Source organism: Triticum urartu, chromosome 2 (genome assembly GCF_003073215.2).
Source record: "Triticum urartu cultivar G1812 chromosome 2, Tu2.1, whole genome shotgun sequence".
In the NCBI taxonomy this organism is placed as follows: Eukaryota; Viridiplantae; Streptophyta; class Magnoliopsida; order Poales; family Poaceae; genus Triticum; species Triticum urartu.
The window spans coordinates 6158737-6230825 of NC_053023.1; the positions used below are offsets into that span (position 1 = coordinate 6158737).

The following is a 72089-nucleotide window of genomic DNA, read 5'->3' on the forward strand; positions in this document are numbered from 1 at the left end:
TTCGTCCCTTACACGACGGCTGGGCATCATCGGTGGGGTGACATGGTAAGATGGAATTTTGAAGTCATTAATGTGTTCATGTCCATGACAACAATGCAGTAGAATGACGCTCAAGGACTGATAAGGATGCTTCGTGTGATCGCTTCTCATCCGTTTAGGCCAAAAATGGTGATGCTGATGCAGGAGCTTTAACAGGTTGAAAAGGATGCAAAGGCAGGCAACTGACTCAATTGGCTCGGTCAGGACCTTGCTATGCGCTAGTCTGCAGAGCATTCCACCGGCGTTGCAGAGACGTTCCGAGGCTGGCGGACGAGACTTACCTGGCTTACCCAACAGAGGTTGCCACTGGTTTTTTGGAGTGCGGGGTGTACGACTGGCTGGACATGACAGCGGTCGTGCGCCCGCTTCGCTGGAGCGTTGTCTCCTTCACCAAGTGAAGACTCTTTGGCTGCCTTCGATCGTAAGCTGCGATGATCTATTATTTCTGTTCTCTTTGCTTGGGTGATGTCTGCTTCACCAACTCAAGACCGTTGTGTGTGTTGGATCGTAATTTGCTAATCTTAGCTCTCTTCGCTGAATGCCTTTGTGAATGTGTTGGCACTAAGTGCAACTACTAGTCGGACACACTAAACTACCATGACTATGTTAGTCACGTGAATGTTGTGCTATTTGGGGTGGTGGGCAACTAGATTTCTAACGCGGTGATGGATATTCTGGTTATATGATTATGTTATTTTGGGTTACCAATTATCTTTATGATGCTTTTCTGCTTAATTTTTTGTAGCAATTGTTGGTTTGCTAGCAATCGCGTTTATGATGACCTAATGAATGATTAGGTGACGCGTGAGTGTGGCATGGCAGCTGAAAGCTATGGCCAAAGGAGTGCCATGCAACACGGGCAACTCTCTCACTAGACTGCTTTAATCCACCCCTTTCGTTTTGATCCGCCAATCCTCAATCCTATCCCTCTTCCATATAAGCTCCCCCTCTCTTTCATGACACATACCCAGTAGTATTAGTAGTGATAGGGGAGGGAAAGATAATTTCTAGATTCAAAGAGATCAAAACTTTGGAAGTGCTAATTTATACCAAACTCTTACACTTTGATTTAGTTTATTGAACTATAATATAAATCATTATTTTTGTATATATTTTTTATTTTAATTACTAATTATTTAACTTGTATACGGGTTAAATATCCATTGTTTAAAAGTAATAATTTGCACCGTGGTTAAAACATTATTAAAAAATACGTGTATTTCTATGGCTGTTTGTGGATATTTTAATATCCTTCAATATTTAAATACGGGTCTCCAAAACATGTGACGTAAAAAATGTCCCAATACAAGTTTCTAGTATATGCTTTAGATATAAGCAAATAGAAAATTCTAGTGTTTATGACACGTTTATGCGGATATTGTTATCTAATAGTCATCAACGTGGTTGCTTACTAGTTTTTTCTTCATACTAGTTCTTGAATGCTTTGATGAGTCTGACAACCCATTGGCAGCATGATCTCACTACATTCGTGGAGCCGGAAAACACCGCGTGTCAGAAACACAAACATAAACTTATGTGTTAGTTTTGTATTTCCTAGTTTGATCCATAAACCATAGTTATCAGTGATGAGATGGTTTTTGTTAAATTTTTAGCAGGTAAAATAGCAAGGGGGGCTCCAATTGTTACTTAAAATTTTAAAAGTTACAAAAAGGTTATATAGTCCAAGGACCAAAAAAACAGAAAAGAGGACCCAAAGGGGATGATTACAATTCAAGATTAGGAATGAGTTTCAATGAAGGTAGCAATGTGAGGATTAACCCTGAATTTGCGAATCTCTAGATCAGCTCTTAGCAACCGACTCCAATCTTGAATAGAAGCCTCAACCCCATCAAAATAGCATAGGTTTCTCTAATTCCAAATGTTCTAAGCAACTAATATGGTAATCACTTTGAACGATGGATGGGGTCAGTCTCTATCGGTAGCCTCAGAAATCTCTTGGAGTCCCAAAGCATCATCCCACTGTATGCGCAGTGAATTCGTGCAAGCAGTACTAAAATCAGAAGTGAAGAACAAATGCTTGTTTGTTTCAAGGGAGCCTGACGTGGACATCATGCATGTGTGGTCTTCACCAATGTCAAAATGTCTCTCTAGTGTTTTTTAAGGCCAAATCTCTAGCGTTGATTCTGCCCATGAGCATAAGCCAGGCAAACCCCTTGTGTTTCATTGGGGGGGGGGGTGTTGCTGTTATGTCTAGAAAATTGTACAAATTCTTTTTGAGAGAACTACCCCCCTGCCCTGAAGGAAATATGCCCTAGAGGCAACAATAAAGTTATTATTTATTTCCTTATACCATGATAAATGTTTATTATTAATGCTAGAATTGTATTAACCGGAAACATAATACATGTGTGAATACATAGACAAACATAGTGTCACTAGTATGCCTCTACATGACTAGCTCGTTAATCGAAGATGGTTAAGTTTCCTAGCCATGGACATGAGTTGTCATTTGATTAACGGGATCACATCATTAGGAGAATGATGTGATTGACATGACCTATGCCATTAGCTTAGCACACGATCGTTTAGTATGTTGCTATTGCTTTCTTCATGACTTATACATGTTCCTATGACTATGAGATTATGCAACTCCTGTTTACCGGAGGAACACTTTGTGTGCTACCAAACATCACAACGTAACTGGGTGATTATAAAGGAGCTCTACAGGTGTCTCCAAAGGTACATGTTGGGTTGGCGTATTTCGAGATAAGGATTTGTCACTCCGATTGTCGGAGAGGTATCTCTGGGCCCTCTCGGTAATGCACATCACTTAAGCCTTGCAAGCATTGCAACTAATGAGTTAGTTGCGGGATGATGTATTACGAAACGAGTAAAGAGACTTGCCGGTAACGAGATTGAACTAGGTATTGAGATACCGACGATCGAATCTCGGGCAAGTAACATACCGATGACAAAGGGAACAACGTATGTTGTTATGCGGTCTGACCGATAAAGATCTTCATAGAATATGTGGGAGCCAATATGAGCATCCAGGTTCCGCTATTGGTTATTGACCGGAGACGTGTCTCGGTCATGTCTACATAGTTCTCGAACCCGTAGGGTCCGCATGCTTAACGTTTTGATGATAGTTATATTATGAGTTTATAGGTTTTGATGTACCGAAGGTTGTTCGGAGTCCTGGGTGTGATCACGGACATGACGAGGAGTCTTGAAATGGTCAAGACATGAAGATTGATATATTGGAAGCCTATGTTTGGATATCGGAAGTGTTCTGGGTGAAATCGGGATTTTACCGGAGTACCGGGAGGTTACCGGAACCCCCCGGGAACTTAATGGGCCTTAGTGGGCCTAGGTGGAAGAGAGGAGAGGAGGCAAGGGCTGGGCCGCACGCCCCTCCCCCTAGTCCGAATAGGACAAGGAGAGGGGGGCGGCGCCCCCTTCCTTCCTTCTCCTCCACTCCTTCCCCCTCCCAAGTCCTAATCCAACTAAGAAAGGGGGGAGTCCTACTCCCTGTGGGACGGGAGTAGGACTCCTCCGGCGCGCCTCCTCCCTTGGCCGGCCGCACCCCCCTTGCTCCTTTATAAACGGGGGCAAGGGGCACCCCATAGACACAACAATTGATCGTTTGATCTTTTAGCCGTGTGCGGTGCCCCCCTCCACCATAGTCCACCTCGATAATACTGTAGCGGTGCTTAGGCGAAGCCCTTCGTCGGTAGAACATCAACATCGTCACCACGCCGTCGTGCTGACGAAACTCTCCCTCAACACTCAGCTGGATCGAAGTTCGAGGGACGTCATCGGGCTGAACGTGTGCTGAACTCGGATGTGCCGTGCGTTTGGTACTTGATCGGTCGGATCGTGAAGACGTACGACTACATCAACCGCCTTGTGCTAACGCTTCCGCTTTCGGTCTACGAGGGTACGTGGACAACACTCTCCCCTCTCGTTGCTATGCACCACCATGATCTTGCGTGTGCGTAGGAATTTTTTTGAAATTACTACGTTCCCCAACAGTGGCATCCGAGCCTGGTTTTATGCGTAGATGTCATATGCACGAGTAGAACACAAGTGAGTTGTGGGCGATATAAGTCATACTGTTTACCAGCATGTCATACTTTGGTTCGGCGGCATTGTTGAATGAAGTGGCCCGGACCGACATTACGCGTATGCTTACGCGAGACTGGTTCTACTGACATGCTTTGCACACAGGTGGCTAGCGGGTGTCAGTTTTCCAACTTTAGTTGAACTGAGTATGGCTACGCCTGGGCCCTGAGAAGGTTAAAATAGCACCAACTTGACAAACTATCGTTGTGGTTTCTGATGCGTAGGTAAGAACGGTTCTTGCTAAGCCCGTAGCAGCCACGTAAAACTTGCAACAACAAAGTAGAGGACGTCTAACTTGTTTTTGCAGGGCATGTTGTGATGTGATATGGTCAAGACATGATGCTAAATTTTATTGTATGAGATGATCATGTTTTGTAACCGAGTTATCGGCAACTGGCAGGAGCCATGCATATGGTTGTCACTTTATTGTATGCAATGCAATCGCCCTGTAATGCTTTACTTTATCACTAAGCGGTAGCGATAGTCGTAGAAGCATAAGATTGGCGAGACGACAACGATGCTACGATGGAGATCAAGGTGTCGCGCCGGTGACGATGGTGATCATGGAGGTGCTTCGGAGATGGAGATCACAAGCACAAGATGATGATGGCCATATCATATCACTTATATTGATTGCATGTGATGTTTATCTTTTATGCATCTTATCTTGCTTTGGTTGACGGTAGCATAATAAGATGATCCCTCACTAAATTATCAAAGTATAAGTGTTCTCCTTGAGTATGCACCGTTGCGAAAGTTCTTCGTGCTGAGACACCACGTGATGATCGGGTGTGATAGGCTCTACGTTCAAATACAACGGATGCAAAACAGTTGCACACACGGAATACTCAGGTTAAACTTGACGAGCCTAGCATATAACAGATATGGCCTCGGAACACGGAGACCGAAAGGTCGAGCGTGAATCATATGGTAGATATGATCAACATAGCGATGTTCACCATTGAAACTACTCCATCTCACGTGATGATCGGACATGGTTTAGTTGATTTGGATCACGTGATCACTTAGAGGATTAGAGGGATGTCTATATAAGTGGGAGTTCTTAAGTAATATGATTAATTGAACTTAAATTTATCATGAACTTAGTACCTGATAGTATCTTGCTTGTCTATGTTGATTGTAGATAGATGGCCCGTGTTGTTGTTCCGTTGAATTTTAATGCGTTCCTAGAAAAATATATGTTGAAAGATGTTAGTAGCAATGATGCGGATTGGATCCGTTATCTGAGGTTTTTCCTCATTGCTGCATAGAAGAATTATGTCCTTGATGCACCGCTAGGTGATAGACCAATTGCAGGAGCAGATGCAAACGTTATGAATGTTTGGCAAGCTCGATATGATGACTACTTGATAGTTTAGTGCACCATGCTTTACGGCTTAGAACCGGGACTTCAAAAATATTTTGAACGCTACGGAGCATACAAGATGTTCCAAGAGTTGAAATTGGTATTTCATACTCATGCCCGTGTCGAGAGGTATGAGACCTCTAACAATACTTTGCCTACAAGATGGAGGAGAATAGCTCAACCAGTGAGCATGTGCTCAGATTGTCTGAGTACTACAATCACTTGATTCAACTGGGAGTTAATCTTCCAGATGATAGCGTCATTGAAAGAATTCTCCAATCACTGCCACCAAGCTACAAGAGCTTCGTGATGAACTATAACATGCAAGGGATGGATAAGACCATTCCCGAGCTCTTTGCAATGCTAAAGGCTACGGAGGTAGAAATCAAGAAGGAGCATCAAGTGTTGATGGTCAACAAGACCACTAGTTTCAAGAAAAAGGGCAAAGGGAAGAAGAAGGGAAACTTCAAGAAGAATAGCAAGCAAGTTGCTGCTCAAGAGAAGAAACCCAAGTCTGGACCTAAGCCTGAAACTGAGTGCTTCTACTACAAGCAGACTGGTCATTGGAAGCGGAACTGCCCCAAGTATTTGGTGGATAAGAAGGATGGCAAGGTGAACAAAGGTATATGTGATATACATGTTATTGATGTGTACCTTACTAATCTCGCAGTAGCACCTGGTTATTTGATACTAGTTATGTTGCTAATATTTGCAACTCGAAACAGGGGCTATGGATTAAGCGAAGATTGGCTAAGGACGAGGTGACGATGTGTGTGGGAAATGGTTCCAAAGTTGATGTGATCACGGTCGGCACGCTACCTCTACATCTACCTTCGGGATTAGTATTAGACCTAAATAATTGTTATTTGGTGCCAGCGTTGAGCATGAACATTATATCTGGATCTTGTTTGATGCGAGACGGTTATTCATTTAAATCAGAGAATAATGGTTCTATTTATATGAGTAATATCTTTTATGGTCATGCACCCTTGAAGAGTGGTCTATTCTTATTGAATCTCAATAGTAGTGACACACATATTCATAATGTTGAAACCAAAAGATGCAGAGTTGATAATGATAGTGCAACTTATTTGTGGCACTGCCGTTTAGGTCATATCGGTGTAAAGCGCATGAAGAAACTCCATACTGATGGACTTTTGGAACCACTTGATTATGAATCACTTGGTACTTGCGAATCGTGCCTCATGGGCAAGATGACTAAAACGCCGTTCTCCGGAACTATGGAGAGAGCAACAGATTTGTTGGAAATCATACATACAGATGTATGTGGTCCGATGAATGTTGAGGCTTGTGGCATATATCGTTATTTTCTCACCTTCCCAGATGACTTAAGCAGATATGGGTATATCTACTTGATGAAACACATGTCTGAAACATTTGAAAAGGTTCAAAGAATTTCAGAGTGAAGTGGAGAATCATCGTAACAAGAAAAATAAAAGTTTCTATGATATGATCACGGGGGAGAATATTTGAGTTACGAATTTGGTCTTCAATTAAAATAATGTGGAATAGTTTCACAAACTCATGCCACCTGGAACACCACATCATAATGGTGTATCCGAACGTCATAACCGTACTTTATTGGATATAGTGCAATCTATGATGTCTCTTACCGATCTACCACTATCGTTTTGGGGTTATGCATTAGAGACAGCTGTATTCATGTTAAATAGGGCACCTTCTAAATCCGTTGAGACGACACTACATGAACTGTGGTTTAGCAAGAAACCAAAGTTGTCGTTTCTTAAAGTTTGGGGTTGTGATGCTTATGTGAAAAAGTTTCATCCTAAATAAGCTCAAACCCAAATCGGAGAAATGTGTCTTCATAGGATACCCAAAAGAGACAGTTGAGTACACCTTCTATCACAGATCCGAAGGCAAGACATTCGTTGCTAAGAATGGATCCTTTCTAGAGAAGGAGTTTCTCTCGAAAGAAGTGAGTGGGAGGAAAGTATAACTTGATGAGGTAACTGTACCTGCTCTCTTATTGGAAAGTAGTTCATCACAGAAACCGGTTTCTGTGACACCTACACCAATTAGTGAGGAAGTTAATGATGATGATCATGAAACTTCAGATCAAGTTACTACTGAACCTCGTAGATCAACCAGAGTAAGATCCGCACCAGAGTGGTACGGTAATCCAGTTCTGGAAGTCATGCTACTAGATCATGATGAACCTCCGAACTATGAAGAAGCGATGGTGAGCCCAGATTCCGCAAAATGGCTTGAGCCATGAAATCTGAGATGGGATCCATGTATGAGAACAAAGTATGGACTTTGGTTGACTTGCCAGATGATCGGCAAGTAATTGAGAATAAATGGATCTTCAAGAAGAAGACTAACGCTGACGGTAATGTTACTGTCTACAAAGCTCGACTTGTTGCGGAAGGTTTTCGACAAGTTCAAGGGATTGACTACGATGAGACCTTCTCACCCGTAGCGATGCTTAAGTCTGTCCGAATCATGTTAGCGATTGCCGCATTTTATGATTATGAAATTTTGCAAATGGATGTCAAAACTGCATTCCTGAATGGATTTCTGGAAGAAGAGTTGTATATGATGCAACCGGAAGGTTTTGTCGATCCAAAGGGAGCTAACAAAGTGTGCAAGCTCCAGCGATCCATCTATGGACTGGTGCAAACATCTCGGAGTTGGAATATACGCTTTGATGAGTTGATCAAAGCATATAGTTTTATATAGACTTACAATGAAGCCTGTATTTACAAGAAAGTGAGTGGGAGCACTACAACATTTCTGATGAGTATATGTGAATGACATATTGTTGATCGGAAATAATGTAGAATTATTCTGCAAAGCATAAAGGAGTGTTTGAAAGGAGTTTTTCAAAGAAATGCCTCAGTGAAGCTGCTTACATATTGAGCATAAAGATTTATAGAGATAAATCAAGACGCTTGATAAGTTTTTTCAATGAGTACATACCTTGACAAGATTTTGAAGTAGTTCAAAATGGAACAGTCAAAGACAGAGTTCTTGCCTGTGTTACAAGGTGTGAGATTGAGTAAGACTCAAAACCCGACCACGGTAGAAGATAGAAAGAGAGTGAAAGTCATTCCCTATGCCTCAGCCATAGGTTCTATAAAGTATGCCATGCTGTGTGCCAGATCTATTGTATAGCCTACACTGTGTTTAGCAAGGAAGTACAATAGTGATCTAGGAGTAGATCACTGGACAGCAGTCAAAATTATCCTTAGTGGATTAAGGATATGTTTCTCGATTATGGAGGTGATAAAAGGTTCATCCTAAAGGGTTACATCGATGCAAGTTTTGACACTGATCCAGATGACTCTAAGTCTTAATCTGGATACATATTGAAAGTGGGAGCAATTAGCTAAAGTAGCTCCATGCAGAGCATTGTAGGCATAGAAATTTGCAAAATACATACAGATCTGAATGTGGCAGACCCGTTGACTAAACTTCTCTTCTAAGCAAAACATGATCACACCTTAGTACTCTTTGGGTGTTAATCACATAGCGATGTGAACTAGATTATTGACTCTAGTAAACCCTTTTGGGTGTTAGTCACATAGTGATGTGAACTGATCACATAAAGATGTGAACTATTGGTGTTAAATCACATGACGATGTGAACTAGACTATTGACTCTAGTGCAAGTGGGAGACTGAAGGAAATATGCCCTAGAGGCAATAATAAAGTTATTATTTATTTCCTTATATCATGATAAATGTTTATTATTCATGCTAGAATTGTATTAACCGTAAACATAATACATGTGTGAATACATAGACAAACATAGTGTCACTAGTATGCCTCTACTTGACTAGCTCGTTAATCGAAGATGGTTAAGTTTTCTAGCCATGGAGATGAGTTGTCATTTGATTAATGGGATCACATCATTAGGATAATGATGTGATTGACATGACCCATTCCGTTAGCTTAGCACACGATCGTTTAGTATGTTGCTATTGCTTTCTTCATGACTTATACATGTTCCTATGACTATGAGATTATGCAACTCCCGTTTACCGGAGGAACACTTTGTGTGCTACCAAACGTCACAACGTAACTGGGTGATTATAAAGGAGCTCTACAGGTGTCTCCAAAGGTACATGTTGGGTTGGCGTATTTCGAGATTAGGATTTGTCACTCTGATTGTCGGAGAGGTATCTCTGGGCCCTCTCGGTAATGCACATCACTTAAGCCTTGCAAGCATTACAACTAATGAGTTAGTTGCGGGATGATGTATTACGGAACGAGTAAAGAGACTTGCCGGTAACGAGATTGAAATAGGTATTGAGATACCGACGATCGAATCTCGGGCAAGTAACATAATGATGACAAAGGGAACAACGTATGTTGTTATGCGGTGTGAACGATAAAGTGTTGGGGAACGTTGCAGAAAACAAAAATTTTCCTACGGTTTCACCAAGATCTATCTATGAGTTCATCTAGCAACGAGTGATTAGATGCATCTACGTACCTTGTAGATCGCGAGCGGAAGCGTTCAAAGAACGGGGATGATGTAGTCGAACACGACGTGATCCAAATCACCGAAGATCTTAGCACCGAACGGACGATGCCTCCGCGTTCAACACACGTACGGAACGGATGACGTCTCCTCCTTTCTTGATCCAGCAAGGGGGGAAGAGAGGTTGATGAAGATCCAGCAGCACGACGGCGTGGTGGTGGATGCAGGGCGTCACAGTAGCAGGGCTTCGCCTATACTACGAGAGTGAGACGTAACGGGGAGAGAGGAAGCACCAAAGGCTGAGGTATGAAGTCCTCCCTCTCCTCAACTATATATAGGAGGTCCAAGGGGGGGGTGCGCAGCCTAGGAGATCTAATCTCCTAGGTGCGGCGGCCAGGGGAGGTTTCCCTCCCCCCCAAGGCACTTAGGGGTGCCTTCCACTAGTGGGACTCCTCCCATATGGAAACCCTAGGCGCATGGGCCTAGTGGGGCTGGTGCCCTTGGCCCATGTAGGCCAAGGCGCACCCCCTACAGCCCATGTGGCCCCCCCGGGACAGGTGGCCCCACCCGGTGGGCCCCCGGGACCCCTCCGGTGGTCCCGGTACAATACCGATAACCCCGAAACTTGTCCCGATGGCCGAAACAGCACTTCCTATATATAATTCTTTACCTCCGGACCATTCCGGAACTCCTCGTGACGTCCGGGATCTCATCCGGGACTCCGAACAACATTCGGGTTACTGCATATACATATCTTCACAACCCTAGCGTCACCGAACCTTAAGTGTGTAGACCCTACGGGTTCGGGAGACAAGCAGACATGACCGAGACGACTCTCCAGTCAATAACCAACAGCGGGATCTGGATACCCATGTTGGCTCCCACATGCTCCACGATGATCTCATCGGATGAACCACGATGTCGAGGATTAATCAACCCCGTATACAATTCCCTTTGTCAATCGGTATGTTACTTGCCCGAGACTCGATCGTCGGTATCCCAATACCTTGTTCAATCTCGTTACCGGCAAGTCACTTTACTCGTACCGTAATGCATGATCCTGTGATCAACCACTTGGTCATCTTGAGCTCATAATGATGATGCATTACCGAGTGGGCCCAGTGATACCTCTCCGTTATATGGAGTGACAAATCCCAGTCTCGATCCGTGTCAACCCAACAGACACTTTCGGAGATACCTGTAGTGCACCTTTATAGTCACCCAGTTACGTTGTGACGTTTGATACACCCAAAGCACTCCTACGGTATCCGGGAGTTACACGATCTCATGGTCAAAGGAAAAGATACTTGACATTGGAAAAGCTCTAGCAAACGAACTACACGATCTTTGTGCTATGCTTAGGATTGGGTCTTGTCCATCACATCATTCTCCTAATGATGTGATCCCGTTATCAATGACATCCAATGTCCATAGTCAGGAAATCATGACTATCTGTTGATCAACGAGCTAGTCAACTAGAGGCTTACTAGGGACATATTATGGTCTATGTATTCACACGTGTATTACGATTTCCGGATAATACAGTTATAGCATGAAGAAAGACAATTATCATGAACAAAGAAATATAATAATAATGCTTTTATTATTGCCTCTAGGGCATATTTCCAACATAAAGATCTTCATAGAATATGTGGGAGCCAATATGAGCATCCAGGTTCCGCTATTGGTTATTGACCGGAGACGTGTCTCAGTCATGTCTACATAGTTCTCGAACCCGTAGGGTCCGCACGCTTAACGTTTCGATGACAGTTATATTATGAGTTTATATGTTTTGATGTACCGAAGGTTGTTCGGAGTCCCGGATGTGATCACGGACATGACGAGGAGTCTCGAAATGGTCGAGACATGAAGATTGATATATTGGAAGCCTATGTTTGGATATCGGAAGTGTTCCGGGTGAAATCGGGATTTTACCGGAGTACCGGGAGGTTATCGGAACCCCCCGGGAACTTAATGGGCCTTAGTGGGCCTAGGTGGAAGAGAGGAGAGGAGGCAAGGGCTGGGCCGCACGCCCCTCCCCCTTGTCCGAATAGGACAAGGAGAGGGGGGCGGCGCCCCCCTTCCTTCCTTCTCCTCCACTCCTTCCCCCTCCCAAGTCCTAATCCAACTAGGAAAGGGGGTGGAGTCCTACTCCCGGTGGGAGTAGGACTCCTCTGGCGCGCCTCCTCCCTTGGCCGGCCGCACCCCCCCTTGCTCCTTTATATACGGGGGCAAGGGGGCACCCCATAGACACAACAATTGATCGTTTGATCTTTTAGCCATGTGCGGTGCCCCCCTCCACCATAGTCCACCTCGATAATACTGGTGGTGCTTAGGTGAAGCCCTGCGTCGGTAGAACATCAACATCGTCACCATGACGTCGTGCTGACGAAACTCTCCCTCAACACTCGGCTGGATCGGAGTTCGAGGGACGTCATCGGGCTGAACGTGTGCTGAACTCGGAGGTGCCGTGCATTCGGTACTTGATCGGTCGGATCGTGAAGACGTACGACTACATCAACCGCGTTGTGCTAACGCTTCCGCTTTTGGTCTACGAGGGTACGTGGACAACACTCTCCCCTCTCGTTGCTATGCATCACCATGATCTTGCGTGTGCGTAGGAATTTTTTTGAAATTACTACGTTCCCCAACACCCCCCTCCCCCAACACAAAATAGACGCTGACTCTAACATGACCTATCCCAGCTTATCAGTACTATGAAAAAGGCTACTAGCAGCGCGGGTACCCGCGCTCCTAGTATCACGCTACAACTAATAGTTAGGAGTAGCGTGGGTTAAACCCGCGCTACTACTATGTTTGTTAGTAGTAGCGTGTGCCACCTACGCTACTGCTATTTCGTACCCGCGCTACTACTAACGAACTAGTAGTAGCGTGTCTATAATACCAACGCTACTAGTATCCTAAATACTAGTAGTGAGCAGCTTTTTCCCACGCTACTACTAACTTATTAGAAATTTAAAAAAATAAAATCAATCAATTCCATTTTATGCATACAATTCTTACAACTAAAACAAGCCCGGATTTGTAATAAACCAGCAGCATTACACATCACTACAAATACAAGATTTATAGTAAATCAGGAGCATTAAAGCATATCCAGACATCTACACTTCTTGCCTGGTCACTTCTAGTCCAAACACAATTGAAAGCAAACCAAAATGCATAGAAACACCAAAGAGTGGAATTCTATCCCTCCAAATGATCTGCTCCCTCCGCATCCTTGCAATCATCTTCTTCTCCCTTATGTGCTTGTCCCATTTATGAATGTGATCCATAATGACATTTGTTTCTCTGAAAACCGGTAATTTCACCCCAAAAAAATACTTTGTCTTGCCAGTTCTTAGTTTCTTTGATGGTTTCACGGCCATTTCATCCAATAGATTTCTGTACAAAGCAATGAACAATTAAAATTAAATTACAGTAGACATATATTTCTTGCATGTTTTGTTGTACAGTAGCTACGGGAATAAATATAAGAAAGCGAAAAAGTGAGTGATTTCTATTAACAAGACATCGCCTATGTAATATTGTATTGAGACAGACAAACTGAAATATTAGAACAATTTTGTATAGCAATAACACCAATAGCTCATCATATTAGTAAGTGGAGAATTGTGAGGCACAAATTACTAAGCTCGATGGAGTCAAAGAAATGAGCATGCTTATCCATGAAGAACAATTAGCGAGTCATTAATCTCTGAGCTCCTAGTTGCTTCAGAAGATTTATTCAAAACTATATTCTCTTTGTTCAGCAACAACTCTGTAATCTGAAAGTGTTCTGAAATCTCATATTCAACTATTACTAGTTTTGGTAAAGCTAGTATAGAGAGCTGAAACAAATCTGGAAGATATAATTTTCATAGTGACATTCTTTGTCGTGTGTATGACAGCGCCGTTTTTGTTTCATGGTGGTACATTAACTTAATTTTCAAATTGACTAGGACTAGTCAGATATCACAATCAGTGGATCTCAAAAAGATGTAAACGCGGATGCATTGAAACTGTGCATCCATCGATAATACTATAACAAGCGCCAATCTAAGAATGTTTCTACTTGCACCATCATAACCAAATGATAGGGAGTGAGAGGATCCATACTCTTTGTCCGGGGAGTCCGACTGACTGCCCATGTGTTTGCGGTGATGCCGTGATGGAGGCATGCACTGCATCGATAGAACACAGGACACAAACAAGTTAGTAATCCCCATCTCTACCTCCACATGATAAGCAGAAGCAATCAGCAGCGAGTCTCCAGAATGGCCGGCGCTCCTATTTCTTCCGGTTCTTCTTCTACTGCTTGGCTGCTGGCAGAGCGATCATTATGTATATTTCTAAGCCGTTGACAACAATATGACACTCGAATTGAACCGTCATCATTTATAAAAGCATATAGACTGGTACTAGTCCAACTAGACACTATTCAACCATGTAACCATGCAAACAAAAACTGTCTATGACACAACTAGGCTACAACTGGTCATTTGGATCTTTTCTAGTTCTTCAGTTGCGTCTGCAGAGGAAGCCCTTGATCCTGCTGAAGACAATGTGCTAGTAGCCTACTACTGCAGGAAAAAAAGAAACAACCATAAGCTATTTGACTAAATTACACGTGCAGATAGTTGATTTGAGCAACTTAGATATTACCAGTAAACCGACTTTGTAAGTACAGTACAAAAGAAATTGCAAGCAAACTGAATTTACCACTGCCAGTAGCCCGGTACAAAAGAATTGCATCTAAACTGAATTTATAAAGACAATACAGTGCAAGTTTCATCAGCTATATACAACAGAAATATAACATGAGGCACAACTATTTAGTAACTATGTACTGTTCTGTGACTATGAGCTGAGCTACCAAATGCAAACAGGAATGCAAGATTCATCATGTGCTACCTCCACCAACCAGAAAATAAAATACATATCTGCAACTGATTGTATTTGCTACAGAATACAGCACAAAGCATTGACAGGTTGTACATGTACAAATACGAAATATTTATACTACAATATTTGGTGAGAATTAAAGGTAAACTGAATTTAACACTGCCTGTGCAAAAGAAATCAGCAACACAATCTTGAATGGCCTGGGGCATTGCGCATCATATAGGAAGAACAATATGCATAGCAGGCGGTGCGGAGGAACGGGACGAGCAGCGGCGAGGCTTGGGGACGACAGGATGGCGGGGCGGATCCGGGCGGCGGCTGTCCGTGGCGGTGTCAGCGGTAGGAGCTCAAGGCGGCCGCATGGATCCTGTAGAGAGGGCAGAGAGATGAAGAGGAGGAAGGAGGAGGAGGCAGGAAGAGAGGGGCGATGGTATTTGGTGGTTGCCGGCGACGACGCAGGTCGCCGGATCTGCTGCTTATTGGTATGATTTGGTGGGTGCAGGGAGCAGCGGCGGGGAGGTGGTGGGCGGCATGGTGGTGGAGCTGGATGTCGATGCGGTGGTGGTGGAGGGGGTCGAGGCGGAGGTGGAGCCGGTGGTGGTGGTGGTGGATATATGGGTCGAGGGGATAAGGGAGGTAGGGAGGGCAGAGAGCCAAGCGAGAGAGGGGACAAGGGAGAGGAGGGGTGCGGTGCCCGTGAGCCGTGCTACCACTACAGTCGCACCGGTAGCGTGGCCTAGCAAATCCGCGCTCCTACTAAATCGGGTTCTTCAACGGATTTTGTTGACAAATAGTAGTAGCGCAGGTAGTATCTCACGCGCTACAACTATTCATTAGTGGTAGCGCGTGTCATACAACCCACGCTACTATTATAGTGTGTCTACGGGACACGATTAGGAATATTTACTAGTAGTGTGTTTTTTCGGCCGCGCATTATCAGTAATCTTTACTAGTAGCGTTGGTTAATATAGCGCGTTACTGCTACTTAGTTGTAGCGCGGGTCAAAATAGCGCGCTAGTGTTAAAATTATGTGTATAAAGTTTTTCCTAATAGTGTATTTCTAAAAATCTCCAGTTCAACTCTGGCTTCTAAAGACAATGGCAAGGCAAAGTTGTCAGCCAGCACAGGCTTTTCAGAGAATTATTCCAGAGAGATGACTTCTTTTGCAAAAGCAAACAATGTTCGTGGTCGTGCCCTTCCTAGAGGCACCATCTTGGAGTCGTCGGTCCGGCATATCCGTTACACATCCTCCTGGACGATCGCTCCTCGTAGTGGTGTTCTCCGTCGGCTCTTAGTGGATTCGTTTTGCTCATCTTTTAGGTTCTTTGTAGTCGTTGTGATTGTGTGTCGGTGCCCTGCATTCATGTATCTGACCTTGAGTGTGTGATGTGCATTTGTATCGAATGCTTTGTTGTTATGGTTCGTGCTTTACCCTTTTTGGTAATGATCACAAGTTTCTTGCAGAGGTTTATCTTCATCCCAAACATCTATCCATAACAATATGGTATCTCCGGCACCAGGGACGCAAGTTGTTATTCCTCTATATATGTTCGTCAAAGAAAAGAACTTGAGGCCACCAAAATGATACACACGTGGGCATTGCATGCAGTGGAGTTGCATCATAATATTTGTTCGATATTAACATGACCGTGTGAATAAAATTCAGAAGAATCTCTTGATTTTGTACTTTGAGGTCCAGAACACCTAAGCCGTCTTTTGTTTTGCCAATAAGTTGCTAATGAGTGAGTATGTTGTTTATTTTGTCGCATTGATCGATATATCGTGTTTCACAACTATTGGTTGGGCGGCTCATGCCTGGTGGGGTGGTTGTTCCCGAACCCCGTGTAGGTTTGAGCTGAGTGTTGCTTGCATGAAAGGATTTTTTTTAGAGGAGGATGACTCCGCTTCTGCATCTGGGAGATGCATGCAGCGACTTTATTGATTATTCTCGAGGACCTCACAAAGTATTACAACAATATGTTTGAATCTGTCATCTTGGCAACATATGCCACTACCCCTATCCATATGATAAAGGGGTGCTAGCTGGGCCAAATACCCAGACCACTCACCTAAGCCTATCATCAAAAGCCAGAAGCCCCAACCGAGCCACATACCGGGTCTGGGGCATAAACTGGTCTGACGCACTCACATGTGTCGTCGCCGCCATCTTCCACAGGTCCGCCTTCAGAGCAGATATTGAGGCTTCTACCTTGTCAGGCCACTCTGGCATCGACGCCACCATGACGCCACACAACTACCTCTTCTTGCGCGAGTCTCCACTGCGCCACGCCGCCAAGATCCGCCGTCATCAATGTGTAGGATGAAGCACCACTCTACCAAAAAAGCCGCCCACTGGTCCCTCGATCCCGTGTACGCCTCCAAGAATGACGCCTCCAAGGAGGAAACGACACCAACACGCCGCCTTCATCCGATCTACTGATCTAGGGTTTCCCCCGGAGGTAGCGGATAGAGGTCTGGAGCTTCTCCACGGCGATGCCTTCAAGAAGGGAATGACACAAAAGTGTGCCGCCATCGCCGGTCTTGGCATCAAGCCGAGAACAGGGTTTTCACCCGGATCCGCTCAAAGAACCTCCATCAAGCATCGTGTGCACGGGTCGCCGCCGATCTTGAGCCGCCGCACATGGAGCAGGCCGCACCGGGCAAACCACGCACGGCGCTGACCCAACCACTAGGCCCTCCATGCCGCCACTGCCGATCCGAAGTCAGATGGTCCGTCGCCGCAGAACGCAACCAAGGCCGCTGCCTGAAGCAGGGCCGTCTGCAGCACCCGCCACCATCGCCGCCCTAGGCCGAGGCATCCACCGTGCCGCCGCCGGAAGGCAGGCCCGCCACGCCATCAAGGCCAGATCAGCCATGCCACCAAAGGCCCTGGACAAAGGCGCGCTTTTGGTGGCTGATCCACGGCGGCAGCGAGAGGATGTCGCAGTGCCAGAACCTGTGAGGTGTGGGTGACGGGCGGGTCCCCCCCCCACCCACACACACCAGGACCTCAAACTGCAGCCGCATCTCCAGCGTGCCTGGGTAGAGGACGCCATCAATGATGTAGATGTCGCCGGTTTCTTCGCCGTCATGGAGGTGTAGGTCGGTGGGAGGGAAAGAGATGGCCATCGGCATCTCCTTGAATCCGTGGAGGCCTGGCAGGATATCGATGCAGCGGGTGCCATCGACGATGTTGAATCGTAGCATGTGGTTCCCATGGGCTAGTTGAGCTGCGGTGGCTTTACGGCTAGCTCGATTTTTGACGGGACAATCTTGGGCGCCACCGCCTCCAACGTCGTCAGATCTTGGATGTTGCGGATCCTTCTTCTTCTTCTCCTGTTGGGGGCACAGGCATTGGCGGGCGTCAGCGTTGGCAGCACCTTGCCATGCGCAGCCGCCTCTTGTGCCGTCGGGTGAAAAAAATTCATCTTGGGGAGATCCAAGCCCCGCATCAAATACATGCGTTTGTGCCCGTCATACAAACCTAGGTTGAGGATACGCTGCCGCCGCTCATCTCCGAGCAACTTTCTGCCGATCTAATGTAGTTAGTATGATCCTTGTCGATCTCCTGGAGTACTAGTAGATTCAAAAGAAATAAGGGCTTTGTTTTTAGATATGTTTTCGAGATTTGTTAGGATTTTTGTCCTACCCAGGAAGGCGAGATGGGGCGGGTCCCTGAAGATGTAATAAAGGTCTCCCCGCCTAGCCCCCGTTCTGGTGATGCGCCTAGCATTGTCGATGGACGTGTGGACTTGTGTCTCTGGTGGATCCGCCTTTGTTGGATCTGTTCGGATTTGTTCTTCATTCGTCTTTGTTCCCGTGTCTTCAGGCTGGATCCTTCTTATCTACACTCTTTATCGGCGGCGATTGTTGTTCTGGTGCGTTAGTTTTATGGAGTCTTAGCACGACGACTTCCTAACTGTCTACTACAACATGGTTTGACCGGCTCTGGTGAGGGAGGGGCGATGACAGCGGCGCGCCTTCGGCTCGCTTCAGTGTTTGTAGTCGTCGCTAGGTGGTCTACGGATCTGAATGTAATTTTTATTATTTCTAGTGTTCGTTATACTACCATGATTAAATAGATCGTAAGTTTATCCCGCAAAAAAAACAAGAATGAGATCAAATCGAAGCATGTTAAGTTTCTTTTGAGCGGTAAGAAACTGCTTTATTGATCAAAAGGGATGTTCAAAGGAATACAAATGGGATCATGCGGGTACCCTAGCCACAAATGGCGACCCGTACTAAGCGAAACTGAAAATTTTACCAAACTATGAGCTTCTTTGTTCGTGTCTCTACCTTCAAATATAATATTACAAGCCTGAAAAAGCAATTTGTTCTCCCTGATCTCACGAATGATAGTGCCGTTTATGCCACGAGCCTCATTTTTTATGTCGTCCACTACCCCTTTGCTGTCGCAAGAAATAATAACTTTGCCTAGATTCAAATCCAAGGCTAGTGCTTGAGCTTCTCGACATGCTAAGGCCTTCAAACAGGCAGGATCTGTAACTCCAGGAAACACCATTGACGAGGATCCTAGGAACCGGCCTTCGTCATCCCTGCAAACAGCGGCAGAAGCACCAGTGGCGCCATCACGGGATAGCCCTCCGTCGACATTGATTTTGGCCATACCTGCTACTGGAGGTTTCCACCTCTGGGGGTGCCTAGCCGGCGCCACACAAACAGTGCTATTCAGAACTTTTTTGATTGCCTCCAACTCTGATATGAACCGCTGCACAAAGATATGAGTGGCATGTGGACTCTGGAAGTTTGATTCGTGGATCGCCTTCCGCCTGGCTGTCCATGTAGCCCAAAGAGTAACTGTCAACAGCACAAATTTATCGTGTGAGAGTGCCTCAATCATCGCAAACAGCCACTGCTTCGCCGATGGTTCTGTAGTGGCAATGAGGTGTTCAGCAAGATCCCCATCGGTCAAAGCCCATATACATCTCGAAGACGAGCACTCAAGCAAAGAATGGCGCCAAGAGTCTCTAGAGCCACATAGCTGACAATTATCAGAGTGCGACATATCGAAGCATGTTAAGTGACGCAGGCAAATGATGTACTTGCCGTGGCCGGCGGTGAACCGAGAAGAGGTCCTGGGCCGGTCCACCTCATCGTTGTCGATCTGTCGGGAGCAGCAGAGTGGCGGGGGCGTTTGTGTTTTTTTCATTTGGATTTGGCACGCGCATGGTCTTTTTTTTCCAAAAAATAACCAACTTTATTAATTAGAAATAATGTTAATAATCGTTTATTAGAGGTTGTACAATTTTGACAAAAGGCTCTGCAAACCATTCCCTTGTCTAAGAAAATCTAGCTAACCTGACAAGTTAATGAGCTACCTTGTTCATTTCCCTATTACAATGCTCAAAACCAGTGAGAGGAAAATCACAGGCTGAAAAAATAATACTCATCAAAAACTGCCGCCGCCGCTCTTGCTGAACGTTCTCCATTTCTTAAGGTATCAATTACTTCCATATTATCAGAATTAATGACATGACGATTGCAACCGCCTTATATGCGAGAGATAATCCGAATCTTAGAATCAAAGCTTCTGCCGTTAGGACATCAACACGCCAATTAATCTTTCAGTTTCCGCCAACAATAAATTTTCCTTCATCATATCCGAGAACAGTACCAGCTATGCCTGTAAGTATGTCACGATCAGAAAATGCATCCATATTAAGTTTTACAAAACCCATTGAAGGTCTAGTCAATCATCCTCTTTTACTGATTGCATTAGGTGAGAAAGCGTTAACAAAGTTTTCCACTATAGCGATGGCCATGGGATCCATGAGCCCAACAAGATATCACAAGTACTTCTTTTTTTGAGAAATCCATGTCTCTAAGGCCCGTTTACGACCAATTCTACTGATTTTTTTTTGAGAAATCCCTAGTCTACGATGTTCCTTTGTATGGACATCCATGATGGATGATGCAATTTGAGAAACCCAACTATATATATAAGGAGGAAGCACTCTTTGCCTCTGCAGGTGATGCATGCTGCTATTTTATTTATTATTCACAAAGACCTTACAAAGTAAAAAGAGACCAACCCAAGGGCTAACCCTCGTTGACATTTTTTTATAGGAGAAACTCCGCGAGCACCACGCGTCCGAGCCGGGACTCGAACTCGAGTGGGCTAGCAGCAATCCTAGCTGCCCAGCCAACGGGTCGACGCCCCGCCCTCAAGACCTTACAAAGTAATAAGACAGTAAGCCCGAGACCACCATCTGGACGACACATGTCGTTACTCCTATCCTCTTGATGAAGGGGTGCCGAATGTCCGGTCCAAATACCAAACATACATCGCACTAAAACCTAACATCTAACGACAGATGTCCCATCCAAGCCACATAGGCGGGACTGAGTAACACTCTGGACTGGCGCACTCTCAGTGAGTACCACACGCACACGCTGCAAATGGCTGTCACCTCCGTCTTCCATCGATCCATCCTCAAAGGATATACTGACACGTCGTCCTTGTCAGGCCTCTCTGCAATCGACGCCACCACGACGCCAAACAACTTCGACCTCCTGCGCGTGTCCGTCGCCACACATCTGACGCCAAGCCTCCACTGCTTCATGCCGCCATGAATATGTAAAAATAAACACCGCTCTACCGAAGAAACCGTCCGCTGATCCCTCAAGCCTGAGTGCATCTCCAAGAATGCCGCCCCCAAGGGGGTAACGACACATGATTGTCGCCATCATCCAATCAACTGATCTAGGGTTTCCTCCGGAGGTATTGGGTGAGGTTGGGAGCTTCACCTCGATGATGCCTTTATGAAGGAAACGATGATAAGGGCATCATCATCACCGGCTCCGGCCAATGACCGAATATCAAGTTTTCACCCGGATCCATCCCAAGAAATCCACCCGACAACTTGTGCATTGTCTCGACCGCCTTCAAAGCCCCAGATCTAGCCACCTAGATCGGACGACCAACCGCAACAGCAGTGCCACCGTAGGAGCCCTGGCGCATCGGCCACTGCCTGAGTGTGGCACCACTGGAGCCTGGGAGGAGCGCTTTCACCCCACCTCGCCAAACCGCAAGAGCCGCCGAGATGGATCCCGCACTAATCTTGATATTTTCTAATCTTGACGTCCATGATGCATTTACTAATCTTGAGCCGATCTAAAAAGAACTACTAATCTTGATATTTTGGCACAAGAAACAGATGATTTTCTGGCACGAACCACATATTCCTCTTGGATGCTGGTGCCGGCTCCTGCCCCATGGTTACCGTGATATTTATTTGGATCTCGGCATCTAATCGTTTTGTCATTACTTATTTTGATTTTCTTTCACAATGTTTTCACATGCTTCAACGTGTTCAATAACCAGTTGCTCAGCGTGCCACATGATATATGTGGTGAATAATTAGTTTGGGTTCGTTGCAACTTGCGATTTGTGTTTGGCAGTTGGCAGTCTGGCGTATCCTACTCAACTCCCTTAGTAGTGGGCACTGATTCACCAAAGACGATTGCATTTTCCTCGCACAAAAGAAGATGATCGCATTTTTACTGACATTCTTTGCATCCTAATAATACTTGCGTCATTGGAATATTCTCATTTCTATTATTTTAATATCTCAGATAATGCGTGAATCATGATGGCTTGTGCTGGATGTGGTTGATTTTGGTATTCTCCTCCGAACTCACCTTTTCTTTGTTTTGTGTCAGAAAATGACCTTAGTTTTCCATAGTAATGTTTTCTACTTTTTTGTTCTGTAGCAACAAATGGATGTTCGGCTAGCTTTTCTTATTTCTGAATTGATGCCGTGAATGAATAATTTTTATAATCAAGATTTGATGGTAGAGTTTTTTTTAGAATGTATAGAAAATATCAGAAGTTTTTTTTACGGGGAAAATATGACAAGAGTTGGATGTAAATTAACGGGCCCTAATTTAAACGTATTATTATTTGTAACGAAGAAAGAAGACATGTATTCTTAGGAAAAAAATGAAGGACGTGTCATCCGGCCCATCCCATACCAATGGCCTCGTGTGGTGACTACGATCGATCATGCAGCTAGGAGGAACGGCAGCAGCATATGGAGCAGTGGTACATGAAATAACGGAGAGCTCGTTTTTTCTCATCTTGTTCGTTTAGTCATGAATTTTGATCCTTGAACTTTGAAGCTCACAACCTCGCGAAGCATGCATTAACGTTGGGGACCGGCCGCTATGTTTGATTAAGCCACCCCGGCGATCTTTTGTTCGTCCCTGTTAAAATTGTGACGGTTCAATAAAAGGTTCGCGAGTTTGTCTCAAAAAAAAGCTAGAGATTGATAGCCGCCGCCGCCGCCCTGCTCCAGGTTCCAGGCAGATAGACGACGAGGAGGTGGTTGATTGCCGGAGATGAGCGGCGGCATCCGGCGGTTCGTCAACCTGGGGGTGTATGATGGGCGCAACCGCATGTATTCGCTCCGACGCTTGGACGGCAGATGAGGCGGCCACGCATGACAAGCTGCTGCCAACACTCACGCCCGCCAAGGCCTGGGTGCCCAACAGGAGAAGGATCTGCAAGGCTGACCTGGCGGCGGCGGAGGCGGCCGTGCCCAGCATCCGGACGCGGGCAAGCAAGCTGGTCATTAAGCCACCGGAAGTATCATGCATGCAGCCTGCCGACCCATCACCGCGTTCATTTCCTCCCCACCGCCTCGGAGGACAAGGTCGTCTTGGGCTACCGCGCGAAACGCATGTTCCGCTTCGACGCCGGCGAGGGCTGCCACTGGATCGAAAGCCTGCCAAGCCTCCACGAGCACAAACACTCACCGCTGTCCATCGTCGTCCCTCCGTCGGACTTGCACCTCCATGATAGGATCCTCGATAGGATCCTCCATCCGGATAAGTCGGAGGCGAAGCCACAGTTCGAGGCCCTGGTGTGGAGGGCCGAGCACCCGCGCTCCTTTTGTAGTAGTACCTGACACTGCGACATCCTCCCACTACCACCGTGGATCATCCACCAGAAGCACGCTTAGGGCATCTCCAGCCGTTGGTCCCCCCAGGACGCATAAAAATCGCCCCTGGGGGCGAGCCGGCGATACAATCGGCGTTGGGGGCGATTTTGCGCCCAGTCGTCGCCCCCAGCTCGCCCCCAGGCGCCGAAATTGGCCCACTTTGCAGCCCAATTTCGGCGAATAAAAGGGCCCATATGGGCGAGAATAGGCCCATATTCGGCGTGGTTTCGCCGTGTCTCGGCGTTCAATTATCAACACAATTATTTCTTATCACATATTTCATCACAGAAAAATCAAATACTTCAACAAAATAGTACAACAACAAATAGTTCAATACAAATTATATAGTTCAACAAATAAAAACTCGTATTTCATCACACGGCGTCCCCCTTGAGCCTCCATAGGTGCTCAATCAGATCTTTCTGCAGTTGATGATGCACCTGTGGGTCTCGGATCTCCTGACGCATACTGAGATAGGCAGTCCAAGTTGCCGGTAGCTGGTGATCAACTTCGGTTAGAGGACCCTGCCTGTAGTATGGTTCAGTGTCAAACACTGGGTCTTCTTGCTCGCTCTCGATGATCATGTTGTGCAAGATGACACAGCAAGTCATAATCTCCCACATTTGATCTTTGGACCAGGTCTGAGCGGGGTACCGAACAACAGCAAATCGAGATTGGAGCACACCAAATGCCCGCTCGACATCCTTCCTGCAAGCCTCCTGAAGCTTCGCAAACCAGGCGTTCTTGCCTCCTGCCACAGGGTTTGAGATCGTCTTCACAAATGTCGACCATCTCGGATAGATGCCGTCAGCTAGATAGTACCCCTTGTTGTATTGGTGCCCATTGATCTCGAAGTTCACCGGAGGAGAATGGCCCTCAATGAGCTTGGCAAAAATAGGAGAGCACTGCAGCACGTTGATGTCATTGTGAGTTCCTAGCATACCATAGAAGGAGTGCGAAATCCAGAGGTCCTGTGTGGCTACCGCCTCAAGTACCACACTGCAACCGCATTTGGCGCCTTTGTACATCCCCTGCCAACCAAATGGGCAATTCTTCCATTTCCAATGCATGCAGTCGATGCTTTCAAGCATCCCAGGAAATCCTCTTGCTGCATTCTGGGCTAGGATCCGAGCAGTGTCTTCCGCATTGGGTGTTCTCAAGTATTGTGGCCCAAACACTGCCACGACTGCCCGACAGAACTTGTAGAAACACTCTATGCTGGTGGACTCGGCCATGCGCCCATAGTCGTCGAGTGAATCACTGGGAGCTCCATATGCAAGCATCCTCATCGCTGTCGTGCACTTCTGGATGGAGGTGAATCCAAGAGCGCCGGTGCAATCCATCTTGCACTTGAAGTAGTTGTCGAACTCCCGGATGGAATTCACAATCCCGAGGAAGATCTTTCGGCTCATCCGATAACGGCGCCGAAATGTTCTCTCGCCATGAAGTGGAGCATCGGCGAAGTAGTCGGAGTAGAGCATGCAGTAGCCTTGGAGACGATGCCGGTTCTTTGCTTTCACCCACCCCGGCGCCGAGCCACCTCGCCGCGGATTTTCATTGCTCATCAGCAGCTGGGCGAGGGCGGCGAGCACCATGAGATGCTCTTCTTCCTAGACGTCGGCCGCAGCTTCCTCCCCCAGCAGCGCGGCGAGCTCTTCCTCGTCATCCGAGTCCATCGCCGAGACAGGCAAAACGCCGAACACCGTGCGCTCAGTGGGCATGTACCCGCCGTTAAACCGCGCCTCCGCGGCCGGAAACGGCGGCCGGAAACGCCCAGCTGCTGTGGGAGGGGCTGCCGCGGCGAAGCGCTGCTATTTTCCGGCGGGGAATGGCTATCTAGAGGAGTAGGGCGGCGGCCGTCGCCGGGATATAGCTAGTGGTGGCCGAGGGCGTGGGGGGTGCGAGGCGAGTCGGGGGAAGAAAACCTTAACTTTTCACCTATCGGTGTGGGCCAGGCGTGCTTTTCCCTAGCGCCGGAGCCCCCAACTGCTCCCCAGCGCGCCGGGTTCGGCCTGTGACCGCCGGGCGGAAAAAAAGTCCGAACCGGCGATTTTCGGCGTCCTGGGGGTGAAGGAAATATGCCCTAGAGGCAATAATAAAGTTATTATTTATTTCCTTATATCATGATAAATGTTTATTATTCATGCTAGAATTGTATTAACCGGAAACATAATACATGTGTGAATACATGGACAAACTTAGTGTCACTAGTATGGCTCTACTTGACTAGCTCGTTAATCAAAGATTGGTTATGTTTCCTAACCATGAACAAAGTGTTGTTATTTGATTAACGAGGTCACATCATTAGTTGAATGATCTGATTGACATGACCCATTCCATTGCTTAGCACCCGATCGTTTAGTATGTTGCTATTGCTTTCTTCATGACTTATACATGTTCCTATGACTGTGAGATTATGCAACTCCCGTTTGCCGGAGGAACACTTTGTGTGCTACCAAACGTCACAACGTAAATGGGTGATTATAAAGGAGATCTACAGGTGTCTCCAATGGTAGATGTTGGGTTGGCGTATTTCGAGAATAGGATTTGTCACTCCGATTGTCGGAGAGGTATCTCTGGGCCCTCTCGATAATGCACATCACATAAGCCTTGCAAGCATTGCAACTAATGAGTTAGTTGCGGGATGATGTATTACAGAACGAGTAAAGAGACTTGCCGGTAACAAGATTGAACTAGGTATTGGATACCGATGATCGAATCTCGGGCAAGTAACATACCGATGACAAAGGGAACAACGTATGTTGTTATGCGGTCTGACCGATAAAGATCTTCATAGAATATGTAGGAGCCAATATGAGCATCCAGGTCCCGCTATTGGTTATTGACCGGAGATGTGTCTCAGTCATGTCTGCATTGTTCTCGAACCGTAGGGTCCGCACGCTTAACGTTACGATGACAGTTATTATGAGTTTATGCATTTTGATGTACCGAAGTTAGTTCGGAGTCCCGGATGTGATCACGGACATGACGAGGAGTCTCGAAATGGTTGAGACATAAAGATTGATATATTGGAAGCCTATGTTTGGATATCGGAAGTGTTCCGGGTGAAATCGGGATTTTACCGGAGTACCGGGAGGTTACCGGAACCCCCCGGGAGCCATATGGGCCTTAGTGGGCTTTAGTGGAAAAGAGAAGGGGCAGCCCTAGATGGGCCGCGCCCTCCCCCCTCCCCTAGTCCTATTAGTACAAGGAGAGGTGGCCGGCCCCCCTCTCTCTCTTCCCCCTCGGGGAATCCTATTCCAACTAGGATTGGGGGGGAGTCCTACTCCTGGTAGGAGTAGGACTCCTCCTGCGCCCTCCTCCTGGCCGGCCGCCCCCTCCCCCTTGGCTCCTTTATATACGGGGGCAGGGGGCACCTCTAGACACACAAGTTGATCCTTGAGATCGTTCCTTAGCCGTGTGCGGTGCCCCCTGCCACCATATTCCACCTCGATCATATTATAGCGGTGCTTAGGCGAAGCCCTGCGTCGGTAGAACATCATCATCGTCACCATGGCGTCGTGCTGACGGAACTCATCCCCGAAGCTTTGCTGGATCGGAGCCCGGGGATCGTCATCGAGCTGTACGTGTGCTAAGAACTCGGAGGTGCCGGAGTAACGGTGCTTGGATCGGTCGGATCGGGAAGACGTACGACTACTTCCTCTACGTTGTGTCAACGCTTCCGCAGTCGGTCTGCGTGGGTACGTAGACAACACTCTCCCCTCTCGTTGCTGTGCATCACCATGATCTTGCGTGTGCGTAGGAATTTTTTTGAAATTACTACGTTCCCCAACAGTGGCATCCGAGCCTAGGTTTTATATGTTGATGTTATATGCACGAGTAGAACACAAGTGAGTTGTGGGCGATATAAGTCATACTGCCTACCAGCATGTCATACTTTGGTTCGGCGGTATTGTTAGACGAGACGACCCGGACCAACATTACGCGTACGCTTACGCGAGACCGGTTCCCCCGACGTGCTTTGCACATAGGTGGCTTGCGGGTGACTGTCTCTCCAACTTTAGTTGAACCGAGTGTGGCTACGCCCGGTCCTTGCGAAGGTTAAAACAGAGTCTATTTGACAAACTATCGTTGTGGTTTTGATGCGTAGGTGAGATTGGTTCTTGCTTAAGCCCGTAGCAGCCACGTAAAACTTGCAACAACATAGTAGAGGACGTCTAACTTGTTTTTGCAGGGCATGTTGTGATGTGATATGGTCAAGGCATGATGATGAATTTTATTGTATGAGATGATCATGTTTTGTAACCGAGTTATCGTTGTTGCTTTATTGTATGCAATGCAATCGCGATGTAATGCTTTACTTTATCACTAAGCGGTAGCGATAGTCGTGGAAGCATAAGATTGGCGAGACGACAACGATGCTACGATGGAGATCAAGGTGTCGCGCCGGTGACGATGGTGATCATGACGGTGCTTCGGAGATGGAGATCACAAGCACAAGATGATGATGGCCATATCATATCACTTATATTGATTGCATGTGATGTTTATCTTTTTATGCATCTTATCTTGCTTTGATTGACGGTAGCATTATAAGATGATCTCTCACTAAATTATCAAGAAGTGTTCTTCCTGAGTATGCACCGTTGCCAAAGTTCGTCGTGCCCAGACACCACGTGATGATCGGGTGTGATAAGCTCTACGTCCATCTACAACGGGTGCAAGCCAGTTTTGCACACGCAGAATACTCAGGTTAAACTTGACGAGCCTAGCATATGTAGATATGGCCTCGGAACACGGAGACCGAAAGGTTGAGCGTGAATCATATAGTAGATATGATCAACATAACGATGTTCACCATTGAAAACTACTCCATCTCACGTGATGATCGTTATGGTTTAGTTGATTTGGATCACGTCATCTAAGTGAGAGTTCTTAAGTAATTTGATTAATTGAACTTAAACTTATCATGAACTTAGTACCTGATAGTATCTTGCTTGTTTATGTTGATTGTAGATAGATGGCTCGTGCTGTTGTTCCGTTGAATTTTAATACGTTCCTTGAGAAAGCAAAGTTGAAAGATGATGGTAGCAATTACACGGAATGGGTCCGTAATTTGAGGATTATCCTCATTGCTGCTCAGAAGAATTACGTCCTGGAAGCACCGCTGGGTGCCAGGCCTGCTGCTGGAGCAACACCAGATGTTATGAACATCTGGCAGAGCAAAGCTGATGACTACTCGATAGTTCAGTGTGCCATGCTTTACGGCTTAGAATCGGGACTTCAACGACGTTTTGAACGTCATGGAGCATATGAGATGTTCCAGGAGTTGAAGTTAATATTTCAAGCAAATGCCCGGATTGAGAGATATGAAGTCTCCAATAAGTTCTATAGCTGCAAGATGGAGGAGAACAGTTCTGTCAGTGAGCATATACTCAAAATGTCTGGGTATAATAATCACTTGATTCAGATGGGAGTTAATCTTCCACATGATTGCGTCATTGACAGAATTCTCCAATCACTGCCACCAAGCTACAAGAGCTTCGTGATGAACTATAATATGCAAGGGATGAACAAGACTATTCCCAAGCTCTTCGCAATGCTGAAAGCTGCGGAGGTAGAAATCAAGAAGGAGCATCAAGTGTTGATGGTTAACAAGACCACTAGTTTCAAGAAAAAGGGCAAAGGGAAGAAGAAGGGGAACTTCAAGAAGAACGGCAAGCAAGTTGCTGCTCAGGAGAAGAAACCCAAGTCTGGACCTAAGCCTGAAACTGAGTGCTTCTACTGCAAGCAGACTGGTCACTGGAAGCGGAACTGCCCCAAGTATTTGGCGGATAAGAAGGATGGCAAGGTGAACAAAGGTATATGTGATATACATGTTATTGATGTGTACCTTACTAGAGCTCGCAATAGCACCTGGGTATTTGATACTGGTTCTGTTGCTAATATATGCAACTCGAAACAGGGACTACGGATTAAGCGAACACTGGCGAAGGACGAGGTGACGATGCGCGTGGGAAACGGTTCCAAAGTCGATGTGATCGCGGTCGGCACGCTACCTCTACATCTACCTTCGGGATTAATATTAGACCTAAATAATTGTTATTTGGTGCCAGCGTTGAGCATGAACATTATATCTGGATCTCGTTTGATGCGAGACGGTTATTCATTTAAATCAGAGAATAATGATTGTTCTATTTATATGAGTAATATCTTTTATGGTCATGCACCTTTGAAGAGCGGTCTATTTTTGATGAATCTCGATAGTAGTGATACACATATTCATAATGTTGAAGCCAAAAGATGCAGAGTTGATAATGAAAGTGCAACTTATTTGTGGCACTGTCGTTTAGGTCATATCGGTGTAAAGCGCATGAAGAAACTCCATACTGATGGACTTTTGGAACCACTTGATTATGAATCACTTGGTACTTGCGAACCGTGCCTCATGGGCAAGATGACTAAAACACCGTTCTCCGGTACTATGGAGAGAGCAACAGATTTGTTGGAAATCATACATACCGATGTATGTGGTCCGATGAATATTGAGGCTCGTGGCGGATATCGTTATTTTCTCACCTTCACAGATGACTTAAGCAGATATGGGTATATCTACTTAATGAAACATAAGTCTGAAACATTTGAAAAGTTCAAAGAATTTCAGAGTGAAGTTGAAAATCATCGTAACAAGAAAATAAAGTTTCTACGATCTGATCGTGGAGGAGAATATTTGAGTTAGGAGTTTGGTGTACATTTGAAACAATGCGGAATAGTTTCGCAACTCACGCCACCCGGAACACCACAGCGTAATGGTGTGTCCGAACGTCGTAATCGTACTTTACTAGATATGGTGCGATCTATGATGTCTCTTACTGATTTACCGCTATCGTTTTGGGGTTATGCTTTAAAGACGGCCGCATTCACATTAAATAGGGCACCATCAAAATCCGTTGAGACGACACCTTATGAACTATGGTTTGACAAGAAACCAAAGTTGTCGTTTCTTAAAGTTTGGGGCTGCGATGCTTATGTGAAAAAGCTTCAACCTGATAAGCTCGAACCCAAATCGGAGAAATGTGTCTTCATAGGATACCCAAAGGAGACTGTTGGGTATACCTTCTATCATAGATCCGAAGGCAAGATATTTGTTGCTAAGAATGGATCCTTTCTAGAGAAGGAGTTTCTTTCGAAAGAAGTGAGTAGGAGGAAAGTAGAACTTGACGAGGTAACTGTACCTGCTCCCTTATTGGAAAGTAGTACATCACAGAAAACTGTTTCTGCGACACCTATACCAATTAGTGAGGAAGCTAATGATGATGATCATGAAACTTCAGGACAAGATACTACTGAACCTCGTAGATCAACCAGAGCGAGATCCGCACCAGAGTGGTACGGTAATCCTGTTCTGGAAATCATGCTGCTAGATCATGATGAACCTACGAACTATGAAGAAGCGATGGTGAGCCCAGATTCCGCAAAATGGCTTGAAGCCATGAAATCTGAGATGGGATCCATGTATGAGAACAAAGTATGGACTTTGGTTGACTTGCCCGATGATCGGCAAGCAATTGAGAATAAATGGATCTTCAAGAAGAAGACTGACGCTGACGGTAATATTACTGTTTACAAAGCTCGACTTGTCGCAAAAGGTTTTCGACAAGTTCAAGGGGTTGACTACGATGAGACCTTCTCACCCGTAGCGATGCTTAAGTCTGTCTGAATCATGTTAGCAATTGCCGCATTTTATGATTATGAAATTTGGCAGATGGATGTCAAAACTGCATTCCTAAATGGATTTCTGGAAGAAGAGTTGTATATGATGCAACCGGAAGGTTTTGTCGATCCAAAGGGAGCTAACAAAGTGTGCAAGCTCCAGCGATTCATTTATGGACTGGTGCAAGCCTCTCGGAGTTGGAATAAACGCTTTGATAGTGTGATCAAAGCATTTGGTTTTATACAGACTTTCGGAGAAGCTTGTATTTACAAGAAAGTGAGTGGGAGCTCTGTAGCATTTCTGATATTATATGTGGATGACATATTACTGATTGGAAATGATATAGAATTTCTGGATAGCATAAAGGGATACTTGAATAAGAGTTTTTCAATGAAAGACCTCGGTGAAGCTGCTTACATATTAGGCATTAAGATCTATAGAGATAGATCAAGACGCTTAATTGGACTTTCACAAAGCACATACCTTGACAAGATTTTGAAGAAGTTCAAAATGGATCAAGCAAAGAAAGGGTTCTTGCCTGTGTTACAAGGTGTGAAGTTGAGTCAGACTCAATGCCCGACCACTGCAGAAGATAGAGAGAAAATGAAAGATGTTCCCTATGCTTCAGCCATAGGCTCTATCATGTATGCAATGCTGTGTACCAGACCTGATGTGTGCCTTGCTATAAGTTTAGCAGGGAGGTACCAAAGTAATCCAGGAGTGGATCACTGGACAGCGGTCAAGAACATCCTGAAATACCTGAAAAGGACTAAGGATATGTTTCTCGTATATGGAGGTGACAAAGAGCTCATCGTAAAAGGTTACGTTGATGCAAGCTTTGACACTGATCCGGACGATTCTAAATCGCAAACCGGATACGTGTTTACATTAAACGGTGGAGCTGTCAGTTGGTGCAGTTCTAAACAAAGCATCGTAGCGGGATCTACATGTGAAGCGGAGTACATAGCTGCTTCGGAAGCAGGAACGAAGGAGTCTGGATGAAGGAGTTCATATCCGATCTAGGTGTCATACCTAGTGCATCGGGTCCAATGAAAATCTTTTGTGACAATACTGGTGCAATTGCCTTGGCAAAGGAATCCAGATTTCACAAGAGAACCAAACACATCAAGAGACGCTTCAATTCCATCCGGGATCTAGTCCAGGTGGGAGACATAGAGATTTGCAAGATACATACGGATCTGAATGTTGCAGACCCGTTGACTAAGCCTCTTCCACGAGCAAAACATGATCAGCACCAAGGCTCCATGGGTGTTAGAATCATTACTGTGTAATCTAGATTATTGACTCTAGTGCAAGTGGGAGACTGAAGGAAATATGCCCTAGAGGCAATAATAAAGTTATTATTTATTTCCTTATTATCATGATAAATGTTTATTATTCATGCTAGAATTGTATTAACCGGAAACATAATACATGTGTGAATACATAGACAAACAGTGTCACTAGTATGCCTCTACTTGACTAGTGTAATCAAAATTGGTTATGTTTCTAACCATTAACAAGGTGTTGTGTTATGGAATTTGATTAACGATAAGAGAGTTGGTACTAGTTTAGTTGTGCATTATGGTCTGATGACATGACCATTCCAATTGGTTGCGGTGGTTTTACAAGTCACAAACGTAATGGGTGATTATAAAGGAGCTCTAAGTGTCTCCAAAGGAAGATGTTGGGTTGGCGTATTTCGAGATTAGGATTTGTCACTCCGATTGTCGGAGAGGTATCTCTGGGCCCTCTCGGTAATGCACATCACTAGCCTTGCAAGCATTGCAACTAATGAGTTAGTTCGGGATGATGTATTACGGAACGAGTAAAGAGACTTGCCGGTAACGAGATTGAACTAGGTATTGAGATACCGACGATCGAATCTCGGGCAAGTAACATACCGATGACAAAGGGAACAACGTATGTTGTTATGCGGTAGATCTTCGTAGAATATGTAGGAGCCAATATGGGCATCCAGGTCCCGCTATTGGTTATTGACCGGAGATGTGTCTCAGTCATGTCTGCATTGTTCTCGAACCGTAGGGTCCGCACGCTTAACGTTACGATGACAGTTATTATGAGTTTATGCATTTTGATGTACCGAAGTTAGTTCAGAGTCCCGGATGTGATCACGGACATGACGAGGAGTCTCGAAATGGTCGAGACATAAAGATTGATATATTGGAAGCCTATGTTTGGATATCGGAAGTGTTCCGGGTGAAATCGGGATTTTACCGGAGTACCGGGAGGTTACCGGAACCCCCCGGGAGCCATATGGGCCTTAGTGGGCTTTAGTGGAAAGGAGAAAGGGGCAGCCCAAGGTGGCCGCGCGCCTCCCCCCTCCCCTAGTCCTATTAGGACTAGGAGAGGTGGCCGGCCCCCCTCTCTCTCTTTCCCCCTCGGGGAATCCTAGTCCAACTAGGATTGGGGGGGGAGTCCTACTCCCGGGAGGAGTAGGACTCCTCCTGCGCCCACCTCCTGGCCGGCGGCCCCCTCCCTTGGCTCCTTTATATACGGGGGCAGGGGGCACCTCTAAGACACACAAGTTGATCCTTGAGATCGTTCCTTAGCCGTGTGCGGTGCCCCCTGCCACCATATTCCACCTCGATCATATTGTAGCGGTGCTTAGGCGAAGCCCTGCGACAGTAGAACATCAAGATCGTCACCACGCCGTCGTGCTGACGGAACTCCTCCCCGACGCTTTGCTGGATCGGAGCCCGGGGATCGTCATCGAGCTGTACGTGTGCTAAGAACTCGGAGGTGCCGGAGTAACGGTGCTTGGATCGGTCGGATCGGGAAGACGTACGACTACTTCCTCTACGTTGCGTCAACGCTTCCGCAGACGGTCTGCGTGGGTACGTAGACAACACTCTCCCCTCTCGTTGCTATGCATCACCATGATCTTGCATGTGCGTAGGAATTTTTTTGAAATTACTGCGTTCCCCAATAGGGGGCGCGACTGGGCCGTTTTTTCAGCGCCGGTGCCGAAAAAGTGGCCTGGGGGACCTGTTGGGGGCGCGGCTGGAGATGCCCTTACGTCTGTGGTCACGCTCTCATCGGCGGCGACACCATCTGCTTCTCCATCGCCGGCGCCGAGGGCACCGGCACCTACTGCTTCCACATCGCGACTCGTGAGTGGAGTAAGGCTGGCGACTGGGTTATGCCGTTCCAGGGCAAGGCGGAGTATGTTCTGAAGCTCGGGCTCTGGTTCGGCGAGTTAAGCGGCCTCCCTTGTGCCGCGGACATTTCTGGCGTAGTTAGAGGAGAGGAGCCGCCGCAGGAGAAGTTGCGGATCTGGGTGGATGATGACCTGCCAGAGGAGTGGCAGCCGAGCGAATCATGCAGCTCCAAGGACATTTCTGACATTTCTGGCGTAGTCAGAGAAGTTGCGGATCTGGGTGGATGATGACCTGCCAGAGGAGTGGCAGCCGAGCGAATCATGCAGCTCCAAGGTCATCAGCCTCGGTTTGGGCAGGTTCATTGTTGTAGACTTTTTGGATGCCATGGTATTTGACAAGGACTGCAACGAGATGGCTACGGGTGTTGAGTAACGTGATTATATAGGAAACATAGGTTAGACTAGGAAATATTCTGGCCTGCCTTGTACTCCAAGTAGATCATGTACTCTTATATATATGTCCACGAGGCTCAAGCAATACATTGAACTATTCCACCAATCCATCATATTCCGCAATAATTTCTTTCTCTCCCTTCTAACATGGTATCTATCGCAAGTCGATCCTAAATCCTAGGCGCCGCCGCTTCCGCACCCGCGCGCCGCCCCCGGGGCGGTCGGCCTCCATCACCGCCGCCGGGGGCCGTGCCGCCCGTACCTAGGGTTCATCCGCCGGCCGTGTTGGCCGGCTGCCCTAGAGAGTATTTTTTCCCGATCCTTTGATCCGGGTTTTCTCTCTCTTGCCGGTCGCTTTGATCAGCGTCTACTTTTTGGTTTTCCGGTCTATGTGATCCGGTTTGCGTCGCCCACCGCCGCCGTCGACCCCGTGCGCATCTACTCCAACACCGGCGCGATTGGCTGGCTTCTTCACCGTCCCGGAGGCCTCGTGCGTCATCCGCGCGTTGCCCGTCGGTCGCCCCGACTCGGCGGCCTCGCGCGTCGCCCGCGCGTCGGCCTGCCGGTCGCCCCGACCCGGTGGCCTCGCGTCATGCAGCAGCCCTTCACCGCCGTCGTTCGCGCGACGGCCCGCCCGTCGATCTACGCCGGCCATCACCGCCCTGCTCCGACCGGGACTCCTGCATCACCCTGACCCGGCGGCCTCACGCCATAACCATAGCCGCCCTGCCGCCCGCCGCCGCCGGCTTCATCTCGGACTCCGCCGCCACCACGCTTCCATCGAGCGGCGTCCCCGACCTCACGCGCGATCGGCTTGATCACCTGCTCGCCGCCGCGATCCGCCTCATCTACACCGCACGACCGACCTGGCCCGTCGGTTACGCGCGCCTTCGCAGGTCCCGTGAAGATCGTCCCCGAGTTCAGCGCGCCTCTCCACCAATCGAGCATCGGGCTGCCGCTGCATCGCCCCGTCGGGCCACAGCGCCGCCGCCCCATGGTTCTTCTCCCGGCTGCACCGACCCGCGTCACCGCTGCGTCGTCCCATCGGGCCGTAGTGTCGCAGCCCGCGGTCCCCCGCCGCCCCGAGTGCGTCCACTCTAGGCCGTCCCGTGGCTACATCGACCCTCGCGCCGCCGCTGCGTCGCCCCGTCGGGCCGTAGCGAGCGTGGCACGCGGTCCACGCCACCGTCCCGAGGCTGTCCCCGCGGTTGCACCGACTCGCGAACCGCCGTTGCGTCGCGGCCCGCGGTCCCCGCAGCTGCCCCGAGGTCTTCCCGCCGTTGCCCTGACCTGCCCGCCGCCGCTGCGTCGCCCCTTCGGGCCGTAGCGTCGCGACCCGTGGTCCACTCCGCCGTCACCGCGCGTCGACCTCCCGTGGTATGCGCCGCGTCGTCTCCCCTTGGTGCGGGAACTCCACCGTCCGCGCTGGTCTTCGTCACGCTGTCAGGGTTCTTTGTCTACTTCGAGCATCGCCGCCGCGCTCCTAACCTAGCCGCCGCCGCCGCCGTTCTTCTTTGGCCGCTGCCGCTGCTCTTCTTTGGCCGCTGCCGCCGCTACCTCTGTAGCCGCCGCCGCTGCCCGTCCACCTCATTCGTCTTCACCCAGCACCAGCTCATCGCCAGCGTCGCCGTCATCTTCCCCGACCACTTCGTCTACTCCGACCACTGTTGGTGACATCGGCCCCATGCCGATTGGCGCCACAACCGTCGTCGAGTCTTCTTCTTTGATGGCCCTCCGACTCCTCGACATGGCGTACAGCTCGTGCAGGTCCCAGTCTCCGCATGCCCAGTGCTGGCAACACCGAAGCGTGCCTTCGTCCACGACGTGTCCCCGGGCCTGGCAAGCCTGGTGCGGCGCTTCGTCAACTTCGTCTTCGTCCGTCTACACATGCCCGGTGCTGGCAACACCGGTGCGTGCCTTCGTCTACGATGTGTCCCCGGGCTTGGCAACCCCAGCGCGACATGTCGTCAACGATGTCTTCTCCCCGGCGCACCACTACTTCGACACTACTGCGCCTATGACTAACTCGGCGCCCCCTTGCGCCCGCGGCTCCATGGCGACTTCCTCGACACCGACTACCCTGACTCGACGTCGACCACGGCATTCTTCGCACGGCTACCTCGACCACGGCTACACCACCCTTCGCTCTCGGCTACATCGACAAAGGGCTACCGCCTGCTTGAGCAACCTCGTTGGTTTCCACTCCAGCCATGACTCCGTGATGCGTCGACCGTTACGACTGTGGGGGGGGGGGGTGTCCGTCGGCTTGCCTTCGGATTCTTCTCCAGTCTCACTGTCTGCGTCGCTACCGTTGTGACTGCAGGGGGATGTTGAGTAATGTGATTGTATAGGAAACATAGGTTAGACTAGGAAATATTCTGGCTTGCCTTGTACTCCAAGTAGATCATGTACTCCTATATATATGCCCACGAGGCTCAAGCAATACATTGAACTATTCCACCAATCCATCATATTCCGCAATAATCTCTTTCTCTCCCTTCTAACAACGGGCAAGCAATTTGCCGTCTTCACTGGTATGGAGGTAGTGTACGATAACGGCCGCAGCAAAGGTGCTGGCAGAGACAATGGCAACTACAATAGTGGTACCAAATGCTCCGGCAACGAGAATGGCAACAATGGCGGCAAAGTCAAAGGGGTGATGCGTGGCCTGCGTATGGTTAAGCACAAATCCAAACGTTACATGTTTAACGTGCAACAGTGTATCGATGCGGTGCTGTAAATGCAAGATTCAATAAGTTGTTTTGACTTGCTAAACTCCAGTTATGTTTGACTATATGTATGCATCCATGCCGGGGTTTAATTTGCTATCGGTGTACTCTTGCTGCTCTTTTTTCTTTTTTTTTGCTCCTTGTTTTGTACGGTAGGCAGCACTGACATTAGTGCTAAGTCAACTTGGGTTGTGTGCGGGTTGGTGCCACGTCCCATGTCCTAAGTTCATGGATCCCAATCGAGGGCCAGGTCAGGGTCGTGTGCGGGTTGACAGGATACAGGAAGCGTGGGAAGTTTGTGTAGCGATACTTGATCAAAAGATCCTGATTGGGGAGATATATGCATGGCAGTCTGTCGCCATGGAAGGAACAAAAGAGACATGTTTCGAAGTGATGTCGACAAAAGATACCAAATCTTATGCTGACGAACTGGTAGATGTTGGCTAGATTTCCGTTTTGTGCCTTGCCTGCATATGTGCAGAAGTGATGGAAATGTAAGAACACGAGGTTGTGATGGCAACGCTCTTTGCCTTTTTGTTAGTGGAAATCATTTTGCTTTTTCCCACTTATTCGTGTTGGCACGAAAAAATAATATGAAAAATTACAGCACCAAAATAAGTATTACCTTGAAAATCAGTGATCATGTACTCTATGTATTTAAGAAACTTTCTACAACAATATTTTCAAAATGGAGGATGCCGCAACATTGCACCATCAAGAACTAGTAACCAGTGATTAGTACATTTTTTTTTGAGATCATCAAGGTCAGTGATTAGTATATTAGTAGATGGAAGCATACATATCAGCAGAGCACAAGGAATATAGAACGGGAGGCGACAGTTGAGCACACGTGTAAATTATCTATGTTGCTTCTTCATCAGAAAACCTAATCATTTTACCATCCATGGTGCGAGAAAGAATCTTGAAAGTAATTTTGGCAAACGAAAAAGCAGGGACAATATACTGACCTGGATTCACAAGCCATTTGCTAATATGACCGATGGATATTCAGGAATTTGATGCTAATTTTCACATTTGCCCAGTATAGCAGGCAACAAAAGTCTTTGCGTCAAGAAGGGAAATACACAAGTTGTTTTCAACAAGTGCATTAGCACCGGCTCCATCGCAAAAAATAAAAAATAAAAAAAAATTAGAGCAGGCTCCCTCGAAAATTAAAATGAAATAGCAAAAGAAATCAATAGCTCGATAGCACAACAGTTCAAACTAGGGAAAACTTAAAAATATATGTGTCTTCTTCAGACTTTAGTTAGCTCAACAAAGTAGCACCACCGTTCAAACTTGCCATCAAGCAATTATCTGGTTAACACCAAATCTGAATGCCAAGGTATCAAACAGCAGACAATGGCGGCAAATTAATTCCTAGCATGCATGCATAAGATTTCAGAGCACCTCCTCGATCCTCTGTTGGTTGTTAAACATGTAACGACCCGATTTGTGCTTAATCATACGGAGGCCACGCATCAGCCCTTTGCCTTTGCTGCCATTGTTGTTGTTGCTGCTGTTGTTTTTGCCATCATCACTTTTGCCTTTGTTGCCGTACGCTGCTTCCATACCGGTGAAGAGGGTGAATTGCTTGCCAATAACCATCTCATTGCAGTCCTTGTCGAATTCCATGGTATCCAAGAAGTCCACGACCATGAACCTGCCAGAACCGAGGCTGATGACCCGGGGGTTGAACAATTGGGTCGGCTGCCACTCCTCTGGCAGGTCATCATGCGCCCAGATCCGCATCTTCTCCGGCGGCGGCTCCTCCCCTCTGACCACGCCGGAGAGGTCAGCAACACAGGGGAGGTTTTCTGAGACTCCGAACCAGAGTCCAAGCTCCGGGATGTAATCCGCCTTGCCATCGAAAGGCATGAGCCAGTCGCCGGCTTTGCTCCACTCACGAGTCGCCATGTGGAAGCAGTAGGTGCCATCGCCCTGTGAGCCACAGATGGAGAAGCAGATGGTGTCGCCGACGAGGGCGTGGCCGTAGACGAAGGCATTCCTGTGGTGGGTGATCCACGGGGGCAGCGGGAGGATGTCACAGTGCCAGAACCTGTGAGACGCGAGGGACGTGGTGATCCCCCTCCACACCAGGGCCTCAAACTGTGGGCGTACCTCCGCCTTATCCGGATGGAGGACGCTATCAATGATGTAGAGGTCGCCCGTGTCTTCGCCGTCAAGGAGGTGTATGTTTGTCGGAGGTACAGAAATGGCCAGTGGCGAGTGCTTGTACCCGTGGAGGCTTGGCATTGTATCGATGTAGCTGCAGCCGTCGATGGTGTAGAAGCGTAACATGCGGTTCGCGTGGTCGGCCAAGATGACCTTGCTCTCCAAGGCCGTGGGCAAGAAATGAAGACAACGAGGAGACCGTATGGAGTAGGAGACTTCCGGTGGCCTCACGAGCAGCTCGCTTTTTGGCGGATCGATCTTGGGTGCCGCCGCCTCTGCTGTCGCCAAGTCGGTCTTGCAGATCCTTCTCCTCTTGGGTACACAGGCATGGACGGGCGTGAGTGCTGGCAGCACCTTGCCATGCGCGTCCGCCTCTTCTGCCGTCCGGTGAAAAAAGTCCATCTTGGAGAGGTCCAAGCGCCGCAGCGAGTACGCGCGTTTGCGCCCGTCAAACAGCCCCAGGTTCAGGAACCGCCGGATGCAGCCGCTCATGTCCGACTCTCCTTGTCGAATTCCTGGGAAAAAACTAGATAAAATGGAGCCTAGCAATTTTCCGAGGACGAACGAAGCTTGTGGAAAAATAAAGCATAATGCATCAAGTGAACTTGGTAAGTGAGCACTTCAACAGGTTCTATTTGACCAACATAAGAGGTTGTGCATGCTATGAATTACTTGTGCCCTGAACAAATCGACTGCTGATTTCTAGCACAAAGACAAGCGCATGTATGTATAGTGGACACACACGTACAGAAATCCTTTTGGAGGACACGCATCTGGGGAAGAAAATTGAGATGGAGAAAGCACCTTGATGAAACCGCGCTGTCGGAGGAGGATGGGGCAGCGGTGGTTGGAGCCGTGACGGCGACGGCGACGGTGACGAGAGATTGGAGGAGGCAGCGGTAGCTGGAACGGTGACGACGGCGGCTAGGTTTTCTATTCTCAATCATCATCCATGGAGGCAATCGGGCTAATCCTCTGGGAAATAACCAACATACAGCTGGGCCGGCCCATTGCCTGGGCTGTAGCAACACGCGAATTAATGTATAAAAAAAACGCGAACACAATTGATACATTAATTCGCGTTTTTTCTTTTTTTTTTCAATTGTGTCGATTACTAATGCACGACAGCAGGAGGTTCAAAAATTCCGATATACTCCCTCCATCCCATAATGTAAGACGTTCTTTTTCACTAGTGTAGTGTTAAAAAACGTCTTGCATTATGGAACGGAGGGAGTATTTTTTAGTTTCTGAAAATATTTTACAAACATGATTTTTTTTTTAATTTTGAATTTTTAAAATTCTAAACAAATTATGAAAATATGTTTTTTAGTTTGTGAACAAATTATGAACCCAAGAACATTTTTTGAATTTGCGAACCAATTTTCAATAACAAGTACATGTTATGAAATTTTGATTTTTTTCCCGAAAATGCAAAGATTTTTTGTAACGCAAGCATTTTTTAAGTTTGGAAGGAAATTGAGATGGAGAAAGCACATTGATGAAACCGGGAACGGACGGCGGTGATTGGAACGGTGACGGCGATGTTCGACGCAGCGGAGCCAGGATTTTGGTATAGCGCGCAGGGGGGGGGGGGGGGGGGGGGGGGCAAGCCAAGTAGACCAAAAAAATCCAACGCAAAATAATTATATAAAACAAGTTCGAGAACTTGGAAATTATCCTCATTAACAATTTCAATAGGTTGAGAACTCAAAGCAACTGTCTTAGGAAACATATGAATCTTAAGGGTGTTTGGCAACATTTCTCTCTTCATAGCTACTGAATTGCAATCTCAGAATTAGCTATACGTTATATGATCGACATAGAGAACTTTCCACCGCATATAGGAGCTCGTACAAGATAGTTTTCCTGATAATTTATGGGGCACGTATAGATCTGAAATCTCATAGCAAAACAACTAAAATTTGATTTGTATCTTCAACACTGATACAAGATAATTAGTAAAATGGCTGCATGCTTCGTCCAGATGCAAAAGCCGGGGGTATATCCTCCTTTTCCAAAAAAAAAACGCTGATACAAGATGAGAACCAAGAAAAATTAGTAGAGTGTGATGTGTTAACCTTGGCTTGTTCGGAGCAAGAGAAGTAGGATGCGTCGCCGATTCGCCGTATAAATCAGATCGTGAGCAACGAGCAAGGAGATCAGATCAGAGGCAGCAAAGCCACACGACGGCGGCAGCAGCCCCTGTTCATCCCCCTGCCTCCGCCACCGGAGGCTACGTCGATGTCGACGGCAACGGCAACGAGAGATTGGAGGAAACTACAGATTTCAGGAGGTGCAACCGGCGGCACCTTGATGAATCAGGGAATGGACGGGGGTGGCGAACGGTGACGACCACAGCGGCTAGTTTTTTATTTTATTTTTTAGGTACAGCGGCTAGGTTTTCTATTTTGAATCATCCATTGCCAAGGGGAACGGGCTATTTTTTAGGTCCTCTGGGAAATAACCCACGCACAGGCAGTGCTCCGACTGAGCCGGCCCATTGCCAGGTGCCAGGGCTGTAGCAACACGCGAATTAATAATGTATCAATTGCATCAATTACTGATGCACGAGGTTCAAAAATTCCGATATGTATTTTGGTTTGCGAAAATAATTTGCAAAGAAGAAACTTTCTTGAATTTGTGATTTTTTAAAATTCCAAACAAATTATGAAAATATGATATTTTTTGAAATTTGTGAACGAATTATGAAAATGGAATATTTATGAAATTCCGAACAAATTTTGAACCCGAGAACATTTTTTGAATTTGTGAACCAATTTTCAATAAAAAGTATATTTTCTGGAATTTCAAACAATTTTTGAAAATGCATAGATTTTTTGTAACGCGAGTGTTTTTTATTTTTTTAACAAATTTTAAATTTAACAAAAAAAATTGGAAAAGGAAAATAAACCTAAAATGGAAAGAGTAAAAAGGGAAAAAAATAAAAAACCAAAGAAAAGCGGTAAAAGAAACAGCAGAAAAAAGAAACAGAAAACAACCTGATTTTGAACCGAACTGGAACCTTCCTAAAACCATTAAACCCTACAGCACGAACTAGGCCAACCCATTAAAGCATTACCACCGTGCGAAGCGATGACATTCTACCGCTTAACGCGGCGATTAGGAAATCCAGGCGAACATGATAACCCGACTCTTTTTCGAAAATTCAAAGGTGATCGTCGGTCGGAGATGAGCGGCTTCCGGCGGTTCGTGAACCTGGGGATGCTTGACTACCTGCGCAAACTCCGGCGCCAGGACCTCTCCAAGAAGAAGAAGAAGAAGAAGAAGAAGCGGCTGCACATGCCAAGCTGGTGCCGACACTAACTCTCGCCGAGGCCATGGCGCCCAACAGAAGAGTTGGCCGCAAGATCGACTTGGCGGCGGCGCCCAAGATCCAGCTGCCTAAGCCGTGGTGGCCGCGCTGCCGCCGGTATACTCGCCGCACTTTTTTTTTTGCGGGGGGAGAACAAGCTCATCTTCGCGGACAGGGCGAACCGCATCTTCCGCTTCGACGTCGAAGATGCCGCCCCCTGTCACGTGGTCACCACGATGCCAAGCCTCAACTCCTACAAGCACTCTTCGGCATCGAGTTGGTAACAACTCGATGACGGCCAAGTTGGTGGCGACCTCTATATCGTCGATAGCCACCTCAAGTCCGGAGGGAATGTGACCCGTCGTTACCAACTCGCAGGTCCTGGAACCGCGACGTTCTCCTGCCGCCGCCCTTTATCACTGCCGGGGTGCTGATCCACGGGCACCTATGGGACCGGCGGGCCGGATCCTTTTCGGTTCGGCGGGGGCAGAGGTTGCGCAAAGAGCAAATCGAGGCGAAGCACGCGAGCGATTTACCCAGGTTCGGGCCGCACGGATGCGTAAAACCCTACTCCTGCATTGTGGTTTTGTATTGATTTCTAGCTCGGGAGCGCGGAGTGCTATAGTGCACACCAGCAGCTAGCAAGACCGAGCGTGAGTGTTCGAACTGGCTAACCCCCCCCCCTACGTTGCACACGGGCCTCCTTTTATATGCTCAAGGGGTTACCGACAGGTGGCAACGGAGGTAGAGGGCAAAAATGGAAAGGTGCTGTGGTAGGTACAGCTACCTATTACAGTGTATCATACCTAACCCTGGCGACAGGGGACAAGGGCATTAATTGCCCGTCTGTGTCGCCTAAACAGTACCGAAAGGGACCACCAGGGACGCCACCGTTTGCCACGATGGTTACCTTGTCAGCGCCTGCTTGCCACCGTGCACCCCTAGCTGCACAGCCTCCTGCCACGTGTGCTTGGGAGGGTCCTAGAGCGACACGTCGGCGGGTGTGCTGGAGCGCGGGCACGAAGTGGGGGTTTCCCGCGGCAAGCTCCTTGCCGCGGTCGTCGTCTTGTCGTGTTCGGGAGCTTGTCGCTCACCGGGCCTTGCCGGGACGCGTGGCGCGTCGCGGCAAGTTTCTTGAAACGCCTTGAGTGGCCTTCCCGGCAAGCTCCTCCTGCCGGGGTCTTGTCTTCTTGACTTGGACACTTTGTTCTTGAATGGCTCCAAAGGAACCGCGGAGGATCTTGGCGGTCACCCGGCAAGCCTTGCCGCGGGATGCTGCGACTGCCCGTGCACAAGTTCGGGATACTAGGGTACCCCTACTCTAGTACACCGACAGGAGCCCCCGGGCCTGGGCCAGACACGGTGTCGAGCGCTGTTGGGCCAGGCCCAAAACAGTGCACGGGCACGCGCGGCCTAGGTCACGCCGCATATCTCTCCGCTTCCACCGCGCACGCCCAGAACGGCACACGTCAAACGCGGCGTCGTGGGTGACGTGGGTGGCGTGCGGGGTTAAGCCCCGCAAGCATGCGTCAGGCCATGATGAAGGGGACGGTCCACGCCCTCGGTGCATTTACTGGACGGGGCCGGTGCGCGGTTTTCGAGGCGTCCACTTCCCGCGATCACGGGGTGGGGCGAGGCCGCCTCATCCATCGCCTCGGTTCTGCATCCCCGCCACGCGGCTCCCATGCGCTTGGGGTCGCGGACGGTGGAAGCGGGAAACTGGGCCGTTGCGAGCGGAGGCATCGGGTCGGCCCGACTCCCTGCTCTTCCCGTGCCATGATTCGCTGAGCGGGCGGCCGAGCCCCCACCTCGCTCCTTTAAAAAGAGCGGGAGGGGAGCACAGAAGCCCACACTCTCTCATCTCCTCCTTTCTTCAGCTTCTGCTCCCCTTTCTCTCATTCGCCATGGAGAAAGGGAACCCTGGCCCTTCATCGGTGGCGGCGAGGGTCGCCGTCAGACAGCGCACCCCTCCCTCTCCCGCGCCCGTGGTGGCAGAGCCAGCCACAAGGGGAAGAGGGAGGGGACGAGGTCGTGGACGAGGTCGAGGCGCTCGGGGAAGAGGCGGACGGGGCGGCGCGCCAGCTCCGCCTCCGCCGGCGGTTCCTCTCCCCACGGCGGTCCATATAGGGGACGACCCTTGCGAGTTCTTCGTCAGGTTGCGCCGGGCGCCCCGTCGTCGCCTCCGGCTTCCAGCTCCGTTTGCGAGCCGATGGAGTTGGACCCGCCCGAGACACTGAGACTGCACATGAGGGGTTGTGGGATCAGCGGCACGCGAGTCCGCATTGTATTCCCAGCCCCTAATGTGATGTATCTTGATCGAGGGTGGAAGACGTTCGCCCGTATCCACAGCTTGATGGAGGGGTTTACCCTTCATTTTAAGTTAATGGAGGGCGATCTCCTCTCCGTCAAGGTCTTCGGGTGCTTCGGCACTCGGGCGAAGTGCTGCGTGGACAGCTCCTCCGATAGTGAAGGCTCCCCCTCGAGCGAGAGTGACGCGGAGGAGAGCGACAGAGATGATGAGGGTAACGGGCGGCGGGATGGCGGGCCCGACTAGGTGTCGGGCGCCGCTTCATGTGGCACCGGTGACCCCATCATCCGTGTCGCCGGCTCCTTGAACTCCCCGGGGTCGTCTCCTTGGGCGGCTGGCGTAGGGAGGCTGCGGAAGGGGAAGTGGGCTGGCGACAAGGCCGTCAAATCGGAGTACGAGGGCGTGGTGCCCTCGACAGCGTGCTGACGTCCTGCCGCCCCGTCTTCGAGCCCCGCTTCCGGCGCCGCCATCACCGTCCAGCCTTCGGACGGCCCCCGGGATGTTCTCTTGGTGTCTTCTGGCACCTGTAGCTCGCCTAGGCGCCCCTTTTGCCCTTTTCGCCTCCTTGACCTACCTCCTGAAGAGAGGGACAGGAAAGGGATTACGGGCATCTTATCTTTTTAATTTGTAAGCCTTCGGGCCTTAGCCGCATCTAAAACTTGTAATCCTCTCTTTCATGTTTTTCATCCTCTATGGACTGTACCTGAGTGGGATGTTTTTTAATGAAAAGGGGATGCTTGCTGGGTTATTTGTCTCGCGGGTTGAACCCACGCCAAGGAGCAAATCCTTGGTATCCCTCGGACAGACATTTCATCTCCCGGCAACAGGCCCTGCCGCCTTCCCACGTCGCTCGACCTTTCTCACGCCTTTGGCGGAGGCGGGAACGAGGTGGGTGCGGCCTCCTCGTTTCACCCCTTTGCTGCCGCGACTACGACCAAACTTGGCCCCGGGAACGAGCCCCAGGGCCTAGAGTTGAGGGAGCACGACAGTTTTCGGGAAGAAACGCGGTTTCGCATTCCCCAGTCCATAAGAGGATGCATGATGAGGGACGAAAGACTTATCTGATATCGCAGCCCCCGGCAACTCTGGGTTGCCGTGGATGAATCTTGGCACTCGCAGCCCCCAGCAACACTGGCTTGCCGGGGCCTAGGTGCCAGCGCGCCCTTCTTCTCCTTTTCGTCCTCAAGCGGTCTGGCCAGGATATGCGAGCCCTGCGAACGAAAGAAAAGCAAAGGGATGGACACTCGACCTCTAAGCTAGGGGTTAGCCGCTGTTAGGCACTATCAACCCTAACCAAGGACGAGACTCGACCTAGCATGCATGCTATAACCCCGGGGTGCCAGCGCTTCATTTACTTGTGCTCAGGGTCTGCGCCTGGATTTGTACAAAGGATTACATGCAACAGCGGCAAGACTTGTACAAAAGGGTGGTTGCCGGACAGGGTCCGACAACCGCGCCTTACGGGTAAAACTTACGAAGATGCTCGATGTTCCAGGAGCTGCTCACTGGTACGCCATCTTCGGTCTCAAGGCGGATAGCGCCAGGCCTTGTGACTCGCTTCACCCAGTAAGGGCCTTCCCACTTCGGCGTCAACTTGTTGGAATTCTTGGCGGACTGAACGCGCCGAAGAACAAGGTCGCCTTCCTCGAGACTTCTGGCGTTAACTTTGCGGCTATGGTAGCGGCGCAAAGCTTGCTGGTTGTGAGCAGCTCGCACAGCAGCCTGAAGACGGTCTTCCTCAAGGAGCAGCGCGTCATCTTGTCGCAGCTGCTCTTGCTCAAGCTTGTCATAAGCGAGCACTCGAGGTGACCCGTATACGTGTTCCGTGGGGATAACTGCCTCTGCTCCATAGACTAGAGCGAAAGGTGTCTGGCCAGTGGCTCGATTTGGCGTCGTCCTGATCGACCAAAGAACCACCGGCAGCTCCTCGATCCAGTTTCTTCCGCACTTGTGCAGCTTGTTGAAAGTTCTGGTCTTGAGCCCGCGCAGCACTTCAGCATTTTCCCTCTCCGCTTGACCGTTGCTTCTCGGGTGAGCAACAGAAGCGAAGCAGACCTTGGCGCCAAGATCTTGGACGTACTGCATGAAGGTGCGGCTCGTAAATTGTGTACCGTTGTCGGTGATTATCCTGTTAGGGATCCCGAAGCGGCAAACAATCGACCTGAAGAACTTGACTGCTGACTGTGCTGTCACCTTCCTCACTGGTTCCACTTCTGGCCACTTTGTGAACTTGTCGATTGCAACGTACAAGTACTCAAAGCCCCCGACAGCTCGGGGAAAGGGGCCGAGGATGTCGAGCCCCCAGACCGAAAATGGCCAGGATAAAGGGATCGTCTGGAGAGCTTGAGCTGGTTGGTGTATCTGTTTGGAATGGAACTGGCACGCTTCACACTTGGTTACTTGTGCAGTTGCATCCTGGGGGGCTGTTGGCCAGAAGAAACCTTGCCGGAAAGCTTTGCCGACAAGTGCTCTTGCGCCAATGTGGTGACCACATATGCCTCCATGTATCTCTGCCAACAGCTTTCGTCCATCTTCCCGGTGAATACACTTCAATTTCACACCGTTGAGTCTTCTTCTGTACAGTGTCTTGTCGACGAACTGGTACATACATGACTGCCGGGCTACTCTTTCGGCTTCTTCTTGCTCTTCGGGAAGCTCTCCTGTCTGAAGGAAGTGGACAATTTGCTGCGCCCATGCTGGAGCTTGTGGCTCGACAACAAGGACTAAAGGCAAATCTGTCGCTGAGGGAACATCCGCTTCCACGGCAAGAACCTGCGGCTCTGCCGGAGCTTGATGTTCCCCGACAAGCTTGCCGGAGCAAAACTTGTCGGGAGCTTCTGCTTCAACGGAACAAACCCTAGGGCTTGCCGGAGCATCTTGCTCCTCAGCGCTCTTGGTGTTGATCTTGGAGGCTGCTGCGGGAACATCCGCTTCTACGGCAAGAACCTGCGGCTCTGCCGGAGCGTGACGTTCCCCGACAAGTTTGCCGGAGCAAAACTTGTCGGGAGCTTCTGCTTCAACGGAACAAACCCTAGGGCTTGTCGGAGCAGACTGCTCCTCAGCGCTCTTGGCGTTGATCTTGGGGACCTTCTTGGCGGCGGCTTCGGGAAGCTCTGCCGGCAAATAGTCACCAGAAATCAACTTCCTCTTCTTGCTCTGTCCAGTTGATGGCGTAACGGACGGCTGAGTCAGCTTGAGCACAAAGATCCCTGGTTCCACAGGTAACTTAAGTGCGGCACACTTTGACAGGCCATCTGCAATGGCGTTCTGAGCTCTTGGAACGTGTTCCATTTGTAGGCCGTCAAAGAGTTCTTCTAGCTTTCTCACTTCGTCGACGTAAGCTTCCATCAACGGACTCTTGTAGCTCTTGTTTACTTGGCGGACGACAAGCTGTGAGTCACCCCTAACATTGAGCTTCTTGATCGCAAGGTCTGCCGCGATCCTGAGACTGGCAAGCAAGCCTTCATACTCTGCAGTATTGTTTGTTGCTTGCTCCTTGGGAAAGTGCATCTGGACTACGTACTTGAGGTGCTCTCCAGTGGGTGCGACAAGCAGCACGCCAGCGCCGGCGCCTTGCAGCGAAAAGGCACCATCAAAGTACATCAGCCACTCTTTGTTTACTTCCTTGTCGGGGATGCTCGTTTCTGGAATTTCTTCATCTGGTGTTGGCGTCCATTCTGCTATGAATTCTGCCAATGCTCTGCTCTGGATAGTTGAAGTGCTTTCAAACTTGAGGCCAAAGCTTGACAGTTCCAGTGCCCACTCAGCAATCCTGCCTGTCGCTTCTGGATTCTGCAGTATCCTCTTCAGCGGAAAGCGAGTGACAACTGTGATCTCATGTGCTTGGAAGTAATGGCGCAGCTTTCTCGAGGCCATGAGAAGGCCGAAAAGCAATTTCTGCACACCAGAGTACCTTGACCTAGCCCCCTGCAGAAGGGAACTGACAAAGTAAACTGGGCGCTGCACCATCTTCTTATGTATCTCGTCGTGTATCTGCGCAGATCCATCTTTGTCGGGACCAGAGCTTGTCGGGGAAGCTTCCTGCTTGTCGCTGGATGCGCTTGCCGCGGTTGCTGGCTCATCATCTGCCTCCCTCTCTGCCACTAACGCAGCACTAACCACTTGATTGGTTGCCGCTATGTACAGCAGCAACTTCTCTTGTGGTTTAGGTGCGACAAGTATTGGAGGGGAGGACAGGTATCCCTTCAGGTCTTGCAGCGCAGCCTCCGCTTTCGGAGTCCATTTCATTGGACCTGCCTTTTTCAATGATTTGAAAAACGGCAGGGCGCGCTCAGCAGACCGAGAGATAAACCTGCTGAGAGCAGCCACGCAACCGGCAAGTTTCTGTACATCCTTGACGCGCTTTGGTGCTTCAATCTGCTCAATGGCCTTGATCTTGTCGGGATTGGCTTCAATTCCCCGCCGAGACACGAAGAACCCGAGAAGCTTGCCGGAGGGAACTCCAAACACACACTTCTCTGGGTTGAGTTTGAGGCTGATCTTGCACAGATTTGCAAAGGTCTCGTCTAAATCTTGAATCAGGGTTGCTCTATCCTTGCTCTTGACCACTATATCATCCATGTAGGCTTCCACATTTCTATGTATTTGCGGCTCAAGAGCAACATGGACTACCCTTGCAAATGTCGAACCAGCATTTTTTAATCCGAAAGGCATCCGTACGAAACAGTACGTGCCACATGGAGTAATAAATGCGGTCTTCTCCTCATCCTCTTCTGCCATGAAGATCTGATGATATCCTGAGTATGCGTCAAGGAATGAAAGCAAATCACATCCGGCTGTGGATTCAACAATCTGGTCAATGCGCGGCAAAGGAAATGGGTCTTTGGGACAGGCTTTGTTAACATCGGTAAAATCGATGCAAAGTCTCCATTTCCCGTTTGCCTTGCGCACGACTACAGGATTGGCCAACCACGTGGGATGGAGCACTCCTCTGACAAGGCCTGCTGCTTCCAGTTTCTTGATCTCTTCTGCAATGAATTCTTGGCGCTCCACTGCCTGCTTCCTGACTTTCTGCTTGACGGGCCGCGCATGGGGACAAACGGCAAGGTGGTGCTCAATCACTTTCCTGGGAACACCGGGGATGTCAGACGGCTGCCATGCAAACACGTCGACATTCGCCCGCAGGAAAGTAACGAGCGCGCTTTCCTATTTAGGGTCGAGCGTGGCACTGATGGTGAAGGTACCACCAGTGCCGTCCTCCTTGGCGGATACCTTCTTCGTCTCTGGCGGAGCTGCCATCGTCTTCTTGCACTTGCCGGTGGAGTTCGATGGTGCGTCCTCGACGGCAGCGCAGCACTCCGAAGAGGTGCGCTTGCCGGAGTGGGCATCAGAACTCTTGCCGGACTTGGTCTTCTTCCCCTCGGGAGCTTCAGCGGCAAGTGGACTGCGATCTGCCGTGGCTGCTGCTTCCCGGTAGATCTTGTCGGCACAGATAAGAGCATCCTTCTTGTCGCCAGGGACAGAAATGACGCTTATCGGGCCTGGCATCTTCAGCATGTTATATGCATAGTGAGAGGCTGCCATGAACTTGGCGAGTGCTGGCAATGGGATATCGGCAACGTCGAATGTGACCTTCTCAGTCCTGAAGTTTAGCTCGCTGCCAAATGTTACCGGCAGCGTGACCTTCCCCTTCGGCTTGCTCCTTCCCGGGTTGATTCCTTGGAATGTGCCGGTCTCTTCGAGCTCGCTGTCAGGGATTTGGAGTTTCTGGAGTACAGCGGAGGAGATCAGGTTCAAGCCGGCCCCGCCGTCAACTAACATCTTAGTGACCTTGAGGTTGCGGATAGTTGGTGAAACCAACATCGGCAGGCACCCGACCGCAGTTGTGCGATCAGGGTGGTCGTCAATGTCAAAGATGATAGGCGTGCTGGACCATTTCAGAAGCTTGCGCGATTCGACAGGTGGTTCCGCTGCATTGACTTCCCGCGCCCACTGCTTGAGTTGGCGGTGTGAAGTGTGCAGAGAAGCACCGCCGTCAACGCACAAGACCTCTGTGGCTTTCTGAAACTCCTGCTCACTGGTCTCGACATCATCCATGTCTTCGTCGTCGTCGTCTTCATCGTTGTCGCGGCCGCGGGGAGGTCTGTCTCTTTGCCGCTGCTTGGCCTTACCGCGGCGTCCTCCTCGGCCGGTGCGCTTCTTGCCAGATTCTGCAGCGCCACCTTGGGCCCTCTCCTTGTCTCGCCGCTCGTACTCAGCCTTTTGCTGCTGGACAAGCTGCTCGACCTTTTTGCAGCTCTGGAGGTCATGGCCCTTGGTGCGGTGAATCTTGCAGTATTAGTTGTCGGAGCCGTCCTGCTTGTCGGCATCCGCCACAGCCTGGCAGTTGGTGCATGCGGCAACCTCCTTGCCGGAGCTACTGACCTTGGATCGCTTGGCGCCGCCGTCGCTGCCGGACTGCTCAACGACTAGCACCTCTTTGTTCTGCTTCTTCCTGTTGTTGCGCCGCCGGTTTTTCTTTGCCGGGACGGCATCCTCGCTGTTGGATCCCCCTGCTCCAGTGCTTTCTCCGGGGAATTTCCTCCCTTCCTCAGCGCGTGCACACTTGTCGGCCAGGGCATATAGCTCGCTGACGTCCCGAATCTTGCACATCGCCATCTCCTCCCGCATCCTGCGGTTACGCACGTTCTGATGGAACGCGCTAATTACCGCGGCAGGGTGGATATTTGGGATGTTGTGCTGTACACGGCTGAACCTCTGGATATACTTGCGCAGGGGCTCTCCTTCCTTCTGGATGAGCATATGAAGATCACTCTCTTGGCCATGAGGTTTGTGGCCGCCTGTGAAGGTGCCAACAAACTGATGGCACAGGTCTGCCCAGGAGGATACGGAGTTGTCCGGCAAGTGCATGAGCCAGGACCTGACGTTGGGCTTAAGCACCAGCGGGAAGTAGTTGGCAAGGATCTTGTCGTCCCGTCCCCCAGCAGCCTGCACCGCGATGGTGTAGATGCTGAGGAACTCCGACGGATGCAACTTGCCGTCGTACTTCTCTGGTACATCTGGCTTGAAATTCTTCGTACTGGGCCACTGGACTTGCCGCAGCTCACGAGTGAACGCAGGGCAACCTACCATGTACGGCAAGTCGCCTGGTCCCCCTAGCGCATGCATGTCAACAGAGGGCCCAACGCGCTGGTCTGATTGACGCCGCGCTTCTCTCCGGCGCTCGATGCGAGTGCGAGCGTCTTCTTATTGTCGTTCTTGAAGAACTTGGCGCTGATCGCGACGAGCTCGCGGATCTGACGACGCGGTGGAGTCGCTGTCGAGGTGGACCCGGCGAGTCGGCGATCTTGGCCTTCGGGGTGGAGAGTGCACAGTAGTTGCACCCCCACCAGTCTTGTTGTCTCTGGCTCGTGCCTGGCTGGCTTGCCGCGGCTAAGACATGCTCGGCTGCCGCGGAGTGTCGCCGTTGGCGAAGCCGATGAGACTCTGGATAGTGGCCCTCCAGTCGTCGATCTTGTCCGCCGCTGGAGGGTAGTCTAGGAGCAGCTGAGCTCGCGCCAAAGCTTCTTCTGCGGTGGCGGGTGGCGGTGGCGAACGGTGTGAGGAGCGGGATATGCTCGGACTTCTAACTACGTTAGAAGGAGCAATATCTCGTCCAGGCGACCGTGTCTCGCTCGCGCCAGCAAGTTGACGTGCATGGTGGTCCTGAGCGCTCCGAGATCCACCAACTCGATCTTGATCTAGCGAACGCATGGTACCGTGAGTACCATGACGCCGCCGGTCCCGCGTCTCCTGAGATGGGCGCGGTGCATGCACGGACGCCGAGGTCTTGGAGTGCGCCCGGTCGTTGTGGGAGCCGGCTATGCCGCCGATGGGCAGCGCAGCCTTGTCCTTGGACCTGGCAGCACCGCGAGTTCCCTCGTCGACACCCGTTCTTCCGCCGGCGTCTGCCCCACCGACCGTTTGTTCCGGCGGTGGCTGGCTCGGCGCGGACGGAGCAGCTGCCTCCGAAACCTTCTTCTTTGGCGGCATGTTGATGAAGATGATGGAGATCTAGCTCGCGAGAACACCGGATCTGGTTCACACAACTTCGACGCCCCCTACCTGGCGCGCCAGAGATGCCGGGGTGCTGATCCACGGGCACCTATGGGACCGGCGGGCCGGGTCCCTTTCGGTTCGGCGGGGGCGGAGGTTGCGCAAAGAGCAAATCGAGGCGAAGCACGCGAGCAATTTACCCAGGTTCGGGCCGCACGGATGCGTAAAACCCTACTCCTGCCTTGTGGTTTTGTATTGATTTCTAGCTCGGGAGCGCGGAGTGCTACAGTGCACACCAGCAGCTAGCAAGACCGAGCGTGAGTGTTCGAACTGGCTAACCCCCCCCCCTACGTTGCACACGGGCCTCCTTTTATATGCTCAAGGGGTTACCGACAGGTGGCAACGGAGGTAGAGGGCAAAAATGGAAAGGTGCTGTGGTAGGTACAACTACCTGTTACAGTGTATCATACCTAACCCTGGCGGCAGGGGACAAGGGCATTAATTGCCCGTCTGTGTCGCCTAAACAGTACCGAAAGGGACCGCCAGGGACGCCACCGTTTGCCACGATGGTTACCTTGTCAGCGCCTGCTTGCCACCGCGCACCCCTAGCTGCACAGCCTCCTGCCACGTGTGCTTGGGAGGGTCCTAGAGCGACACGTTGGCGGGTGTGCTGGAGCGCGGGCACGAAGTGGGGGTTTCCCGCGGCAAGCTCCTTGCCGCAGTCGCCGTCTTGTCGTGTTCGGGAGCTTGTCTCTCACCGGGCCTTGCCAGGACGCGTGGCGCGTCGCGGTAAGTTTCTTGAAACGCCTTGAGTGGCCTTCCCGGCAAGCTCCTCCTGCCGGGGTCTTGTCTTCTTGACTTGGACACTTTGTTCTTGAATGGCTCCAAAGGAACCACGGAGGATCTTGGCGGTCACCCGGCAAGCCTTGCCGCGGGATGCTGCGACTGCCCGTGCACAAGTTCGGGATACTAGGGTACCCCTACTCTAGTACACCGACAATCGCCCACGAGAGGCACAATCTCCTGTCATCGTCGCCCGCATGAAGCACGGATTCATTTGTGGCCACGCCGTCGTTGGCGTACTGGCTCTGTGGCTCATGCCGTTCGATGGCAAGGCGGAGTATGTCTCGGAGCTCGGGCTCTGGTTCTGCATCTCGCGTGGCCTCCCCTATGCCGTTGACCTCTCACGCGTTATCAAAGGGGCAGAGCTATTGCCAGATAAGACACGGATTTGGGTGAATGACGATGTACCCAACAAGTGATACCCGATCGAGCTATATGTCCGACGCCAGGGTTGGGTTCATCACCCTTGGTTCCTGCAGGTTTGTGGTCGCTGATTTCTTTGATGCCAAGGTATTCGACAAGGACTTCAACGAGATGGTTGTTGATGACCGGTTTGCCGACTTCATTGGTATGGATGTAGTGTACGACAAAGGCAACGACAACGGTAATGGCAGTGACAACAATTGCAAGAGTGACATCAATGACAATGGCAATGATGTCACCGGCAAGGGGAAGCGTGCCCTACGTATGATTAAGCATAAATCTAGTCGTTACATGCTTGGCTTCCACAATATATATTATCACGACGGTGCTCTGATTCAGTAAGTAACTTTGAGTTTGAGACATACTCCCTCCGATTCATAATATAGTGTGCCACGCTTTTTGAGATTTAACTTTGACCATAAATCATGATTTATGTAGTTATTAATTGATACATGAACGATTCTGACATAGATGCGTTGGGAGTCAGGGTGCTCGATAATTTTTGTGCGGATCTTGCCCCATCCCTTCCTGAGACAGAGGAGGATGATAGTTCTATTGAGGCTCAGGCAGTTAGGTCCACGGAGCCCGGTTGTAAGGACCGGGTGGAGGATCAAAACAAGCCTAAACGCAAGTGGAAGCAAAGGATTTATCCAGGTTCGGCGGTGCGCAGAAGTGCTAGGAACCGTACTACTAAAAAATTTCATGACGAAATATGAGAGGAATCTTTTGGAATACAGAGGTTTGACAGACTTGGCTAAAAGAAGGTTTCTAGTGAATGCTTCTATCGAACATAAGTTGGATTTTATCGCCCTCTCTGAAACTGGTAGAGACAATTTCTCCCCCCAGTTTCTAAGTACTTTATCGGGAGGTGTCGATTTTGATTGGCACTGCCTTCCTCTGAGAGGAAGATCAGGTGGGATCTTACTCGGCGTTAGATGCGAGTCGTTGGAAGTCTGAAGCGTGGTGATGGGAGATTTCGCCGTTAAGTTTCGGGTTGGATCGAAGGCCGATGGGTTTAATTGGGCATTGGTGGCGGTATATGGTGCCGCACAGCCAGAACTCAAACCAGATTTTTTGACAGATCTTGTCCGAATTTGCAGTTCTGAGCAGCTTCCAATCTTGGTTGGGGGCGACTTTAACATTATTAGAAGGAGAGAGGAAAAAATAATTATAACTTTGATGGCAGGTGGTCGTTTATGTTTAATACCATTATTGAAAGCTTGGATCTGAGAGAGATAGAGCTTTCAGGTAGAAAATTCACTTGGGCTAATACTTTGCCAAACCCGACATTTGAGAAGCTGGATCGAGTCCTCGCGAGCGTCGAATGGGAGCAGAAATTTCCCCTGGTAACAGTCCAAGCGTTATCGTGCGCAATCTCTGGCCACACCCCTTTGCTGGTTGACTCTGGTGAGGCAACACATGTGGGGAATAAAAATAACTTTTTTTTTTCAAATTGGCGTGGTTTGAAAGGAAAGGTTTCTTGGATCTGATATCCAGGGAATGGGTTAAAGATGCAGGAGGTAGGACTTCTGTTGAAAGATGCAGAATAAGATAAGGCACTTGAGAAGTTTGTTACATGGGTGGGCTAAGCATCTTAGTGGGATTTATAAGATTGAAAAGGAAAGGCTCCTTACACTTATTCAGTCCCTAGATTTAAAAGCCAAGCCCACAATTCTAGAGACCACGGAGGTTCATGCTAAAGTAGACGCGGAGATGAGATTGAAAGAACTCCTGCGAGAGGAGGAATTGAAGTGGGCATTGCGAGCTAAGGTTCGCAAAGTTGTCTAGGGGGACGCTAACACTCAATTCTTTCATATGATCGCCAATGGCAAGCACAGAAAGAAAAGAATCTTTCAGCATGAGGAAGACGAAGGAACGATTTTAGGACAGGAAAACCTAAAATTATACATAACCGAATACTACAAGCAGCTGTTTGGGCCTCCAGAGGATAATTTCGTATCCTTGGACGAGTCGAGGATTGAGGATGTTCCTCAACTTGCTGCGGATGAGAATGATATCTTGACCTCCCCATTTTCGGGAAAGAGGTGTTTGAAGCTATTTCACAAATGAAGAATAATAGAGCTCCAGGGCCGGATGGATTTTCGGCGGAGTTCTATTAAAAGTGCTGGCATATTATTAAAGGGGATTTGATACCGATGTTTCATGATTTATTCTCTGGACAGCTTCAGTTGTTTCATCTGAATTTTGGAACGATAACTTTGCTACCTAAGAAAACAGTGGCTGTGAGAATTGAGCAGTTCAGGCCGATCTGTCTTATTACCGTTAGTTTCAGAATCTTCACCAAGATTGGGACTAATAGACTCACGCAGATTACACACTCTGTGGTGCAGCCACCCCAAACTGTTTTCATGCCGGACAGAAATATCCTAGAAGGGGTTGTGGTCCTTCATAAAACGCTCCATGAAATTCACACGAAAAAACTAGACGGAGTTGTTTTCAAAGTGGATTTCAAAAATGCGTATGATAAAGTCAAATGACCATTTCTTCAACATGCTTTGCGTATGAAAGGTTTTGAACAGGCTTGGCGACACCAGGTAGAATCTTTCACGCAAAAAGGGAGTGTTGGAATTAAAGTGAATGACGACATAGATCACTACTTCCAGACACATAAGGGCCTGAGACAAGGAGATCCGATATCACCTATTCTGTTCAACATAGTAGTTGACATGTTGGCGATTCTAATAGGAAGGGCTAAGGATGCTGGTCAGGTAGGTGGCCTGATTCCTCATCTAGTTGATGGAGGTGTGTTTATCCTATAGTACGCTGATGATACTATCATATTTATGGAGCATGACTTGGCAAAAGCGAGAAACATGAAGCTAGTGTTATGCTTATTCGAAAAATTGACCGGGTTAAAGATTAACTTCCATACAAGCGACTTGTTCTATTTTGGAAGAGCCAATGAGGAACAAGAGGCTTACAAGCAATTGTTCGGGTGCGAATAGGGGGCTTTACCTTTTACGTATTTGGGTATACCAATTCACCATCGTAAGCTGATCAACAGAGAATAGAAGTGCATTGAGGATCGATTTGAGAAGAAACTGAGCTGCTGGAAGGGCAAGCTGATGTCATACGGAGGCCGATTAATTCTTATTAACTCGGTTCTCATGAGTATGCCCACGTTTCTCTTGTCCTTTTTCGAGATACCAGTTGGAGTTCGGAAAAGGCTGGACTTCTATCGATCCCGCTTCTTCTGGCAGAGTGATGAACTGAAGCGAAAATACAGACTCGCCAAATGAGATATTATTTGTAGACCAAAAGATCAAGGGGGTCTGGGTATTGAAAATCTTGAGGTAAAGAACAGATGTCTTGTCAGTAAGTGGCTGTATAAGTTATCTGTTGAGACGGAGGCCACATGGGTGGAGATTCTGCGTAGTAAGTACCTTCATTTTGAAACTTTGTCCCAGGTGACAGTGAGGCTGACAGACTCGCCTTTCTGGAAAGGACTGATGAGAGTTAAATCAGTTTTTTTGAATAGGACAAAGTTTATAGTCGGAAACGGTACCACTACAAGATTCTGGGAGGATACATGGCTAGGGGAAACACCCCTCGCGCTTCAATATCCTTCCCTTTATAGCATTTTTCAACGAAGAGAAGCTTATGTTGCGACAGTACTTCAGTCCATCCCTCTCAATATTCACTTCAGAAGGACACTAGTCAGATACCTTTGGGAAGCCTGGCTCCATCTTGTGAGTAGACTGATAGATGTTCAGCTTTCTCAACAGCCCGATCAGTTGTGCTGGAAGCTTACTAGAACTGGAGAGTTTACAGTTAAATCCATATATCTGGATGTTATCAACTCCATTCCTAGTTCGAAACATGTTTGGAAAGTCAAAGTACCTTTGAAAGTTAAAGTGTTTATGTGGTTTGTACATAAACAAGTCATTTTAACTAAGGACAACCTGGCAAAACGTAACTGGACAGGACCTACAAGATGTAGTTTTTGTGATCGGGATGAATTCATCAAACACCTCTTTCTTGATTGCCTGTTGGCAAAAAATTTATGGCGGACGGTTCACATAGCCTTTAACATTACTCCTCAGAATACTATCAGCACGTTATTTGGGACGTGGCTTGGCGGGATAGATTCCAAAACAGCGAGACACATTCGCGTAGGAGTATGTGCTTTATTTTGGCAGTCTGGAACTGCAGAAATGATTTAGTCTTCAACAGAACAACAAATATTTATTTTTTGCAGGTTATCTTCCAAGCCAATGCGTTAATCCGTATGTGGTCGCTACTCACTCCGACGGAGGCCAGGGAGCATTTGGTTACTGGATCTATCTGATGGGAGATGGTAGCATGGGCTATTTTCAACCGGTTTGGATGGCGGTCATGTAATATGATAGGCAATTAATTTTCCTATCTTTCTTATGCCAACCGGTTGTCGCTTTACTTTTTCCTTCTGCTCTTTGTGAGCACTTTTGTTCTTTTGTTTGAGACATCAAGACTTGTGTTGAACCTATTTACTTGTTAATTAAGTTGACCGTATGCATCGTTCTGATGCAGAGGCCGGGGTGCTCCCCCTTTTTGGAAAAAAATAATCGATACATTTATTTATCGGCGGAGACAAATGCTAAATGACGCATGTACTGTGTACTTTACCGGTCAGCCACACGCGTGATCTGAACTTGACTAACATTTTGAGATGCCTAAAGAAAACATTTAACTGATGTTCTATATTATAATTTTACAAATGTATATAGATGAAATTTTCTCCATATCACTATGTATTTTGTCAGAAAAACGGAGAAAATGTTTCTCCCCTAGCTGATCACTACATATAGACAAAAATAAATAAGTAATGCATTTCGTTAAAATTTAAACAACTGAGTTTCTATGAAGATTGCCAAGCTCATTCGTGCTCACAGTCGTAACCAACTAACTTGCCCTAAAAATATAAAAAACATAACCTGGACGGCTGATCAAATAGATAATAGACTACTAGAGACAATGTTGTCTCAAGACAGTGTCTACAAAAGACTGCACTAGCAAGAGACAGTCACGTACGTTCACACGTGGGGTCAGTTGGAGCAAAGTGTTGGAAATATGAGCAATTTACCAAATAATTTTATTAACAGAAATACTAGATAAAGCATGACTAATATATTAGAGATAAAACAAGTCATGCGTTCTGACAGAGAGAAGGTAAATTGCTTCTGCATATATGAACCGTAGCCTAGCATATCTATATGAAGTAGAACTTAACATATCTAGGGCAAGTACTAGAACGAGAAACTATGGCAGGATATCTAACAGAAAGAAGAACACATACGGGACAGCAGCAGCAGTAGCACTGGACTTGGGATCGGTGTCCTCGCCAGCCATGTCGTGGAGGAGGTTGTCGACGTCGGGGAAGAAGTCGTCGTCGGGGAAGTAGTCGTCGGAGTCCGGGGCGTCCATGACGAAGGAGACAGTCAGTAGTCGCGCAGAGCGCTCCCCAAAAACCTTATCACCCTTCTCCCGTACAGGACTCAAAGAGGTGCGGTTTCGGAGGCCTACTGTCCCGACCTGCGTTGCACGCCGCAAGCCAGTGAGGGAGTCCTGGATTAGGGGGTGTTCGGGTAGCCGGACTATACCTTCAGCCGGACTCTAGGACTATGAAGATACAAGATTGAAGACTTCATCCCATGTCCGGATGGGACTTTCCTTGGCGTGGAAGGCAAGCTTGGCGATGCGGATATTCAAGATCTCCTACCATTGTAACCGACTTTGTGTAACCCTAACCCTCTCCGGTGTCTATATAAACCGGAGGGTTTTAGTCCGTAGGACAACTTCATCATACGACAATCATACCATAGGCTAGCTTCTAGGGTTTAGCCTCCTTGATCTCGTGGTAGATCTACTCTTGTACTACCCATATCATCAATATTAATCAAGCAGGACATAGGGTTTTACCTCCATCAAGAGGGCCCGAACCTGGGTAAAACATCGTGTTTCTTGCCTCCTGTTACCATCCAGCCTAGACGCACAGTTTGGGACCCCCTACCCGAGATCCGCCGGTTTTGACACCGACATTGGTGCTTTCATTGAGAGTTCCTCTGTGTCGTCGCTTTTAGGCCCGATGGCTCCTTCGATCATCAACAACAATGCAGTCCAAGGTGAGACTTTTCTCCCCGGACAGATCTTCGTCTTCGGCGGCTTCGCACTGCGGACCAATTCGCTTGGCCACCTTGAGCAGATCGAAAGCTACGCCCCTGGCCATCAGGTCAGGTTTGGAAGCCTAAACTACACGGCTGACATCCGCGGGGACTTGATCTTCGATGGGTTCGAGCCACAGCCAAGCGCGCCGCACTGTCTCGATGGGCATGATATAGCTCTGCAGCTGAACAGCGCTTTGGAGGCCGCACACGCACCGGTTCCGACCATTGATTCGGAGCCTACTGCGCCGATCGAGGATCAGCGGTTGGACGGTACCTCAGGGGCTGCGATCTTAGAGGCGATCGAGCCGAACTCCAGCCCCGCACCCCGCATGGCCCGTGACTCCGAGGAGCCGGATTCTTCTCCGAACTCCGAGCCCCCCGCGCCCCTGCCGATCGAATCCGATTGGGCGCCGATAATGGAGTTCACTGCCGCGGACATCTTTTAGCACTCGCCCTTCGGCGACATCCTGAATTCCCTAAAGTCTCTCTCTTTATCAGGAGAGCCCTGGCCGGACTACGGTCAGCAAGGTTGGGATACGGACGATGAAGAAATTCAAAACCAACCCACCACCCACTTCGTAGCCACTGTCGACGACTTAACCGACATGCTTGACTTCGACTCCGAAGACATCGACGGCATGGACGACGATGCAGGAGACGAACAAGAACCAGCACCTGTAGGGCGCTGGAAGGCCACCTCGTCATATGACATATATATGGTGGACACTCCAAAGGATGGAGATGGCGATGAAACAGCGGGGGACGATACCTCTAAGAAACAGCCCAAGCGCCAGCGTCAGTGGCTCCGCTCTAAATCCCGCCAAAGCAAAAACGGTGATTCCGGCATGGGAGATAATACTACTCCCGATAGCGCCGAAGAACACCCCCTCCAGCAAGATTCAGCACAGGAGGACAGAGAAGCCAGCCCTCACGAGAGGGCAGCGGACCAAGAAGTTGAGAACGATAATTATACGCCTCCCTCCGAAGACGAGGCAAGCCTCGACGACGACGAGTTCATCGTGCGAGAGGATCCCGCCGAACAAGAGCGTTTTAAACGCAGGCTTATGGCCATGGCAAGCAGCCTCAAGAAAAAGCAGCAATAGCTTAGAGCTGATCAGGATTTTCTAGCTGACAAATGGACTGAAGTCCTTGCGGCCAAAGAGTATGAACTCGAACGCCCCTCCAAGAGTTATCCAAAGCGCAGGCTGCTACCCCGACTAGAGGAGGAACCACCTACATCACCAGAGCATGATACAGCCGACCGGCCACCTCGTGGCCGCGACAGAGAGGCCTCTTGGCCCTCCACTCAAGCCATGCCCCGACGCCGCGTCAAGCATACTAAGGCATGGAAAAATGCGCCCGACTTGCGCGACATACTGGAGGACAAGGCAAGGCAAACAAGATCGATCTATGGATCGCGCAGGCGCCCCACGGCACGTGATGGTGATCGTCACTCCGGATGTAATAAATCCGGCTGGGCCGAACTCAACAGACAAAGCTCCTTCGAGCTACGTCGTGATATAGCCCAATACAGAGGCGCCGGACACCCACTATGCTTCACAGATGAAGTAATGGATCATAAAATCCCTGAGGGCTTCAAACCCGTAAACATCGAATCATACGATGGCACAACAGATCCTGCGGTATGGATCGAGGATTATCTCCTTCATATCCACATGGCCCGTGGTGATGATCTACACACCATCAAATACCTCCCACTCAAACTTAAGGGACCGGCCCGGCATTGGCTCAACAGCTTGCCAGCAGACTCAATCAGTTCTTGGGAGGACCTGGAAGCCGCATTCCTTGACAACTTCCAGGGCACTTATGTGCGACCACCAGACGCCGATGACCTAACCCACATAATTCAGCAGCCAGAGGAATCGGCCAGGCAATTCTGGACACCGTTCCTAACAAAGAAAAACCAGATAGTCGACTGTCCGGACGCAGAGGCCTTAGCGGCCTTCAAGCATAATATCCGTGACGAGTGGCTTTCCCAGCACCTGGGACAGGAAAAGCCAAAATCTATGGCAGCCCTCACGACACTCATGACCCGCTTTTACGCGGGAGAAGACAGCTGGCTAGCTCGCAGCAACAACTTAACCAAGAACCCTGGTAATTCGAATACCAAGGACAAAAGTGACAGGTCACGTCGGAACAAACAAAAGCGCCGCGTTAATAGCGACAGCAAAGAGGATACGGCAGTTAATGCCGGATTCCGAGGCTACAAATCCGGTCAACGGAAAAAACCATTCAAAAGAAATACTCAGGGCCCATCCAGTTTGGACCGAATACTCGACCGCTTGTGCCAGATACATGGCACCCCCGAAAAGCCAACCAATCACACCAACAGGGATTGTTGGGTGTTCAAGCAGGTAGGCAAGTTAAGAGCCGAAAATAAAGACAAGAGGCTGCATAGCGACGACGAGGAGGAGCCCAGGCCGCCGAACAACAGTGGACAGAAGGGATTTCCCCCACAAGTGCGGACGGTGAACATGATATATGCAACCCACATCCCCAAGAGGGAGCGGAAGCGTGCGTTACGGGACGTATATGCGACAGAGCCAGTCGCCCCAAAGTTTAACCATGGTCCTCCTGCCCGATCACCTTTGATCGAAGGGATCACCCCACTAGCATCCGTCACGGCGGCTTCGCCGCACTGGTTCTAGACCCAATCATTGACGGATTTCATCTCACAAGAGTCCTCATGGACGGCGGCAGCAGCCTGAACCTGCTTTACCAGGATACAGTGCGAAAAATGGGCATAGATCCCTCGAGGATCAAGCCCACCAAAACGACCTTTAAAGGCGTCATACCAGGTGTAGAAGCCAACTGTACAGGCTCAGTTACACTGGAAGTGGTCTTCGGATCTCCGGATAACTTCCGAAGCGAGGAGTTAATCTTCGACATAGTCCCGTTCCGTAGTGGCTATCACGCACTGCTTGGGCGAACCGCATTCGCAAAATTCAACGTGGTACCGCACTATGCATACCTCAAGCTCAAGATGCCAGGCCCTAGAGGAGTGATCACGGTCAATGGGAACACTGAACGCTCCCTCCGAATGGAGGAGCACACGGCAGCGCTCGTAGCAGAAGTACAAAGCAGCCTCTCTAGGCAGTTCTCCAGTTCGGCCTTCAAAAAGCCGGACACTGTCAAGCGTGCCCGGAGTACCCTACAACAAGACCGCCTGGCACGTTCTGAGCTAGCGTAGCAATGCGGCCCCAACCCTAGCCCTCGCGATATAGCGAAACCAGTGCTTCGCGTACATAACTACGCTCTTGAAATACCATGGGCACAGGGGAAAGGGCACTATCATGGCACGCCCGAAATACGGCTTAAACCGCACCAGGGGCTGCCGGATTCCTTTTTTTCTTTTTTTCTCTTACTCTCAGGACTCCATACTTCGGATGACCCGTTCGACAATTCAACTGCCGCACAAACGATGCAAGATCCAGGAAAGCAGACAAGCCACGCCGCATTATGGAACTCCCAGGTGGTCTCTATTGCGAGCAGTATACCTGTTTTTTAATACAACTCCACGGCCTGCCCCTGGCCGGGACATGTTAAATAGTCCAATTTCTTTTGCTTATCGCACTATTTGTATCGTTCCGCTTTCATAGCAACCTTTCTATAAACAATGCATAGCTTTTTGTCTATTTTTTGCATTATCCTCTTTTTATATATGTTTATTAATAACATGTCGCATCCGTACACTGTGGTACGGCAAAATACGACAGGGGCTTCAGTACCCATCTATATGGCGTGAGAAGTCCGTACACTTTCACAAGTGCGGCACCCCGAACTTATAGCACTATATGCATCAGCTCCGAATCATGATTTGGGTCAATGGTTGGGTTTGCCCGGCTCCTATATTTTAGTGCCTTACGTTCTGCTATATCGGCTAAGGTAGCACTAGGAGAACTACTGCGATTGTGCCCCAGTTGAGCTGGGCTGAGCACCTCAGTACAGAAAGCTAAAACCGACTGTCATGATGAAGCAAGAGACCGGTCGCTGTTCGAGAGGTTTTTCGAGTCCTTAAAGACTTATGCCGCTTCGAGCGAGGAACTGGCTTTGTCCGGCCAAGGTGTGGATAGCGCCCCGAACTCGGTCTTCCGAATACTAGGGGCTTCGCCGAAATTTAAAATTATAGAGTTCTATGGCTAAGTGAGAGTGTTCAAGCATTATAGTCCGATTGCCTTGTTCGTTGTGCTGATCGCCTCCCTCGACGGACCCAATCATGGGAAAAAGAGCGCTCAGGTTTATCCCGAACACCCCAGCACTAGTGGCATGGGGGCAGAAGCCGACGACTGGCCATCTCTCAATTTTTTGATAAACGGCCGCATAGAAAGTAATATTTTAAATTCAACAAGCATTGCTTAGCGCATATGAACAAGTTTTCAGCGCACAGAATAACACGAGCGAGTTCATTCAAAAATTACATCCTTGGTACATTCATCCTCCATAAGGCGGGCACCAGCCAGAACATCTTTGTAATAGTTCTCGGGCTTGCCATGCTCCTTCCCCGGCGGCGGCCCATCCCTCACAAGCTTCTCACCGTCCAGCTTACCCCAGTGCACCTTTGCACGGGCAAGGGCCCTACGGGCACCTTCGATGCAGACGGAGCGCTTGATGACCTCGAGCCTTGGACAAGCCTCCACCAGCCGCCGCACCAGTCCGAAGTAGCTCCCAGGCAGGGCCTCTCTAGGCCACAGCCGAACTATGAAGCCCTTCAGGGCCTGTTCGGCCGCCTTGTGGAGCTCCACCAGCTGCTTCAGCTGGTCGCTCAAGGGCACAGGGTGTCCGGCCTCAGCGTACTGAGACCAGAACACCTTCTCCGTCGAGCTGCCTTCCTCGGCTCGGTAGAATGCGGCGGCATCGGATACGCTGCGGGGAAGATCTGCGAATGCCCCTGAGAGCTCCGGATTCGGGTAAGTAACAAGTAGTTTACTTTTATATGTCTGCTTTGCATAGAGAATGCCTTACCCGCCGCTATCTTTTTCACCGCATCCAATTCCTGGAGGGCCTTCTGGGCTTCGGCCTTGGCAGATTGGGCAGTTTTAAGGGCCGCAGCAAGCTCGGATGCTTGCGTCTTCGAGTCTAGCTCCAAACTCTCATGTTTTTTTGTGAGAGCCTGAAGCTCTCGCTACACGTCGCCGACCTACGCCTCAAACTTCTCCCGCTCGGTGCGCTCCGTGGCCGCTTTCTTCTCGGCCTCGGACAGCGCCTGCTTGAGGGTCGCCACCTCAGTTGTGGCACCTACAATAAGCAGTGTACTCCTGTCATTTTTTGCAATTGCGTATTCTTATAGGCATTTTTTCTATAAGGTATTTCTTACCTTCTTTCTCCTGGAGCTGCCGTTTGGCAAGGCCGAGCTCTTGCTCGGTCCGCTCAAGGCCCTGCTTCAGGGCACCCACCTCCGCAGTCAGTGCAGCGGTGGCCAGCAGCGAAGCCTGCATACGTATATCGACTCCTTTTTAGTTAGACTCCTGCGATATTTAATAGATCCTCTATTCGGCTTTTCTTTCCGAACGCCAAACAGAGCATCAGGGGCTACTGTCTATGCGGTAATATTTTTACATATTTTCACTTACCTCGAAGCCTGTTCGAAGGCTAGCACAAGCTTCAGTCAGTCCGCTTTTGGCGGACCGAACCTTCTGGACCACCGTACTCATGATGGTACGGTGCTCCTCGTCGATGGAGGCGCCCTTCAGCGCCTCCAGCAGATTGTCCGGCGCCTCCGGTTGGACGGAGGATGCCGGCTCAATAGGCTTGCTCCTCTTGGCAGGAGTCCGCTTGCCGCGGTCTAGAACCGTTGATGATTCCGGCGCGGTGTCCGGCTTAAAGCCGGACTTGGAGCCCTGGGGGGTCTTGTCCCCTTTACTCCTGGAGTCCGGGAGGTCGCCTCGCGGCTCCTCTTGGACCACCTCCTCTTGCCCCAGAGCTTGTCGCGATGCCACTTCGGCGTCATCCGCAGTACAGGGGGAGGCAGCGGGCAGAACTAAATTCACGTCCAATGAATCCAGGGAGCCGCTCGACGACTCGTCGAGCCCGTCCTTGGGCGGGCTGCATGATTATATTCGACATTAGGGAAAGCTGTGCAACAAAAGGAATATCATGAGTTACTCTGGTATCCGAACACTTACGATTTTGCCGGACGCTTGGCCCTGTCCAGCCACTCCTCTTCGTCCTCATCGGCGTCGGGGGCGTAGTCCGGCGGAGGGGTTTTCCTTTTCTTGGACCCTTCAGCCTCCCCTACTGGGGCGGCCTTCCTCTTCTTTCCTCCCCCCACTGGAGGGGGAGAGGTTTCTTCTTCCTCCTCCTCGTCTTCATGGGAGGAGTGCATCTCGGACTCGTCGGACGACGAGTCTGACACCACCATATGCCGGGAACTCTTTCGAGTCCCCGTGGCCTTCTTCTTCTTGGCCTTCTTCTCCGGCACCACATAAGGTGCCGGAACCAGCAGCTTCACTAGGAGAGCAGGGGCTGGGTCTTCGGGCAAGGGAGCCGGACAGTTAATCAGTCCGGACTTCGCCTGCCAATCCTGTCAAAGGTGAGGGAGTTTAGATCCCGCATAGAGTCAAACTATGAAAAAACTTAACATCTTGTAAAAGATGAAAATATCTTACCTCGCCAGCAGGACGCTGCGAGCTGAATCCGCGGTCTTCGGAGGCGGATGCGGGAGCCTCGGCGCCTTTGGTTAGCCCCTTCCAGACATCTTCGTACGTCGTGTCGAAGAGCCTGCTCAGAGTTCGGTGCTGCGCTGAGTTGAACTCCCACAAATTGAAGTCCCATTCTTGACACGGAAGGATCCGGCGGACGAGCATGACCTGGACTACGTTGGCAAGCTTGAGCTGCTTGTTCACCAGGGACTAGATTCATTTTTGCAGTCCGGTCACCTCTTCTTCGTCGCCCCACAACAAGCCCGTCTCCTTCCAGGACGTGAGCCACGTAGGGGGTCCGGATCGGAATTCAGGGGCTGCGATCCACTTCGGATTGCGTGGCTCGGTGATGTAAAACCACCCTGACTGGCACCCCTTCAAGGTCTCCACAAAGGAGCCCTCGAGCCATAGGACGTTGGCTATTTTGCCAGCCATGGCACCTCCACACTCTGCCTGGTTGCCACGCACCACCTTTGGCTTGACGTTGAAGGTCTTGAGCCAGAGGCCGAAGTGGGGGCGGATGCAGAGGAAAGCCTCGCACACGACGATAAACGCCGAGATATTGAGGATGAAGTTCGGGGCCAGATCGTGGAAATCTAGGCCATAGTAGAACATGAGCTCGCGGACAAATGGGTGGAGAGGAAAACCCAGTCCACGGAGGAAGTGGGGAAGAAATACTACCCTCTCATGGGGCCTTGGGGTGGGGAGAAGCTGCCCGTCCTCAGGAAGCCGGTGCGTGATGTCTTTGGACAAGTATCCGGCCTTCCTTAGCTTTTTGACATGGCCCTCCGTGACGGAGGAGACCATCCACTTGCCTCCCGCTCCGGACATTGTTGGAGAAGTGAAAGTGCGTTATATCGACTAGAGGGGGGGGGGGTGAATAGGCAATTTTTATGAAAGTCTTCAAAACGTGAGAGTTATGAAGACAAACAGTGAAGATTATGCCTATTACTATGCAGCGGAAGTTAGATTACACTAGGACAGCCATGGTCATGTATTCAATAGAGTGAAAGCGCAGTGACAAACAGCTTCAGTGTAATAAGGATCAGGTAGGAAGAAGTTATGAAGCCAAACAGATCATACATTCATGTTGTGAAGACAAACGGTAAAGCAGGCATGTAATGGCTTCACAATGAAAAACTGTAAGTAAAAGGAAGTGAAGATGAAACTAGTGACACGTTGAAGACAATGATTTGTTGGACCAGTTCCAGTTGCTGTGACAACTGTACGTCTGGTTGGAGCGGCTAGGTATTTAAACCAAAGGACACACAGTCCCGGACACCCAGTCAAGGACACTTAGTCCTAGACACCCAGTCCTCACTGTTTTCTCCTTGAGCTAAGGTCACACAGACCTCGCCCAATCACTCAGGTAAGTCTTCAAGGTAGACTCCCAAACCTTCACAGACTTCGTTCACTGACAATCCACAATTTCTCTTGGATGCTCAGAACGCGACGCCTAACCGTCTGGAGGATGCACAGTCCTCAAGTGTAATAAGTCTTCAAATCACACAGAAACGAAGACTTAAGTGATGCCCAATTTACTCTGGCTCTGGGTGGTTAGGGCTTTTCTCCTCACTGGGAATTTTTCTTTCAAAGGCTTCGAGGTGGGTTGCTCTCAAACGACAGAAGCCGTGCACTGAAATCTGAGCAGCCAACCATTTATGGTTGTGGGGGGTGGACTATTTATAGCCACTTGGCAACCCGACCTGATCTGTCCGAAATGACCCTGGGTCACTGAGGAACTGACTATACCAACGGTCGAATTTTGAACTCACACGACAACTTTACTTGGGCGACAAGTAAAGCTGACTTGTCTGACTCTGGACAAGATTTTCTCTCAAAGTCTTCACTCGAAGACATAGGATTTGAATTTGGCATCACTTCAGTCATTCTGACTGGTTCTCTTCGACCCCACTTAACAGTACGGTGGTTCCTATGACACAACATGAATGAAATAAAACTACGAAGGATCTAGGTCTTCGAGTTCCAAAAGCTTCATAGGGAGTCTTCTCATGTCATTGTCTTCAATATGAATATCTTCATAAACCACCATTGTCTTCAATGTCATCGTACATTTTTAGGGGTCATCTCTGGTAGTAAAACCAAATCAATGAGGGACTTCTACCTGTGTTTTCCTGCAATTCTCACAAACACATTAGTCCCTCAGCTAGGTTTGTCGTCAATACTCCAAAACCAACTAGGGGTGGCACTAGATGCACTTACAATCTCCCCCTTTTTGGTGATTGATGACAAACTAGTTGAAGTTTTCAACAGGAAACATAATTTGTGAAATTGTAAAAGAAATGTCTTCATAAGTTGCAAGGGCTCCCCCTGAAGATGTGCATATAAGTAATTTGCTTCTTGAATGCAAATGCACATGGCAGGTTGTACTTGTGGAGATCCACTTCAACTTATGACAATCCACTATGCATGTGAAAGTATATGAAGATAATGACATGCATAATGGAAAATGGACGTCTACAGAATGAGATGAGTGCGGAATTTATCGTCGCACATGCGGAATTTATCTTCGCAAAACGGAGTGACAACCAGGTAGCAGACGACATTCAAGGCTAAGTGTTACAACTCAATGAAGCAAATGTAGCAAAAAAAACGGGAGTTGTAAGCACAAAGCAAAATGTAGCAAAATATGAAGGCACCCGCCCATAGTGACCCGCTTGAAGACTATAACCATCATATGCTTCTCCGCCTTTTGTCAGTGATGACCAAAAAGGTTTGAAGACATAGAGGTTTCTACGCGTTCCCAGGCGCAGAAGGGTCGGTGGAGTTGTTTGACGGTGGTGCAGACGAGCTTGGTGCAGATTCGACGCGCGTTGAAGCAGGTGGAGATGATGTCGCGTCGTCTTGTTCTTCAATAATCCGGGCAGACACGGTGGCAGCAGAAGAAGAGAACTCTGACTCTTCAAGTGATGGTGTGCTGCGCATCACCGCTCTTCTTGGAGGCGTGGAGTCAAATTTGAAGTGCTCTGTGAAGCCATCCTCATGCAGTTCAGCTTCAGGGCACATCATGGTGAGGCCCTTCCAAGTGCAGCGAAAGGTCTCGTGTGTGACAAATGCATTCTTGGTTGCCATATTTCTGATGCGATTGACGTCTTGCATGATGCTTCTCATCTGCCTTTTGAGCCAGTCGTGATGCCTATCTTGCTTTTGGTGAAGAGCCACAAGAAGCTCTCTGTCATTGAGTGCACGAGCGCGCTTCTTGGGTCTCTTTGCAGCTGTGCTGTTGGTGGCTTCAATTGATGCAGGGGCACGTGTGGTGCCAGCCATTGGATACACTCGGGAGAGAGCTTCAACACCTTCAATATTTTGAGTGAAGCTCTGGTGTTCTGCATTCTGAAGACTTAGTGGTTGCTTGGCCGGCTCTGGATATATTGCTTCAGCAGATGTGTCCACATCTGGCAAAAATATCCTATGATTGCGGGCTGAGGGTTGATAGGAGATTGCAGAGTGAAGCTTGATCAGCCTCATAACCCAAGGAGCATAAAACTTTAATCCAAACAGTTCTGAAGCAGACGCTGCAAATTGACGGATGAAGAGATCCTATGTATTGAAGCATTTGCCGTGAAGAATGCAGAAGATGAGAGTCTTCATTGCACCATCAATCGTTGCATATCGAGAGTGACCCTTGACTGGCCAGAGAGTCCGCCTTATGATGTGATATATTGTTTTGGGCAGGTACTCTAAGTCTTCAACGAAGAACCTAGTTGGATAGGGTGCATTTGGAGGAAATGGCTTCATCATTGAGAGCATCTGACTCATATCTGGCTCAGGACGCTGAAATATGCTCTCAATTGCTTCAGCATGGAGTTGGCACCCTTCTTCAAAGAATTCGCCAGGAGTGGGAAGGCCGGTAAGCTCAATTAGGTCGAAAGCATTTGCTTGATGATGGATATTGCCTGTCATCCACTCCAGGATCCATGTCTTCGGATCTCTGTTATAGCCTTTGATATGCAAAGTGGCATAGAACTGGAGCAGAAGCTCTTCGTTCCAGTGCTCTTCGTCAGTGATAAATGGCAGCAAACCCACTTGCTTGAAGCAATCCAGTGCTTCTTCCAGACCAGGCAGATCTGCAACAGCTTCAACCTCAAGGCGCTTGTGAGGAAAGATGTGGCCTTGGTTGTAAAGGATGCATGAATAATAGCTGCGCTGTTGATGGCTCCAGAACCTATCTGATACAATCCGTTCCCTTGAATAAGGGTTCTTGGAGCGGTCGAAAAACGTGTTATCTGCCCTGAAGCCATTGATGTTGAAGGAACCAGGAGCTGATGCAGGACCTGGGAACCTTGGTAGTCGTGGGATAGGCTTCTGGACCTGGGGCCTGTGCGCAATATGATAGTTGAATTGTGGTCCGGCAGCAGACTCAGGCACAGAATGTTCAGCAGC

General features: G+C 49.1%; 1 protein-coding gene and 1 pseudogene across 1 annotated transcript; one reads left to right on the plus strand and one right to left on the minus strand.

The window, feature by feature from the left end:
* Nucleotides 1–23225: 23225 nt before the first annotated feature.
* LOC125534699 lies at nucleotides 23226–35056 on the plus strand (annotated as a pseudogene).
* A 4150-nt stretch (nucleotides 35057–39206) lies between these two features.
* On the minus strand, nucleotides 39207–40472 carry LOC125534700. Its single transcript, XM_048697849.1, has one exon. It carries the CDS (start codon nucleotides 40470–40472, stop codon nucleotides 39207–39209), a length of 1266 nt encoding a protein of 421 aa, XP_048553806.1.
* Between the last annotated feature and the right edge of the window lie 31617 nt (nucleotides 40473–72089).

Excerpts from the sequence above, each read along its gene's own strand:
- LOC125534700 (XM_048697849.1), bottom strand. The coding sequence starts at position 40,472 with ATGAGCGGCTGCATCCGGCGGTTCCTGAACCTGGGGCTGTTTGACGGG.